The sequence below is a fragment of the Quercus lobata genome, chromosome 5, assembly GCF_001633185.2.
Source record: "Quercus lobata isolate SW786 chromosome 5, ValleyOak3.0 Primary Assembly, whole genome shotgun sequence".
In the NCBI taxonomy this organism is placed as follows: Eukaryota; Viridiplantae; Streptophyta; class Magnoliopsida; order Fagales; family Fagaceae; genus Quercus; species Quercus lobata.
In genome coordinates this window covers 73,938,460-73,999,407 of record NC_044908.1, presented here as the reverse complement: position 1 = coordinate 73,999,407, position 60,948 = coordinate 73,938,460, and the positions used below count along the sequence as shown (strand labels likewise).

Sequence of the window (60,948 nt, the reverse complement as noted above, 5' to 3'; positions counted from 1 at the left end):
CTACAAAGTTCAATTTAATTATTATTTCATATTTCATAGTCCTATTTCTATTAGACTTGAGTTCAATTTAATTATTATTTCATAGTCCTATTTCTATTACAGTTCAACTATGTTAGGATAATTTACTTTCAACTAAAACTCTTCTAATTGTTCAGCACCGACCACACACTCCTATAAATAAGCACCAAACCCTACTCAGTCATTGGTGTCATCTTTCTATTCCGTAAAATCTCAAATAGGAGCAGCAAAGCCATACTGAAACCTGTTCTTCTCTTTCTTGTTCTTGTTAATACCAAACGGCTGAACTTTCTCACGTTCGCTGCTGCTTCTTCTTCTGTTTAAATAACTTTTCATACGTATTTGTCACAGCCTTCTTTTTTCTCAGTCTGCTTCTTGGTTTTTCCTTGGTTTAGGAAACTGTGCTTCATGGTTCTACGCAAGACAAAGAAAAAGGAGGAGTCTCCTACTCTTCCTAAGGATATGATCTTTGAGATTTTGAGCCGGATAACATCAGGAGATATTGGGCGATGCAGACTTGTTTCAAAGGATTGGAACTTGATCACGTATGACTCAAGTTTCATACAGGCACATAGTGAAAGAACCAAAACAATTGATGGTTTTTTCATTGGAAGTTTAGAATGGGGCAAACCCGTCAACAAGTTTGTATCCATCAATGAACCGGATCCTAAATCTAAACTCTCGCTCGATTTCATACCTGGTCCGGTCTCCATTATAGCTGCCACTAAACAAGGTCTTCTTCTGTGCGTGGATAATTATAGTTGTAGAAATCATAAATATTATGTTTGCAAGCCCAGTACTAAACAGTGGAAGAAGATACCAAATCCTAGAACTCGGTATCACACTGTAAGATGTGCAATGGTTGTGCTCAAGTCAAATCCTTTGCACTATAAGATCATCAGATTTTCAACACACTCCCTGCGTACAATTATGACCTATAAGTCTATGACGTATTCTTTTCTTTTTTGTGAGATTTTTGATTCAAAAGCGTGGGCATGGAAAAAGTTGAAAGATGTAGTAATGTTGCCCAAAGATGAGTGGTTGGGATTTCATGACCCAGTTGTATCTGTTTCTGGCTCTCTTTATTGGCTAACTAACAACAATATGGTGTTCGTTTTTCATGTCGATTCCAACAAATGCACAACATTTGATCTACCTTTTCCATTATGCAAGAAAAAATACTTCGATCCCATGAAACTTGTTGAGTACCAAGGGCGTGTTGGGATGCTTTGCAAGAAAGGATGTGATATACAAGTATGGATGATGGAAAATCATGAAGTATGGAGTAAGAAACAAACTGTGAGTATTGAACCTGCAAAACTTAGTGCTTCTTGTTATCCAGTTGCTTTCCAAAGTTCTGATATTATGTTGATGGGAGACGATACCAACATGATACACTACGACTTTAGAAGCGGAAATTCGAAAATGAGCAATGTGTGGATCCGGACCAGGCCGATGGGAATTTTCCCCTTTCATTCAGATTTTGAACTTGTTGATTTGAAGAGAATAGGTGTTATAAGAAAAAATATGTAAAGGTTTTAGCTAGATTAAGTCGACGGTTTGGTAGATATTTATCTAAGTTTTTTTTATGAAGAAAATTTTCCTACATTTAAAGAATAGAGATTTTTTTTTTTTTTTTTTTTTGTGAAGCTTATTTTAGTATTATTGTTTTATATTTGACACCAGCAAGATGTATTAGTCAAATTAATTCAACAGATTAGTAGAGATCTATTTGAGTTTTTTGGATGAAGAAAATTTTCCAACATTTAAAGTTGCAATAGGGAATTTTTTATTTTTGTGAAGTTTTTTTTAGTATTATTGTTTTACATTTAGACACTGGCACTCTGGCAGTATGTATTACAAAACATTTTTTTTACTTTTTTTTTGTTTTGTTTTGTTTTGTATTGGTTTTGTTTTATTTTGTTCCTTAGCCACTTAAACACATGATAAATTGTGATTGGTAGAAGATAAAAGTAAAACACAAAATATGTAACAGATGATTTCTATTCCTATTTCCTTAATTAGTTTTTTTTTTTAATAAGTGAGTTTTGAGTTGATAGTCTTCTATAATTGGTAGCAAGTCTTTGAGATGATCACAAATTAAACGTATGGCTATATGACTGACCTTTTGCGCTTACTAGGTTGCCTAATATGGGAACCAAGATTGATGGCTCTTGGCGGTTTGAGAAACAAAAAGGGAAAAAAATCTACTATTTGCTCAAAAAAATGGAAAATTTTTGAAGTTGTCAACATATGTCACAATGTTAAACAAAATGTATTCTTATTTGATTCTAATGCATGTCAAAGTTGACAACAAGAATTACCACAAGCTTGATTTTATCCCATAAAAGTTTTTCTCAATCAAGTGCAGATTTTAGGGATTTTTTGAAAATTTCCAGTTCCTTCAAACCTTTCTTGGAGGATTTTGCAAATCAACAGCTTCACCTTAGCACTCCACCAACAATTACACCATCAGCTCCCCATCTAGCTACCATAATTTACAATTTAGTAATACATGCCAACATGGGTGGAACAACCTGCACAAGCATTTAATGTTATATGTTCTAAACCTAACCTGTTTTACATGCTCAGGATTTGTTATGCCAAAGCCAACTACTACATGCTTGATAATTGCATGTCATAAAAATTGAAGCATCAAGCTTTTGTATAGAATTAGAAATCACTCATATCATCAACCTAAAGTCCTTGTTAAATGACCACTTCTCATGCTAGGCAAGGGTATTTGCTACATTTCAAGCATCTTTACAGATGACAGAGTTGTACATCGACGTACGATACAAATATAATGAACCCATAGGTATTTAAAATTAAATTATTGAAATGGCATACTATCTACACACCCAGCACCACAACTAGATTTCTCACACATTTACTTCCTAAACATAAATACCATTTAGGGGCACATAACTGAGCTTACCTAGTATTCAGAAGAATCAACAATTAACTCTTCAGCATAAATGAGGTTGCAAGATAATTTTATTTCTCTTTTTCTGAAAGAATTTTCACCACTGTATTAAAAAGAGTTGCTTGCAAGAGCTAAGACAACTTCTTCATATAAGATGGGTATAGAGTCCTTTCATGAAAGATTAGGAAATTAAGTTCCTGGGTTGGATACTTTACTATTCTGAAAAATAATTGTTAATACTTACAAATTTCATTGCACTCACGGAATAAAAAGATAAACTACAAGTCCTCATTACAACATGAATTCTCTAATGAGGTACATCCACTTTCTTAAATCATATAGATGAATTACACTAGTACTGTTAAGTACTCAAGAGCCATAAAAACAGTCATTAAAAATTTAAAAATAAAAAATAAAAAATAAAAAAAAAAAATTAGAATGGATGGAATTTTAGTTTTTTTGTGTCTTGAAGTTCGATGGAGACCAAAATCAAGAAAATGAGTGTCCAATAAATTAGACCTGTATCAGTAATAAGTCTTTTTAGGTATGTGGTTCACTATAAGTCAGTAGACTATTCTTGCATGTGCAAAATTAGGGAAGTATACCAAGCTAGTTAAAGCAACATCACACCAAGAATAGAGGTGTGAACTTCCATTTTTTTAAGAACCACGAATTCATTGTCGACAAATTGACAATCTCTTGAGCCATATGCAGATATTTACGAGAGAAACTTCTAGAACGGTTACTTGAATCTACTTTCGCATATGACAAGAGTAGAAAGACCTTCAGTGTCATACAGGGTACATTAGAAAGATAATTCCAACAGAACAGAAGATATCAAAACAAGCATGGAATTTTGTAACAACAACAACAACATATATATATATATATATATATATAATACAAATAGAACAATAAGAAAATACTATAAACATATAACTAATGTAGAATCCTTATGTTTTGGCTGGCACATTAAAATGATTGATGATAACAACAACAACCATTATTCTTGTTGACTTGTTGCTATTATTGTAAAAATATTTACTACACTACATTATATCAAGAATGCCATATCAACAACTTATCAATTTTTTTTTTGTGCAACAAGCATAACGATACTATAGCAGGAAGAGTTTTTTCAAATCCACTTCAGCAAATGAGTTTTCACTAATAACAAAGGTGTTATGGCATAAGTCAAATTACTATGCTTCACGAACATCTGAAAAAGACTTGATAGTTGATGTTTTTCCTAACACAAAACATATGAAAAGGCACAAGAAAGTAATTGAGCGTATCAATGTATCTTGATCTGATGATGACAAAAAATGGCATGGTATACTGGTCCTATCTCCTTCAGCATAGAAATAAGTGTATTATGATTGGTCCATCTTGCCAAAGAACATGTAGCTGCGGCATAAACAAAAAGACATCATTAAGAGAAGTCCACACATTAAATTTAACAAACATAAAAGACAACTATAAACATGGATAGCCGGACCATCAACCAAAGGATCAGAATGTGTCGTACCCAGCTTAATTATGTCTGATTCATATGAGTCAAGAACCTTCAATGTTTCTGTTGTGGTTGCAAGGTTAGGATCACTAGCTGTGATATATGGATTCACAAATAAGCTTGCTCGTTAAAGAAACACTATCTGATGGAGATTCTTGCATATTTAGCAACTACTTATAACTTATCCCAAATGACATGTAAATGAAATTATTAGTGTTCATGATTCAATGAAATGAATACATCTGATTTCACAATTTGAGAAGATGCCAAAATCTGCAGTCCAGGATCTTTGCAATTACAAGAGATATTAGAAAGCAATGCTTTAGATGATGGCAAGGGAATTGGACAAAGTTTTTTTTTTTTTTTTTTTGCGCAGTTTAATTTTGGGGTGTAAGCCTCGAGAAGTTGGCAAAGCATTGGCCAAGTTCACATCAATACTTAAAATGAAATGCAGTTGATTTGCAACCTCTTCCCCTCTATTTTTTTTCATTGATTATTTAGTAAATGATCTTGTATGCATGAACTCACCCTCCCATTTCATTTTATGAGGGGAGGAGGTACCATTTGAGTTAGAGGTCATTGGCCAATAGCAAGACCACAACTTAAGACCTAAAACAACAAATTATCACCGAAAACTGCCGGGAGGACCAAACAAGATCCCAGTTTGTGGAATATGGTTAATAATTGAACTTAGAGTTGATAACTAATCCAGACATATGCATGTGCGCTGTGTTTCTATGCCTAGTCATAGACAATTACAAACTTATAGTACAATTGAAGGCTCTACAATAATACCCAGAGATATTCATAAGAGAAACATGGAAATTTTGCTAAAGACCTTTACATCAAGTGGGTAACATCACCCTAAAAATTTGATTGTTCAGCTTCCCAAAACACAAAGTAATTCAACAGGTTGTTCTATGATCCATCTTCTCTTACCACATTCAAACACACACCATGAACAAAAATCCACAGGGTCCTCAACCATTTGAACAAATTAAACCCCTCACAACACAGCCTTTCATCTCCAAGACTTGAACTCACTCAACAGGAACAATTACATAAAATAGTAAACCTGCCAAGAGATACCCCACAAACCAAATCACCCCAAGTTCCCAAATTTAAAACTATTAACTCATGCTATATTACCAAAACTATCAAGATCATAATGGCATATATAATAAGATAACTGGGAAACCATAATGAAAAGGTGCACAGCAACAAATATACCAGTAGTCCAACATCAAAGCACCAAAAACAGAGAGTGAAAGGTATGGATTTGAAATCAAAATGAAAGATGCTTGCTTGCTTGCTTACTTTGGCTTGGTTTTAACAGGGACATTTGCTTTGGTCAGTTGGTGCCTCTACTGCTTCAAATTCCTTAGTTAATCTCAACTGTTATTCGTTCTTGAACTTCACTCAGAGTGTCTTCAACTATTACTCTGTTCTTAATTACCACCACCACGGCACCACCCATTGATACTGCCTCAGCCTTGGCTAATTTAATTATTCACTTTGTGAGCCAATAATCGCCCTTTACATTCCCAAAAGGGCTTTGCAACTATAGGATGCCTTTTATTTTATTTATTTATTTAATTTTATGTTTTTTCTAGGACCAGGCAAAAATTTATAATAAGTAGCCAACAGAGCTTGGTTCAGCTAGTAAGGTTTGAACATTTTGTCTAATCCACCTAAATTTGAGTTCCATTGCTAACAAAAGTTTGTTTGTGGGCATTCACACAGGTTAGTCCATGGGCTTTAACTTTAGCCCCCTATCTAGGGACTGACTTAACCTAGCTAACCTCTATTTTCTTTAACCCAAAAAAAAAAATATATATATATATATATATATTATAAGTAACTTACATGCTTATATGTTTTTTTTTTACATTATACTTTTAATGTAAATTTAGGTTATAAACACACAAAAAAGTATATATTGTACATATTTGTAAAAAGTGGAAAATATATTGTATACTTTTTATATGTTTACAATGTGTATAATATTTGTTACTTTTATATGTTTACAATGTTTTTAGTCTTTTAAATTGCGTAGTACAACGTGAAATAATAATTTCTCTTCTAATAATTTCACAACGTTCTAAGTTAGTAAATCACTTCACATATGGACCATTAAAAAAAAATTTTAATTGCAAATTTTAGTTAGCCCATATATTAGGTGGTGGGCCAAGTTGAAAATGTGGTGAAATTCTTATGTACTATTATTGTGTTCATAATTTTATTGTTACGTATGGAAACTAATCAATTTGGTTGCATTATCTTTAAATATCAGGGGTAAAGGAAAATGGATACATGCGATAATTATGCATATTGTTTACTCACTTTTATTAAATTAAGTTTTGAAATTTTTACAAATTAGGTTTTGGTTTTATCTCGTGTTATGGACAAAATATTCAACAATAATAATGATAATGTGATTATCTCGTTTTTTGCACTATATATTATGAATAGATCACTTTATACTAAATTTAAGAAAAATAATATGGATTTATTCTCTTTTTCTTCTAAAAAAAAAAATAATATGGACAGGTGACTCAAAATTAGACAATAATTATAAACTAATTTAAATTCAATTTAAAACGTGAGTTTATTTGATATATATAATTAAGATAAGTTCTGAGTTCTAACTTTTGATTTTGTCAACCTCATATACAGCAAAAGAGGGAAAGACAAAAGTTGTCATCATTTTCCAAGGTACGCTCAACAATAAAAATGGTCAAATCCTCACATGAAAAAGCTTTTTAAAATCTTAAAATTTTAATTAAAAAAAAAAAAAATCTTTCAATAAGGGAGTGCTTCTTTTCTTCTTCTTTTTTGTCACGTATTGTGTAACCATAAGTTTAGGTATACCTGAACGGCTGAACCCACATGATAAGTTGATTTACAGATACTTCTTTTTCTTGAGATGATGATTTAGTCATTATGAAAATGAAATAATGCTTAAAAATTTGCTAAAATTTCTACTGCACCGATAAAATATGGACATCTAATCGTGGTTAAAGATCATTTTAAAATCTGTCTGTCAATGATCATATGGCATTTTCAATTTAGTGCTATTTTCTTCATGTTTTTAACATGTGAAAGTAATCAGTTGGCTGGTGTGGAATAGTAAATGTGGGTAGAGAGAATATGATATTTTGTATATAGAGAAATGATACGTCCACAATATGTTCACAATATTTTTACAACAAATCTTAAGTAGCAGGTTGTTATTATTGAAGTAAAAAGGTAATCTTAGTATTAAGTTCAAATTTGAACTAATAACAACTAACCACTTATAATTTGTTGTAAAAATATTGTGGACGTAGCACCTCTCTTTATGTGTGTATATATATATATATGGCTTGCAGAAAATTGTGTTCATGCTTTTCTACCAGCACTTCAACTTTGTAGTTTCCCACAGAGGTTCAAAATATTAAAATAATAGTTGGTTGAATGGATGGTCCAAACTCCATATTTTGGGCAAAAATCAAGGTTGAAGAAGGGACAAACGTGGTATTAGTAGTGCTTCATAAGTAGTAATCTTTAAAGTTTGCAAAATGAACCAAATTTTTTTTTTTGGTTTACTTTTTCCTGTTTATTAGGTGGATTTCGGGTTTTGCTAGAAATTCTGGTCATCTTAAATGGCAGAGCCAGGAAATTTTATGAAGAGAGGCTGGTGAATACATTTTTGTGTAATTTTTAGATTTATTACTAAATGTAAATGAAAATTAATGGAAAATTTTAAAAGTTAAGGGTGGCCATAACCCTCCTTGGCACCCCTTAACTCCACCTATAAAACTTACTAGTTTGAAGGCATTTGCACACTTTGTGATGGCCTCCTTTTTTAGCAAAAAAAATTCTGGAATTTCTAATCTTCACGTGGAACTTGATGCACTAATTGTGGTTTAGTTTATGAATAATTCTATTAGCAACCAAACATTGGAAGCTTTTTCTTTTTTTATATTTATATTTTTAAATTATTGAAGGAATATCTTTTAAGGGCCATTCCCAACAAACAGATTGAGCATACCTTCCGTAAAACCAATTGCTTTGCGGATGCATTTGCAAGATTTGGATAGTTTATGCCTACTACTTATACTTTGTTTAACAATCCACCGTTTTGTGATGGAAGACTTATTAATTTATTAGCCCTTGATAAGGAGGGTATTTCTTGTAACAAAATCATATCTTTCTAGTTTAATGTATATACCTTTTCTATCCAATTAAAAAAAAATAAGAGAGTTTCAACCTATATCTTCCACTCCTAATAATAGTTCTTTATCCCCAATTAAATAAATAAATAATGTATGTGTGGTTTAAAAGTTGCATGGCAACAACAACCATAGATATATTGAAAGTGTCACTTGACCATCATAATAGTCACTATCACCACATAACATTGACATTAAGTGACTGTTTGGATAGTGATTATTTAGCGTTTGCGTCTACTTTTTTTTTTTTTTTTTTTTGGTGAAGCGTGTTTCTATGTGGCTGTGGTGGCTTTCCAATGGGTCCTATGCACTGTTCATAGGACCCACAAACCTCTTTTTTAAAGAAAACTTTCATTAAAAATGGGTCTCATTACACTATTCACATATTTAAAAATTATTTTGCTACAGTGTTTTTAGCTTTCAGCAAAATAAGCTATATCCAAACACATCCTAAATTTAAAAACTAAAATAAGAATAAGAATTTTTTCACTTAGGTCTAATTTTTGAGAAAAATGTTGGGAAAATAAAAGTGTATATATAAAAGGAGAGAGGAGGGAGGGAGGGGGGATGGGGGGGTTTGAGAGGAAGACAATAATCTTACATACTTTGAAACTCTAGGGAACAAATTGAAAAAAATTTAAGGATAATAAATTATGTCTAATTTCTGTTTTTTCCTAAGCATCAGTATTGGTGGTGGTTAAACACTAAAAAGAGCCCAACATCAATGGTGCCAAAGCCAAAAAAAAAAATTGGGCAACTTGCTACAGTGAACTGCCAAGACTAGCAGTTTACTGTAGCAAGAAGGGATAAAAAAATATTATTTTATGTCTTTTGTTGGGTTTTGTGACGGAGAGGGAGAGAGAGAGGAAGTGAGAAAGAAATTAATAAAAAAATGAATAGTGTTTAGATTTATAAGAGAAGTGAAAAAAAAAAAAAAAGTAAGCAATTATAGAGAGATTTTTATTTTATGTTTGAGAGGGAAATTCAAAGAGTCTGCACTATATATATATATATATATATACATATATATGTTGTTCCCACTTTTGTTTACGTACCAATCCAGACCTGCCCTTCTTATTTTCTTTTCTTTTCTTTTTTTGGGTTTAATATAGACCTGCCCTTCCTGCTGGGTAAGTATAATTAGTTAATTACAAGACAAACCAAATCAGGATGATTAATTAGTCTAAAATTTATTTCTCTACTTCTCTTGTTACTTAGTGTTAGACTCATCAAGAAGTCACGCTGATAAAATCGATTAGGTAGGAATGAATTACTGCCGACTTTGAAATTTTCTTATGCAATATACAAATTAAGCTTACGTAACATTTCTTGTAACAGTGATTGATATGAAGATTTGGTAAGGATAATGTCCAATGTATATAGCCAACTGCCAATTAGTCACCCATCTTTCTTTATGTGTGCGAAAGGGACCTCTCTCTCTCTCTCTCTCTCTCTCTCTCTAAAGTTTATACTTTTTTTTGGATAAACCTCTAAAGTTTATACTTTACAGTATTATAATCGTGCACCTCCCAATCCTACACGCATTTTCATCTTCTACCATCAATTCATCACTATCATATTTTAATTGGCTTGTTTGAGTTTAATAAATAATTATTAGGCAAAAATATAGTTTAACTGTATTTAAAAAAAAAGGGACTTAGACTGTATTAGTGCATCAGTTGCACTAAACACAAGCCGTGTCCTTTAAAAATTGTACACAAGCGAAAGTACAAACGCAATAAACTGTGGTAAAATGCATGTAAAAGATGTATATAAAAACATGAGATTATATTTAATTAGTGATAAAAACAAAAAGAAACGTAAAATATTAGGTCTGTATGAAATAACTTCACAGATATAGATAATTTAAAAAATACGAGTAAATAAATAAAAAAATAAAAAAAATTAGTGTGACCTCACACAGTCACACACATGAGCCCACAAAAATGTGAACGCAAACTCAAATTATAGATTCGTGTGTATAAAGTGATAAGGCATATATATTGTTAAGATTGTGAAATTGTTTTGAGTAAAGAAGAAGATTCTTTTTTTTTTTTTTGGTAAAGAGTAAAGAAGAAGATTCGTTGAAAGATTAAGATGGAATTCAATTTAAGTGAGGATTATTTTCAGAAAAGGGAGATGACTACTCTTTATTTTTTAGATTATTAGAAAATAAATAAAATAAAAAAAGTGCATAATCAATGTTTTGTGGATGAATTGATGCCCAGCACGGCTGCACTGCTGGTCACGTAAGAAATGAGACATCGAATTTGACTTGCGCAAAAATAATTAAATACTATGAGGGCGTTTGGATTCTCCGTTTTCCTGCATCCACGTTTTGGATTCATGAAGTGTAGGCTTGATTCATATGGGGAGAGAGAGAGAGAGAGTAAAGTGGCTCAGTTAAGTGTTTATTTCTTCTTTTGTTTTTGTTTTTGATTTTTTCTTTTTTCTTTTTTTAAGAAACAAACACAAGGGAGAGGGAAAGTGATTCTAACACAGAGGCACACCACAACTCCACTTAAAAGCCATGGTAACTTTTAAGGGAAGTTGGAGCAAATTATACTACACACAACATATTCTCTTATGCAATGTGGGACAATTTACTCATTCTTTTTTTCTTTTCTTTTTTGGAGAAACAAACACACACATATAAGGGAGAGGAAAATGTGTTCTAACACAAAAGCACACCACAACCAGGGTAGCTTGATGCATTTGGGGGCTTAAGGTAAAAATTGATTATCTTGTTTTAAATGCAAAATTAATACTAATTAACATGAACTACGTAAAAAATTTTATTTTTTAGAAATTTTATAGACACAAAATATTTGATAAAACTTTTCACACTTGTTAATGTGGCAGGTTGAAAATATTAAGTAAAAAAGTGATGTTAGTGGTAGACCTAGATGAAAACTAGTAAAAATTTAGATGAGAACTAGTAAAAGTTTGCTTACTCAACTATTATTATTATTCTTATTTTTTTTTTTAGAAATGCAATATTCACAATATCTTTCGCAACAAATTCTAGGTTTCAAGTTTTTTCTTGTTTTCTATTTGAAAACACCACTATAATTTTTTTTTGTCATCAATAACAAACTGTAACAATTTGCTACTTAGTATTTGTTGTAAAAGTATTATGAAAAATATTGTGCATGTAGCATTTTTTTCTCTTTTTTGTTTGTTTTTCATTTAATAAAAATTTATTATTTTATTTATTGATTATAAATAATTTTATTAGTTAAAATTTGGAAACTTTTTTCACTTGAAACCTTAGGCGAGCACAACTATTGCATTTACCATTCGCCTAACACTAAGTCACTGACTACATCTCCGCTCAAAACACCATGATAACTTTTTTGCCCTTTTTTTTTTTGGCGCGCGCTAAAATTGCTTTAAATGTATTCTTCCCAAAACTTAGCGTCAAGACTTAAGAAAATTCTAAAAGGACTCTACCGACATCAAATTAATGCTTGGCTATTAATAAGGCCCACCACTCCTAAAATGGGTTTTTTCTTTTTCTTTTTTTTCCAAAAAAAAAGTTATTATTGAGTTTTTGTTAGCTAATGACCTAATAGTTCTTATGAAAAACACTACTTTGGTTACAATACTTTTAAGTACACGTCCATTTGGATATAGTTAAAAATTGAAAATTAAAAACACTGTAATAAAATAATTTTTAAATATGTGAATAGTACCGTGTGACCTCTTTTTAATGAAAAAGTTACTGAAAAGTGATATTTGTGGGTCCCGTGAACAATACACGAGTGCACTGTTCACTCAAAAAGTCAACATTCACAACTTAAAAAAAAAAAAAAAAAACTGAAAACACAAATCATTCGGATCCAAACACCACCTTAATAGATCTTTTTCCATCCTCCTCTTATTGATGGAGCTCCCCTCTCTCAGCCCTTCACTTGGGTTGCTGTAGATCCTTGTCTACATACTTGTCTCATTAGCTCTTGCTGGTGGTGATAGTGTAGCTTGCAAGTTGTAAAAACAATGTTCAGATGTCATTCTTCCATTAATGCGATAGGTTGAGTTGGTACAATACATTCAATGTGGAGGTGATGGATATTTTATCAAGAAACTTCCTCCTTCTCCTCCTTGCACATCTCTATTTTCTTCCTTGACCCCTCATATTTCTAGGTTGGAACCTAGGTCCCCCCAAGGTAAGCTTTCTCCTCAGGCTTCTTAGTTTCCACCATCTTCTCGGGTTTGGTGTTTGGTTATCTCGTCTAGACTAAACCCAATTTGATGACGAGTATGGTACAATTGATTCCTCATAATGTACTAATGCCTAGTGCTTTTGCTCCTCGGGTTTCTCCCTCCCACAGGAACATGTTGAAAATATATAAATAAAATTTTCCAAAAAAAAAACTATAGATACAATAAACTTTCAATTTATAGCATTCGTTCTATGATGATTGGAAAAAATAACCCCTTTTTTTTTTTTTTGAAGTGAAATTAAACTCTAAAAATTGATGAATTTTATAGGTTTCTAATAGGCTAAGAATGTATTGACCTCTTTGGTAACTTAATCAATTAATTTAGCCAAGTGAAATTAATTAGATTCAATTACATGCAATAAGCGTGGTAGTACAAACAAATCACCAACTGAGTTAAATGAGAGGAAAATAAATTTGACACAGGTGATTTGTTTATGAATTAGAAAAACCACCGAGGTAAAACCCCATCAGGTGAATTTAAGGTCACCATTCCGGAGAATCCACTATTATCAAAACAAGTGGTTACAAGTAAAAGGAATCTCAGTACCTAATATCAACCTACAGTTGAGCTATTTCCCCAATACCCAATTGGACTTGTGATGTAGTGACAATCTCTCCTTTCAATGCACGACTCTCAATACGTGACTAACCAATCGATGCATAGATCCAAGTACTAACACACCAACTTGAGGAAGATGTTGGCTACAAAGTTTTTCAGTTCATCCATCAATGGAGATCAAGAAACTCCTTGGTTACAAAACCTTTGGCACAAAGATGCAGCAGCTTCTATAAGGAATATGATGAACTATGGCAAATTATGTCTCCGGTCACAATTTGCATTAAGTTGCATCCCTTTGCATCACCTTTGATAACTCTTAAAATAATCCTTATATATGTTTAGGGTTGCGAGAAAAAAAAAACCCTACACAAACACATGGATATGCGTGAAATTAGATCTGGAAATCTGAATTTCGTAATTCTTGATAGATACAGCTTCTGTCCAGCATTAGCATTAAACCTCAATGGATATGGATCTATCGAGTTTTAATGAACAATACTTCTTCACTTGCTTCTTGGACAGATTTGCATGACTTCAATACTAAACTTGAACTCTTGTTCCTTAAAGTACTAAACCTATCCTAAATCTACTCAATTACAAGTAAAGGGCGTTTTATCAAAAGATTAGCCAATTTACATAACATATATCTCTAACAATATTTACATATGTCCTAACAGTTTCAAATAAGAACTCTATAGTCACAAATTAAACCTTTGAGCTTTTAATACATTTACATGGTTGGGTGAGAGATGCACGACATAAGATCCTCACTCAAAATATATATATTAAAAATAAGGTTATGATCTAACAAGTGGACGCAAATGGTTCAATTCCTACTTACTCAAAAAAAAAAAAAAAAAGTAATAATAATAATAATTAGCATATTAACCTAATAATAAATAACAATCATCATGGAGCAGGCATCATAGCTTTGAAATACTATTTATGGGGTACAGAAATTTAATAAGGTGATAAAGTCACGTGTCGTACACAAAGCCAAGGAGGCCAGTAAAGTTCTGAGGAGCCCATACGCTCAGACGGTAAAGTCGGAGAGGCGAGCCATTGCCAGATCAAGGGCACATTACCAGAAGGGGGCCATACTATAGAAGAAGAGTTTCAAAGAGGGAGTTAGCCCTGACATGATTAGAGGGATGGTAGCTGCCACCACATTGATTGCATCTCACCAAACCCTCTGGCCGCATTTATGTGGAAAAGACCCCTGAATAGTGCTGTCTTGGTTGCCGCAACTCACAAAAGACTGGGGAGGGCGTTTGATGGGACAAGCACTCAAGTTGTAACCTGCATAATCAACAAATGGAAGGTCAGGATCAACGAAATGAGCATATATAATGTGAGAGATCCTCCAAGGATAAGGGGATCGGGAAATTTGAAAATAAAACATTGTAGCAACAAGAACTGAAATTGTATCCAAGTCTAAAAGAAATATATTCAAGAACCACTTTCCTCGGACTTCGTTGAAGAAGGATTTATTTGCATAGAGCTCATCTTTCTTTGCTTTCTTACTATCTTTAATCCACTGTGTGCGTTGCTTTATCCATCAAAGCTTAGTTTTTAAGCCCACTCTCTACAAATTCATTGTGTTGGGTTCTTTGGGCCTGAATCTTTCTACCTTTCGAGCTCAGGAACCAAAATGCTGCCCCTACACTGTCATATTTATAAATAATAATAAAAAGAAAAAATAATAATGGACATATACAGCAACAATTTTGCAAGCATGTCCAAATTTTATAACTTGCTAAGTTGTTAACTTATGATGAGTCAATATATATATATATATATATATATCTATATATATATATATATATATATATATATTTTTTTTTAGAAAACAACCTGCTTGGGTAATTTTATTTGATAGCTGAAAAATCACATTCAAAGCAATGAAAAAGATCCAGAGAAACATCTTCCATCCAGATCAAAACTGGAAAAGAAAGTCTTACTCTATGAGTTAAGGCATGTGCTAAAGTATTTCCTTGTCTATGTGTGTGAGAGAAGGAAAAACACTAGAGAGAGCTAACGTAAGACAAAGTGTCTTTTATCAAATGACCATAAGAGGTTGGCGTTGGAATACCATCTTGCAGCGCCTTGATGGATATTTCTGAATCACCCTCAAAGATAGCATCTTGAAATCCAAGTTCATGAACAAAATAGGCTGCTCTTCTAGTAGCAAGTGTCTCGAGCACCACTACCAAAGATGGCTTTGGTATTTTTTCAGATAGGGCTGCCATAATCTCCCCTTGAGGATTTCTGACAACCACTCCTATACTGGCTTCATTCAGTTCATCAAACATGTCTCCATCGAAGTTTGCTTTCACCTTACCCTCATCAGGTGGCTTCCAAATCTTCTTGGCTAGTCGGACTTGCTTTGCAGCCTTGGGACGGAGCTTTTGAAACTTAAACAGATAGCCACGGGCTGAAAAGGATATTTTTTTTGGGGGCAGCATGGGCTGTTGCACTTGGACCTTATTCCTTCTATCCCAAATCATCCAACATGTCGTCGCAAATTGCTCCAAGTTTCCTTGTTCTTTGATCAGCACCCTAAATAGCTGGGCAAAGGAACAAAAATGGCAGTTTACAGTAACTAACTCCTTGAAATCTGAGCTCCAAACCTGCAATAAATTAGTACAACCCCACAATGCACGAAGGACGTCCTTAGGAGCCTGCAAAAATGAAGCACACAAAGGAGAACTAGCAATTGTATTTTGAACCAGCTTTTTCAAAGTTGGCAATGAATCCGAACATGCTCCCCACATGAAGGTTTTCACCTTGTTTGGGACATTCATCTTCCACAATCTGCTCCAAAAAGATCTTGAGGTAGCCCCATAAGAGACCGATGATGCCAGCTTGCTATCCTCATCTGCACATAATAGGTGGTAGCCTGATTTTACTACAAAATTACCATAGTTGGTACTCGGCCAAAACAAAAGGTCTGGCTGAGTAAAGGAGTAGATTGGGATTGATTTAATTTTTTCTGCCTCAAAGGGATAAAAAATCTGATTAATGAGGGAGGAATTCCACCACTTTGTGTCTTGGTCGATAAGCTGGGATACCATTGCTTCATTGTTTACTAAATTTGGTGCTAAGGCAATTCGGCCATTGCCCTCCCCAGGCAGCCAATTGTCCTTAAAAATGTGGACAAATTTACCATCACCCACTCGCCACTTTGCTCCTAGATTGATAACCTTTCTAGCCCGAAGGATACTCTTCCACGCATACGACCCAGATTTCATTCTCGCCTCAACAATTGAACCATTTGGAAAATACTTAGCCTTGAACACCCTATAAAAGAGAGAATCTGTGTCATGTATAAGTCGCCACCCTTGCTTTCCTAGCATTGCCTCATTGAATTTTGTCAATTCTTGGAACCCCATACCACCTTTGGATTTTGGTTGGCACAAAGATTTCCAACTCTTCCAATGATTTTTCCTTCTATCTCCACGTTGACCCCACCAAAATTTCCATATCATTGCTTTAATGTCATGACAGAGGCCTATGGGTAATTTGAAACAGCTCATAGCAAAATTTTTGTATGATGAGTCAATATTACTTTCACATAAGTTTACTATTTACACTCATCTTATAGTTTATTAAAAAAAAAAAAAAAAACTTACACTCGTCTTATATGCATCAATCATAAGACTCATAACTTGACAAATTAGTTAAGTGTGAAATTAAGTATATTCCTAAAGAATTTTATGTCCTACTTTTTGTATTTTACTTTATATTCTTTCATCATCAGTTATACCAAGACACCAATCAGTTTTTCGGTGTAGGTAGGGATTGAACCCTAGATCTCTTATACAACCATCAGAGACTTTACCAGTTGAGCTAATTAGAACTCATTAATAATAATAAAAGTTTAATTTAAAAATAAATAAATAAATACATGACATACAAGTATAACATAAAAAAAATGTGACTGAGGAACTCTATTTGTCCCGAACTTGTTGATATAACAAACATATTACAGACGGACACCGCCAAAACCGTCCAAGCCACGTCTTGCCGTGAAGAAACTTCGAGTCACCTTCATGTGAAAGCAGTACATCTCTGGTCGCTCTATATATATTGTCTGTGCCTCTGTGGGACCAAGTGGAGGAATCTCCTACGGCATCTTCTTCTCTCCCCTGTCGCACGTGGCTGTCACATGTCCATATTGTAGGGTCCTCATGTTTTAATTCCATTGCCGCCAATAGCCTATGCCTATCTATTAGGCCAAAAAGAAAAAATGAAAAAAGGGCCTATAAATACTAGCCTTTCTGTTTTCATCAAAAACAAAAAAGATTTTAACCTTTATGTTTGTTTGGAAAGGCATGTTCATAGTAATCAAATTACTTTTTTTATTATTTTTTTATATATCTTCGACAATAACAAATTCAACTCCAAATTTAATATTTATCTTTAACTTTTTTTTTAATGTAAAATAATAATATTTTTCACTATAAAGTGTATACTAGTTTGTCTCTTCCATGTGCTATGTGTGCAGGATTTTTTTTTTTTTTTTTTTGGGGACAAGTCACCAAATCTAGAATTCAGGGTGATTACATTGAAATTGCCACATCCTTAAATTGGTTTATAAAAAAAAATCCCTAAATTGGACAGTAACATTTTATTAAAATTTTTTTTTCAATTAATAAAAAATTAAATTTGACAAAAGCTTTCAACTACTATTGGAGTTCTACCCCCACCATTTTTCTTTCTTGTTTTCTAGTTTTATTATTATGTTTTGTATTTTTAGTTTTTTGATCTCCCTTTTCAAAACATGTCTAATTTTTTTGGCATTAGTGATAGTTTAAAATCATGTAACAAGGAAAGGTGTAACCGATTTAGACATTTGTATGAAATTTTTTTGGTTTACATGGTAGTTCAAAAGAGGAGACCATTTATTTGAGTTTTAATATACGACTCATTAAATCATTTAACTAAGTTAGATAAATCATGTAAAAAAAAAGTTAGATAAATCATGTGATTAAGAATAAATGAGAATACTCATTTGAGTTACTACAAAATGAGTTGGAGAAACTTCTTTTCCAATGGTTTTTAAAGAAAAGTTTGTTCTTCTATTATATTTTTCATTTAAAAATCAATCATCTCAAATAAATCTTTATGTTATTTGTCAAACTCAAAAGATAGTTCAAAGCAAATTAAAAAAAAAAAAACAAAATCATCTTACTAAATATATGATTCATAATCTTGCCTTAATTATGTGGCATCTTAATTTGATTACATTTATAAGCAATAAGTATCATGTTTCACTTTTTTTTTCTTCAATAAATGCAATAATGATAATTAAGAGAGAAAATTTAAACCATAGAGGTCTCTAGTAAAAAGTAAAAATATTAAAAAATGTTGGTTAAACTATAAAACTCTTTTTTTTTTTTTTGAGAAGGAACTATAAAACTCTTAACTAAAACACGTTAAGTACAAATAATATAGAAACATCTATAACCAAATGGTGTGAATCTTTCAAGAAGAAAATTGCAAATTGTTCGTGCCCTCCTTATTCATAGACAAAATATATAGTATAGATATAATGATATACACGTGCTCACCATATTTGACGTTGCTATCTGTTTTTTTATTTTTATTTTTCAGCCAAAAAAAAACTGATATTATCTCTATCGGAAGCTTGTAATTTAAGACTTAAGACCTCTTCAAAAGAAAAAGGTTCGTACTTGAAGACAAGGGTCAAGGGCAATATCGTCAACAAAAGTACAACCCAAGGAAGCAGGTGTAAGAAAAAACACGGTAAGTTTGAGACCAAAATCCAGTTCAACTACGAATTCTTAATTGACAATGGTTAAGAAACAATTGTAGGAAAAGAAATGTTAGGTTGGACAGTATTTTTATAACAAATTTTAAGTGTTAAGTTGTTATTGGCTATTTTTAGTGAGTAGAAAAGAAATTTTAGTGGTGAATTCAAATTAAAACGGTAACAACTCTCCACCTAGGATTTATTATGAAAGAATTGTGAAAATATTATGAACGTAACATAATAACATTTCTCTTCTAGAAAAATTTTGATATCACTTTGATAAAAAATATAAAAATCATAAAAAATTTTATTTTTTTTCTTATAAAAATTTGTAAAAATATTTCTTAATTCAATTCCTGTATTCATTAACTTTTCCTAACGCTATATATACAAAAAATTTGACAACTTTTTTCATATTTATTAAGTTGACATATTTTTATTAGTTTTTATTTTGGTTTACCATTAACATAATTTTTTTTAATCTTCCAACTATGTTTCTAAATTGAGGAATATTGCATGACCGAGTCTATAACATTTTCAGGATAAATCCCAAATAGCAAGTTGTCACTTAACTAAATCCATGGTTGAAATTTCTTTCTTAAACTAACAGGTTTATTATAAAAAAAGAGATTTATTACAAAAGTGTCAAGAAAATTTTGTCGGAAAACAATAGTCCTCGAGATTCCCTAAAACGATAAACCCAATTAGCCAAGTGTTAGGAACTTTACAGTTAGAGAGTGAGTTAAGATTTAAAAGGTACAACAACTGACTTCGCACATGAGCCTCCTATCCCAATCCCGTAGAAGCTTAGGTGAGACTCAGAGAGCAACCAAACCAAACCAAACCAAGCAGACTCAATCTCTCTCTCTCTCTCTCTCTCTCTCTCTCTCTGACTGTCTGGTAGACCCTCCCGCTCAGCAGTTGTGTTTCTCACTCTCGGTTTTGCGCTTTTTTTTTTAATTTTTTTTGTTTGGCTCTCTCACTTTCTCTCTCTCTCTGTGAACTAAGCTTCGCTGGGGATATCAAAGAGATATTTGACTTTTTATTAATTTTTTTGTGAGAGCGAGAGACGGTGTCGGAGGAGGGAGCTAGCTAGCTAGCTGTAGAGCAATCAAGAATGACGAGAATGCCACTGAGCTTCACGTCCATGGCGGACATGGAAGCTCTGCTGGCTGGTTGGTGGGACGATGTCAATGGGTCCTCTCAGTGGCAAGACGGGATCTTCTACACTCTCTGTGCTGCTTATGCCCTTGTCTCCTTCATCGCTTTGGTCCCAACTCTCTCTCTCTATTGTTCTTATTTTGTGATTCAATTTTGTGTTCTGGTTCTTTGTGAATTTTGGGAATGATAATGATGGATTGGGAAACTGTTATTATGATTATGAATGTCTGTCTTGCTTGTTGCATTTTCATTGTTATGAATCGTTGCGATTTGGGTGTGTGTGATTGTGACATTTTGATAGGGCTTATTAGATTTATAAATTAAGTAGTTGCAGCAGTAATTTATTGCTGGGTTTACTTTAAGTTGGGTTCTGATATCTTCTGAATGTGTGTTATGGTTTTGGATTTTTTCATTGCCTAATGATTGATTAAATTGAAGAGAATATATATATACTCTTGATTATGTATTGAAATGATATGGAAACTTGTTTGAAGTGAGTGTTTGATGGATTTTCTGGGTTTTGTGATGTGCAGATTCAATTAATAAGGATTGAGTTGAGAGTGCCCGAATATGGTTGGACGACGCAGAAAGTTTTCCATCTTATGAACTTCATTGTTAATGGAGGTGATATTTAAGTCTTGGTGATATTTGGAGTATCCGGTGATATTTGGGGTATTGGGGATACTTAGTCATTTGGTTATAATTTGACCTTTTTTTTTTGGGGTTTTTCCTTTCTTATGTTGCAGTACGTGCTATTGTGTTTGGATTTCACTCGCAAGTGTTTCTGTTGCGTCCAAGGGTTAGTTCGTTGAAGTTTCTTACAATGTCATTTCAAAATTTTAAATCTTTAACTTAGCCATGTTATGTAATGTTGCATCTGCATTGGTTTTCAAGTTTTGTGGGGAAAGAGTTCTAACATATTAGTGCAATCTGCAAAATTTTCCCTTTTTTTTCCACTGTACATTTTGCTTAGGCGTTATCAAGCACACTAGAGCTCCATATATTTTCTGAGAAGTATGAGGCAAAAGTAATGGAAATGACTAAAACTCACCTCACCTCATAAGCAGTTTTTGAGCAAATACAAGTATTCTCTTTTGCACTTTGATTTTGAGAAATACAAAGGTTTAGGAAATTGCTCCTAAAAGGCTCATGTTCTTCATTATCTAAAATTGCTAGCTTTTTAACTTAAATGTTCTTTTGTTTATATGATTAATATTCACAAAGATGGAGCATCACATCGATTTTTTTTTTCCTCAAAATATACATGTATGGAGCATGATTGTACTCAAATAACTGCAACAAAATAAAAATGAAAAAGAAGAAGAAGGCTGAGCAAGCCTTCCATGCACTTTAGAATGTAGGCTGTACTATTCTGTTGATCCTTCTGGATGGGAGTTCATATTTTCTTTTTCTTTTTTTTTTTAAAGTCAGACTAGCTAGAATGAATGATGTTCTTTCCTAGTCTCCGTTCTACTATACTGACATAGAGCTTCTGCATCTTGAACTAGGTTCTATTTTTGGTGTTATTGGATCTTCCGGGCCTTCTATTTTTCTCTACATACACACTCCTTGTCCTTTTTTGGGCAGAGATATACCACCAGGCAAGTAAATGTTCTTCTATTTTCTTTTGCGCAATAGGATCTTTTGTTATCAGGATGTAAGGCCAGTTCTGCTCTCCAATGAGATGTAAAACTTGTGGATGTGGAAAAATATTAAGTTATTAACCTTCTCGTTACTATTAATGGACAGGCAAGAAGTTTACCGACCGATAAGCTTAGAATTGTTTATATTTCAGTTAATGCTGGAATATATTTAGTACAGGTATGACCCATCTCATGATATGGCTATTTATTCTTCTTCTTCTTCTTCTTCTTCTTCTTCTTCTTCTCTCTCTCTCTCTTTTTTTTTGGTGCATAATAAAAGACATATCTTTCCTTTTGTCACTAAGCACATGTCATCCACTCATCCTAGCATAAACAGTAATAAGCAGCCTCTGAGAACCACTATAGAAATGTAATATTACTTTCATGATCTTAAGAATTTAACCAAAGTGAGGTTCTTACTTCAGGTTTGCATCTGGGTATACCTTTGGATTGATGACAACAGCATTGTAGAATTCATTGGGAAAATATTTATTGCAGGTTAGACTTCAGGTTTCCAAAGAAAAATGTTTACTTCAGATTTCCTGGAGATTGAAAATTCGTTTTTCATCTCAAAATATATATTGTACCTTCTGAGCATTGCTTCTTTCATTAATCATCATACTTATTTTCCACGTTTTTTTTTACTCCAGTTGTGTCAATCATAGCTGCATTAGGGTTCTTGCTGTATGGTGGAAGGTGAGTTGTTTGCATCATATTTGGTACTTGTTGGTGTTCCTTGTCTTTCTTTGGAATTTTATTTGTGCACTTTCTCCTGGTGGATTGACATAGCCAATGCTTACAGATTATTTTTCATGCTGAGACGCTTTCCTATTGAATCAAAAGGAAGAAGGAAGAAGCTTCATGAGGTATGTGCCTTCCCATTAAAGTTTGTCTAGTGGATCATGATCACTAGCTTTGTTACAGTGAAATTTTCCCTTTTTAATGGATAGATATTGGGTAAATTGAATGTAAATAAATTAGGGCTGTCAATGGATCTGCACATGACTTAATTTCCGTATAAATTGATTAAATTAGATAAACTTGATCTATATAGACTTGATATTGTCATTTTGGAATATGTTTTTGTGCTTGTGCATTTGCATGTCTAGGCAGCAGAAGCAACAATAACTTGTATTCTATAGCAATCAATTAATTTACTTGCAGTATGTAGAAGATATGCACTAAAATACAAATTATACACACACATATATATAGTTTTACCTAAGGTGAGTCGTAGACTCTCCTGTCATAAAGTATACCCTCATATTATAGGTCATAGGAATAGATTCCTTTTGAATCTGCGAGTACTGGATCTCAGACATAACCAATGCTTTGGGGAAGCTCATACAGTTATGGAATGAGTAGGGCTCTTAAGGAGGAGAGATAGGTTTGAAACCAGCCATCCCTAGCTGGAAGTCTCATTGAGTTCCCAGCTCAGCCTACGCTACAATTGTTTGGACTTAACCTTGTTCAGATCCTCAAGCCCAAAACCATTCTCCTTTACAATGGATACCACCCTGCTTTGTACCTGGGGCAGCGTCATGGAGAATGTCGTGACACCATCAGTTTGGAGCATGAGGCTGGCAGAGCTTGCTGCAAAGGAGATAAGAAAAGGCTCAGCAGAGGAGAGCTGGTAACTGTGATGAATGTGAGGGAGTGGGGCCTTTTCCTTGTTTTTTTTCCCATTGTTCAGATGCACAAATGCTGCTGGCAGAGTGCAAAATAGACCAGCTGAAGATGGAAGAGTGAACATTGTGTCCCCCCTGCTCTTTTTAGCAATGTTTTTTGCTTTTGTGCTTAGAAGTTAAGCTGTCAGCATATTTTGATTTATATATTTTACAGAGAGAGAGAGAGAGAGAGAGTTTTTCTACTATGCTTGTATTATGATACTATCACAAGTTTGGTACTGAACAAGCTAGGGAAAAGTATACATGTTTTTTTTTTTTTAGTTTTTAATTTTTCGCTGCAATGGACTTTATGAGGGACCTGTTAGATGATCATCTTCATGCTAAATTCTTGTTCATGTATTCTCATAAATGATTTCTTGGAAGATTAAGCTCTTCTAATGATAGCGAGCATTTAGTAAGCATATCTTTTGAAGAACCTCTGCCCCTATATAATTGGTCATCTAGAAAAAATCAGATACATCAGGTGGTTGCAAGTTTGCGATGACCCAATTGGACCAGTTTTTAACTTTTTATGCTGGAAAGTGTTAAATTTCTCCCTTGTATATTTAATGCTTTTTTTTTGTTCTAGCTATGCATAATATTTGTGGCAGGCATGTCTACTTTAAGAAGGATAATGATGCCACAGTTAGGAATCATGGCTATTAGATCTATGTATCAGATGCATAAAATGAAATGTGATTAACAACAATTCTTTGTTACAATTTAACTTTCTCATTTATGTATTCACATCAGATTAACTTCCTTGTCATAAGTAAAATAATTTGGTAAAATCTTTGGATGATTGCCATTGGTAGTATTCCTTCTTGTCATGTTCTGGATTTTTTAGACTCTTTGAACTTTAGTTTGAACTCTTTCAGGTGTAGTTTGGACACATTTTGTGTATTCAAACTGCTTCCTCTTTCTTAATAAAATTATTTTACTTATATAAAGACAAAAATGGAATAAAACAAGTGCATAATGTTGCTGCTTTACCAAAATTTGTATGAGAAATTATTGAATTATATTGTGTGACAATTAATCTGACAAGAAAGGATAAATTTGCCTTATTTTTTATACATAAAAATAACTAAAGCAGATTTCATTATTTCATCAAATGAAATGAGCGAGACTCATGCTGGGCTTCTAGTAAGAATAATTAAAACTTTTGGTTGGCGAATGAATTAACTTTCTTGTCATGAGAAATGATTTAATTATATGGTTATGGCTGTGTTATCTGGTTCTCATTGTCACCAAAATAAATTGTTTTTCTACGACATGACTCTCTTCAAATCCAAGTAAATATAAACTGCAGATCATTTATTATATATTTGTGAATGTTTCTATGGATAAAGCCTCAGGAATCTAGAGTGAAATTTCTTTTATTGATGTAACTTGTGCTTTGTGTTTCAGGTTGGATCTGTTACAGCCATATGTTTCACCTGTTTTCTAATAAGATGCTTTGTGGTAAGTTACAGACTATGTTGCAAACTAGTTTTTTCATGGGCTTGTAGATGTATATCTGAATTTGTAGTCCTTAGAAAGATTACACTATTTCGGCCTCTCTCATGCATATTATACCATACTGTATTAGGTGCAAAATGTGAAATGGATGTCTAAGAGAAGCAAATGGTAGTAGGTGGTTTAAAATTGAGAGTTAACTTGTTAAAAAAGGCGATTCACTTTTGTAACTTAAGACATGGGTATTACGTAATTAAATCTGCGTGGCCAATTTAAATTTTAGATATGAAGGTACAGGGATCTTCAATGGATCTGATCAGAATATAATTAATTGAGAGAGAGAGAGAGAGAGAGAGATCATAACATCTGTCTGTGATTAAGTCTGTAGGATGAGGTGAGGCTACACTTCACCTGTCAAGTTCCGAGGTCTAGTGTGAAGAAATTGACTAATAAAAATGAGGATACGAGTACACAACAGATTTTGGCTGATCCAAACTATCAATCCTATCAGCTCCCAAACTTAGATCTAATCAAATAAGAACTTGGGACATTTACATTATAATTCTTTATTTTAGTGAAAAGAAGACAATCATACAATATGACACTGTTTATATATGTTTAGAAAGTGCTGCTGCTTTCTTAAGCCTACATTGGATTTGTGGATGTGCTTCTAACTTAATTGTAAAATGCAGGTTCTTTTATCTGCTTTTGATACGGATGCATCACTTGATGTTTTGTATCATCCTGTTTTGAACGTAATCTACTACATGGTATTCTACTAAGATTGTTATTTTGTAAACCTTAATTTTGTCTCTTTCTTTTACTTGTTATTATTTTAATTTTTGGAATTTTTGTTGCTCAAATAACAGCTGGTTGAGATACTGCCTTCAGCTCTAGTCCTCTACATACTGCGTAAGTTGCCTCCCAAGAGAATATCAGCGCAATATCACCCTATCCGTTAACCATGGAGCATCTTGGATCTCAGTTTTCTTTTTTCTCCATCAAAAATGATTTTCTTAGTCTGGGAGTTAGATCCTACAGGAGTTGAGCAGGAGAGCCAAGAACAAGAAAATCCAGATGTAGTATTCTGGTATGGCTCATTAAGCCGGCAATTCTTTTTTGTCATGTATATTACACGTATATTTGCAGCTTGCTAAAGGGAAGAATTTGAATTCATTTCTTCAATTCTTCTTGGGTTATGACCACTGGTTGTGATCTTGGTCAGCATATGGGAAAAGGAAAGAGCTTTTTTTTTTTGGTTGTAATTTAATGTTGTAGGTGTCACTTTAGACTGTTGTTAGTGTTTAAAAATCATGGTGTGTCGAACAGTTATTGAAACTATATATTTATTTTTCCCCATAAATTAACATGCCATATGATGTTTCTAGTTTGCTTTTATAGGTGTTTAGTGGTATTCATTGTAAAGGTTAAGAATGAATGTACTTTATATTTTGTTTAAATTATTGATGATTTTCTCTTGAGCTTATGAACATACTGCTTTGAAGGGTGCCCCATGTTCTAATGTTTCATGTTTGTTTAATTTAAATCATCTACTTTCTGTGTCCTTGCTTCTTACCTTCCGCCGCTAAGTGCGATCAAGCTCATTGGGAATCACTAACAGTTAATTTCAAATTAAATCTGATTCTGAGATTGAAACAAAGAAACCATCCTCGAGTAAGAAATTGTTTGCTAGATCTCATCTTCTTGATAAATGAGGTATAACAGGATATTTGAAGGGTCCAAAAGAATTGGAATATCCAAACTACCGTAACTGGCAAAAGCTCCACCTTGTGCCCTAAAGAAGGAAAAACTAAAAATAAAAATCCTATGGTGAAAACTAAAATGTAGTCAAATAGCTATGGCTGACTAGAAAACGTTGGTAGGGCATGCCCAAAGTCTCTCCCCCCAACCGTCGTTCAAAGATAAGTGTACCATGGTAATTTTTTTAGGTCAAATGGAAGTTTAAAAGAAGATTAAGAACAAAATATTCTACGGCTAATGAATACCCATGTTTAGGCGACCGCTAAAATTTGCCACAAATTGGCTCTTCCATATTGACTAATTCTTGGGTGACTAAACTGGTCTAAGGGTTGAAATGTCTTTTTAAGTGTTTTATTTTATACTCTATTAATCACAATTTGTCGTGTGTATGATATACAAATTATATAACATATCCTACCATGTACATTATAATGCATTTTGTCTATGTACATTCCATCATGCAATGTGGCATATCATTCCAGTATGCAATATTCTACCGGTTCGCACATTCCACTAAGCAAAAATACAAAAGACAAGACATCATATCATGTAAGTAAAAGGACTAAGTTCCACTATTGGCAAATGTAAAACATCCGAGGCTCTCCCAGTATTATAAATACTGAGTTATGCCTTGAAGATAATATAATGTCCTGTTTTACCATGTAGCATTTTACTTTTGTCGACTTTACCTTTTGTCTTTTATTTATTTATTTATTTATTTTTTAAGTTATATAATATTTTCTTGGACTTTTATTCTTTTTGTAGAATTCATTGGGTTCAAAATTTTTATCTTTTCTATAGTATTTTTTATGTTTCTTAAAATGTTGTTCTTTACTCTTTTTTATTTTTCGATGGTGCTATAGATTTAAACTTCGATTATTTTATAAGGATAGACAAATGGTTTGTAATATTTTCTTGACTCTTTATTCCTTTTGTAGAATTCACTGGGTTCAAAATTTTTATTTTTTCTATAGTAATTTTTATGTTTCTTAAAATGTTGTTCTTTACGTCTTTTTTGGATGGTGCTAAACTTCGATTATTTTATAAGGAAAGAAAAATGGACTGATGAGATTGCAATTTGAAGAGTATAAACACTCAGATAGGAACAAAGGATGTTTATTCATAAAGTAATTAATTACAGGGAAGAAAAGAAATTAATACGAAACAGAAGGTTTTTGTTTCATAATGCTTACTACATAATAATGTTGCCACTCAAGTTATGTTTTTATTGTCTCATCTTGTTACGTGCCAAATTGAGGTGGGAGACTAAACATTAATGCATGTTTAACTATTTAGATTTTAGAGTACAAAACCCCAGATCATTCAAATCCTTCAGCAACTCAAATTGATGCGAAAATATTAAACAACAAAAGGAAAAAAGAAAAAAGAAAAGAAAAAGAAAAAATAGAGAGAGACTAAAGCATGAAATCCCACAAGCTATTATAGTTTGCAACTTTTTGCTCTTAATTTTATTCTCCTGTGATCATTCTTACAGACCAACAACCAGAAGCAAATTTGGTGAGATAACTATCACATATAATTGAACAAAAATGATGATGCTGTGACATATCAAGGCAAAATAAAAAGGATAAATCTTTGGCAATTTCAGTAAAACCTTTGATCATTCGTTTGCTAAACCTTAAATTAAACACAAATGCACAAAAAAAGCAATTAGCAAATCGGAGTATACTTTAATATAATACACAGCCAGCTGTATTTTTGTTGATGCTAGCTATATTTCCAATGCCAGATCACTACCCCAAGGGCTAACACACAGGTCAGGGTTTTCCAGTGATACTAACTCCTGATTAACCTTGGAGAACATCATCTGCAGCTGGAGCAGCAAATCTCACATTCCCAGGCCGTGCCACTACAACAGGCTCATCCGCAAATAGCGCTTTAATAAATGAGGGAGTTCTCAAAGGCCGGCGACCTGTCATTCGTGGATACACATCTTCAAGAAAATAGTAGGCATGACCAGCAATCATTCCCTGAAAAAAAAAGAACCAAAAAAATAAAGGTTCCAAAAGGAAAAGCGAAAAGCAATGGTACAGGAGATAAAGATGCAGATAGAGAGGTGAACAGGTCCGCAAATGAGAGAGAAATTATGTGAGCCAACTCATGGGTCCACAAGGTAATCTTCCAGGTGGTCTAACCTGTCCAATATAACATTGACTTCTGTTCCACCTAAGAATTTCTAGTAAAGTGAATTTAGACTAGGATCCCACCAGATCTCAAATTCTTCAATAAGGTCTAGGCTTCTCTCATTATGATGCAGATTCATTTAGGAGAAAAGAAAATAAATGAACTAGCCATGTTATAGGAAAAGCAGGGTTCACTGAATTTTTGTTAGTGCCAGCAGATTAGAGGGCAGAGGAAACTATAAATATGATAGTGTGGAATCTCACCAATAGATCCACCCATGCACTAGCTCCAACAAGTACAGAGAATCCCAGAAGAACCTGCAGGGCGAACAAGGAAATAAGGATCACAAATTCCATTAGGTGGGGCAAAGATTAACTATAATAATAGAGGTTTTGATCAGGATAGCTTATGTCTCAGATTACTTTTGAACGAGTTGAAGGACAAAAAAATTAAAAAGTAAATAACTTTCAGTGTGATACTGATTTAGCAAGATAAAATGAGAAGTCATCAAAGCTTACTCACCCATGGTAGGTAAGCGGCTGTGAAAGTAAAAAGGCCCAAAAAACTCATATGGATGAAAGGGTTTTGCTTGCTCCACACATAGACCTGTAAAAAATATGAAAGGATATCAATTTTCATAGAAGAATTCTACCAGACTTTATATCTTTTGCTCAAAATTATTCTACCAGACTGATTTGAGATGGGAATTGCTTAACTTATTGAAACAGGAAGAAAGCTAATGAAAAGCATGAGTCAAGAACAACTTGGTATAACCATAACTTCATTAATTCATTATATTGCCTTTTGCTATCATACTATAATGGCTAGATGGCATTCCAATCTCCATAATATTATTCCCATCAAACAGGAGTTATTAATAGTTCTAATGATGGTAGGAACAAAACAAATTTTATATTCAAACAAAAAGGAAAGGAACTAACCATCATGAATGTCAGGGAATTGCTAAGGAATATAATTTTTGCAAATGACTCCGACAAGTACGGTATCATTCCCCCAACAAGAACAATTCCAGTTAAAACAGTGGCACCAAATAAGAGCATGTAAAAGAAATCGGCTGTCCTTCCCCTGAATGAGTTCTCTTCAAGGAGTTTGCAGTATCGGGCTAGAAAGAACATGTGAAACATAAAGTCCAAGTCTGCATTGTCAAGGTAAAAAAATATGTTAAAAATGACAAACTTGATGATTACTTAGGCTCAATCAGACTTCCAAACAATCAACATAATTAACTGTTGGAAAACACAAACGTAGAAAATGATATAAATTCATTACATCATTGTCTATGTTTATGTTGAGGATCCATAGCTAACCCCAACAAATTTGGGACCAAGGCTTTGTTGTTGTTGAAGACAATGATATAAATACATCAAGACAATGTATAATCGGATTGCAATACATTCAACAACAAGCAGACAATGGAACATAATTTGTGATTCATTAAAACATTATGTTCAGGGACATCATTGGGGAAAGTGAAGAGAGTTCCAGAAAGGAAAAAAAAAACCATCAAATCAAAAGGTGCAGAAGAAGACTTGATTTCAACAAGTTAGGTGGAGGAATAAAATCTCTGATGCCAATCTATTGCTAAACCACTATTAGATATTTAGATAATAAAAATAACAATACTGGAACATTCCCACTCCTAGTGAAGGTTATACATAATGTTCTTAAGGAACCCTACAAAACAAACAGATATTAAGCATGGATTGGACACAGCAAAACCAACATAAACCTCTTAATTAACACAAAAATGTACTGCAGTACAAATCCACAGGGACCAAAATCGTCCAGATAGATGACAATGGACATTCGCCAACTACATTCCACAAGACAATGCACCACAAAGGAGGAATGAATTATCACATTCTTCTTAAGCCATGAAACTTGTTTGATGACATAACCCATTGTGGTTATCAAATTGTAAATTCGCGTGCCTGCATGTAAGTTCATATGGAAAAAATGACAACAGTAGATTAATAGCCAATGCAGACTTCTTACTTTATCTAACTACCATAATAAGTTTGTCCCACTTGAGTCCCATCATAAAAAACTAACACATCATACAAAGCAACAGACGTTCAACTAACAAAAATTCTTTCAACTACTTTAATAGAAGAAAGCCTTGTGTGCCCCAAAAGATTTCTTCTCAACAACTTCATCATAGTGAAGATGATCACGAAACTAACAGAAAATTTCCCTACATTAAAATTGAAAAAACAGATTCCTACTGAATAAAAAAAAATGAGGCTGAAAAATATTACCCATTTTCCGGAAATACAAGAAATTGGTAACGAGACGCCATAACTGATATTGCTTGATCACTAGATTAGGGTTCAAGTACAAATTATAAGGTGATATTATCTGCAAAAATATACAGAAAATCATTAATTATGTTATTAAACCTTCCAAAGTAGCAGCTATTCTTCCTAACGTGTTAACATAAGAAATGAAAAGAAAAAAAAAATGGTAAACACCCAATTCAATTTTGAGAAGGAAAATCCAAAATTTCCCAAAATATTTATTTAAAAAAACCCAATTAATTCAACCTAAGCCATTCAAACCCAGTTGCCAAAACATTAAAAACCATAATAAAATCCAATTTACACTACTTGAGAGAGAGAGAGAGAGAGACCACCAAGTTTCTCCCAAATTTAAAGCAAACCCAACTGAAATCTAACAAAAAAAAACAGCTTTAATGCTCCATTAACCCCCAAAACACAAAACCCCACAAAACTCTATACCGCCAGGAAGAAAAAAAAAGCCCCCTTTTGAGTTTTGACCCAAAAGACATTACATTCCGAAATTCGAAGCAAACCCAATTGAAATCTAACCAAACCAAACAACCCCATTAACCCAAATACACAAAACCCACAAAATCCAACACCAAAACCCCCAAAAAAAAAAAAAAAAAAAAATCCCTTTTTGACCGACACCTCAAAGCTTAGAGATACGTACATCAAGGGAGCAACCGATGGTGGTGACAATAGCAGCCGTGAGATACGAACGGGTGATGATAGGCATTTGCTTGTACCATTCTTCCACTGCCTGAGCCATTCCCTGTCAATTTTTCTTCTTTCTTTTTTCCCAAACAACTCAGCTACTGAGATTACGAGGAACACAAACACACATTCAAAACTGAGTCTTGATTATTGGTTGGAAATTTTTTGGGTCTTTGCCAAGGATAGAAGATTAAATTGTTATAGAGAGAGAGAGAGAGAGAGAGAAGGAGACGAAGAAGTGAGGAAAGGTCAAAAAATTTGCCCAAGAAATTTGATACGAATATGGACTCTTTTATCTTTATCTCTGCGCTGTTCTAGTAATTGACGGGTTTAATGGAAGTGACATGCTTTGGCGAATCAGAGAGAGAGTGTATTACACGAACCAATTGCTTGCTTTGTAAAAACAGGCCTGGTAATTTTTCTTATAGTTTTGGGTTTTGGTCCAAGGCTTTGCTAGGCCTGATATTCCTTTCACACTAAATTTTTTTTTTTGGGGTCGGAAGGCCCAGTGAAGATAAGGGTATGAAGGCCCAATGAAAGCTCTGATATATAGATGTATCGTGCATGAATCTTTCATCATTAGTCCCAGTCATGAGTTGGGACTTTGGAGGGGAAGAGTGAGATTTTAGTCCTTATAAATTTTTTAGGAGTAAGAATTTTCCTTTTTCAGCTTTGGAAGATAACGAATGAGTGGGTGGGTGGCAGACAATGGGTTTGGAAGTGAAGATGAAAGGAAAATTTTGTTACTTACACTTTATTTGGAAGTTCATAAAAAGAATGAAATGGAAAGAAATCTTTTTAAGTAATGAAAATAAATGAAAAAGAATGGAAGGTAAGTAATACTATTTGAGATTAATATAAAGAGAAAAGAATGAAATTATTTTATAACAATATTACTATTAGAATCTTATTTTAAAATAAATAGATGAATATATATGAATATTTTAGAAGTCTCAATGAAAATTTCACTAAACTTAATTTCATTCTCTCGGATTCCTAAATGGTAAAAAATTAGTTTTTGAGGCAATAAAAATGAATGGGTGTTTTCTCATAGCTAGGAGTGTCCAAATAACCTGTGAAACCAACCTACCCACCTAAACCGTCCAATCCAACCCAAAAATTGGCCAATGTGACACCTATGACGATTGATGGCTTGTCTAGTTGTCTTCACACTCCATAGATCGATATTGGCAGGTCGATTGGTGGGTCATTGCATGAAAACCCGATTCCAATCTACTCGACTAATCTCAACCCACTAAAGTCATCGTTCTTCGCTAGTATGAGGTATTCTCCAGTCAAATCTTGCCAAATCTAGTAAGATTTTTGCCAGATTTGCTCTTCCCCAACCTTGACCAACAATCGCCCAATACCCAGGGAAACTTGACTCACCCAAACTGACTCTTCTTCCCTGTCGTCGGTGGGTTCATTTCTTGGGGATCTGAAGTTATCAGTTCAAGTTTGGGTTAGGCACAAACCTAACTCGTGGACAACCCTACTCCTACCTGTTATATTCCCTCCCATTTAAATTCATTCCCTTTATTAAAACTATCAAATAAAAGAATAGAATGAATATTCTAAAAATATTCTTTTCATTTAATTTAATTTCCTCCTCCCAAATGGAGTGTTAGGAGAGAGAAAAAAAAATCTTCTTCTTTTTTCCCTTTTCAGAAGGGGAGGTGTCAAGGATTAAACATGAGAAAATTTTCTTTTTTGATACTTTTAAAGTACAACGACGTGATGCTCCATTCTCTCATATAAAATGATGGCTTCTATTATGAATTTAATTATTAAAACCTACCATTCATGTTAAAGGAGGGAGTACCATCTTTTTGTATTTTGAGGTTATTGAATAATTAGTTAATTACTTGTTATACATATGACGAAAGAGAGATAGAGGGATAAAGTTTTATTGAGGTGCAAACTCAGCTAAAGAAAATAAATTCATTCATTTTTATCAAAACTACTTACAAATCTAGAAGACAATCCACTTTATATTAGTTTGTCACTTTCTTCTTCATATGTCTATTAATCGTGGTTTAGAATTCGTTATCAACAATGTACTTTACATGATTCTTTTTCGAAACACAAGTAAAACTTACCCTAGTGTGTGTGAATGTTTTACTTCATAGTAATGATTTCAGTCTTTGAACACTTCAAGAAATACTTATGAGAGCTTTTGTTTAAAAATATGTCGAAGATCCTGCAAAACATGCTTCGATTGTTACAAATATTTATGAAACCATAATCAATGAAATTACTAATAAGAGAATTGTCACACAAAAATAAGGCCAGATTATCTTTAGATACTAGAAGAACTTGTTTAAAGCTTAGAAAATATGTGTTTAAGCTTCTCTTGCATAACTAGTTGAAACTTGATTTGTATGTTAAAAACAAAGGATAGATGGATATGAAGAGCCTAAAATATTCAAATGTTGACATTAATATTTCCATATTTTCCTATATTTCTATTTGAATGAAGAATAACATATGTTTATAGGTTCAAATTAAAAAATTATTTATTTTTATGTCTATGTTTACTTTTTATGTTGTTGTTTTTTTTTTATTCAATAGACAATTATATGCAAGGCATGACTGTAAACATAAAAAGAAAAAGAAATATAATAAAATAGAATTATTTTATTGGAATTAAATTACATAATGAAATGTAATAATATATATATATATATATATATATATATATATATATATATATTTAGATTACAATATAATGGAATCATGCCTAGCGTATACATTATTGAGGTGTTTTCTATTGTTATTAGTGCTTTCATTGCCTGCTGTTGAGTACTTGGTTGTTTGTTGTGTTTGCATTTTTATTTAAGCCCTTGGAGTATTGTCTTCTTGAGGGCTTCATATAACATAAACATATAAAAGTTTAAGCCTAGGTTTGGTTTGGTTGCAATTGGTTTGAGACATTTTACCCTGTTGAAGTCAAGTTTCAAGTTTTTTTTTTTTTTTTTTAATCATCAAAAGTTATGAATATATATTATATAGTTGGTGAAATACATGTGTGTAGTGTTTTTATTTTTATTTTTTTTATTTTTATAACTCAATAGTTATAATGTGAGTAGGGGGATTTGAATTGTAGACCTCTCCATTGAAGTGCCAATTAAGCTACAAGGCTATTAACCATGTGTGTAGTATTTGTAAATACAAGCTTTTCTTTAACTGTATAATGGGGCTTTAATGTTTGTCATAAATGTTTACATACCTGTTAGGATTGAAGTTTAATCATAAAGTGGACAATGGAAGGGTTGAGGACTCAGTTATTCATTGTTGTTGGGCTCTTTCTGTTTGGAAACTCGTTTTCTTATGGAGAACGGACATTGTGTGCCACACATTACAACAAGGGTGGTGCTCCTGTTGTTCTTGAAAATCCGGAGTGTTCTAGCTGGGTTCTTTTCAAAATTTCTTCCAAAACCACACCATCAACTGTCTGTTGGCCGGATTTACCAATTTCGAAGATGGCAAGAAGCATTTCAAAGAAACTTTTTTGTGATCTTGATTTGCTGATTCCATTTCTAGGTATCATGTGACTTTTAACTAATTGCGCTTGGTTCTTACTTCTTAGTTCAATATTTGGCTCTCAGATGGGCATTTGGCATTTGGATTTGGTTTGCTTCAAATTGATGAGTATTTTTTGGTTCTTGAAAAATAAAAGAATTTGAATAAAATGGCTAGTTGATTCACAAGATTTTGACATTACGGGAGGGGTAGGGCTGCAACTGAGCAAAGACATACCAAAGTGGTTGTTAAGGCTTGGCTTTTGCTTGACTTGATACATTTATTAGCTCGAATTTGAAGTTGAGCATAACAAACACCAACTCAAATAATCAGAACCGGTAAACATAGTTTTGATTAGACACTCTTTTCTACTGTTTTGAACTCAAAATGTAACAGTACAGTGACTATAATCATCTGGACATCCCTTCTACTTACCCATTCCGATGGTTGAGTCCTGTCCTACGTGTCCTCGATCATATATGCTAATTACTTTAAGAACTTATTAGAATGCTGCATTTGTAAATTGAGTTCATGTTTGGAGCCAATTTTTAATGTAATTTTTTTCCCCAATTCCCACAAGGAAAAAAATATTATTATATTTGATATGTAACAGGTGAAAATGGGTGGTGCTGAAGATGTTAAAGTTGGTCTTTGACCATCATGGTTTGGAGGACTCTACTAAGATGGCTGCAAATCTTCTCAAAAATTCATTTTTATTTCACATATACTTTCTTCATGATGAGACGTATGTATTTAACAAATTGATGGAGCTGTTATCTTACAAGAAAGACAGACAATGATATGGTATTTCCAGGGCTGAACAAGGTTGATGAAGTAGACCAACATATTGGGGAAATTGTAAGGTAATTGATCTTTCCCTAGGTAATTAATTTTGATGGAGAAGAGCTCAATTCTATATTGGACTTACTCCCCAAAAATCATTTTGAAATTGCTTTTGTGCCTTCATATGCATAACTGAATTTTTTTTCTTTGGCACTGGAAAATGATATTCTTTGTGAAATAACCGCAATATATGAACCCGTTTTATTTGTTATATATTCATGTATGGATGTGTGTATTTGTTGTCGTTTATGTTATAAAATTGAGCTCCTGTATTATGATCAGAATATTCTTTGTGAAACCTTTTAAGTACTATATATGCTCAAGGTTGATGAAGTAGACCAACATATTGGGGAAATTGTAAGGTAATTGTTCTTTCCCTAGGTAATTAATTTTGATGAAGAAGAGCTCAATTCTATATTGGACTTACTCCCCAAAAATCATTTTGAAATTGCTTTTGTGCCTTCATATGCATAACTTTTAAGTACTATATATGCTCTAGTTTACCCCCCCCCCCCCCCCCCCCCCCAAAAAAAAAAAAAGAGACTACAATATATGAGTTCTAGCTCAAATAGTAGGTGGAGGGTGAGATAGTAGATTCAAGACCCGTTAGGTGTACGTGTAATTACCAATAACGTAAATGTGTGTTTGTTTATGCTCATGCCCTCCGCATCCTCAATTTCTGTATTTGTGTTGTTTTAGGTTGTGGCTTGTGCTCTTGTTATATCTGATATGTATGTGTCTTTGCATGTATCTTTTTCTTGCTGTTCATGATATGAAATTGAGGATCTAAATATTGTTAGGGGATGATATTTGTTCTGTACAATTCGCACCCCAATGTTATTAAATTTCTGCATGCTTGCGTGCATGAGTGAGGTTTTTTTTTTTTTTTTTTTTTTTTTTTTGGGAATAAATAAAGAGAGTGTGGGCTCATCGACCTCACGCCACGTAACGGCAATGGTTAATACCACATGTATCATACAAGTCTTGTTAAGGCTATCGCTCGAACCACTCCTCTCTGGGTGCAGGATGAAAACTCCTACCATCAAGTCACACTCACATAGTTTTTCTATTTGTGTGAAATCTTTACTTTACTTTTCTATTTTATATATAAATGGTTTTTTAGTTTTTACTGATGTGATGTCTACATAGCATGATTATTTAGAAAAGTTAAAAATCACTTAGCAGTCCCTCACTTACATGAACCTAAAAGTGTGGGCCAATTTTCAATGGCAGCTCCCTGGCATAATTGATAATTCCTCCAGCTTGACTCAACAAGCTAACAAAGGGAAAAAGATTTTTTTTATTTTTTATTTTTATAAAAAAAATCAAATCATGAAGAGCATATACATAAAAATTACATGTAGCTAACCCTAATTAGTTTATTGATAATCCGTTGTTGAGCCCAAAGTTTTCGGATTATGGCTTAGATTTTATTGTTGTAAGGAGTGAACTGTCTAGTGGATCACATAGGATTTGCAAAATCAATAATTGAGGAACTACTACCTAGGAGAAAACCTGAATCATTTAATGCCAATCACTATTGCCTCATCCTAACATGCATGCTTAGTGAGAATATTAGAGAGGTACAACTTTTAAGAATTTCATGAAGGATTAATGGTGCAATTCATTGGTTTTTGAATTACAGTTCTAGGTGTTTGAAGGAAGCATTGTCGAGAACCATCCAGGATATTCCTTCCTTTTAATTTTTTTTTTAATACCTGTTTGATTTTTTTGAATTTATGAGCTAGTCTTCCTAACTATAATTTGGGTCTATTTCTCAGGTTGCTTCTAAACAAAGATCATGTTCCTGGATGCGTTGCCACTTGCCACTGTTGTTCTTATGATAGAAGGGCAAATGGTTGTAACTCGAAGGCCCTTTTATGTAATTGAAATCTAAACCAAACCAAACCAAACCAAACCAATGCTCTGCTAACCCCCAAATACACAAAACCCACAAACCCAACACCAAAAAGAAACCCCTTTTTTGACCAAAACCTCAAAGCTTAGAGATTCGTACATCAAGGGAGAAACCAAACCAATAGTGGTGACAATAGCGGCTGTGAGATACGAACGGGGGATGATGTACCATTCCCCCATAGCCTAAGCCATACCCTACCAATTTTTCTTGTTTTTCCCTCTAGCAACTCTGCTTCTGAGATTACGAGGAAGACAAACACACATGCAAAATTGAATCTTTATTATTGGTTGGAGAAATTGGGTCTTTGAAAGAGATATAGAATCTCAGCAAAAAAAAAAAAAAAAAAAAAAAAAGAAAAAAAAAGAAAAGAAAAAGAAAGAAAGAACAAAAAAGAAAGAGATTGGATGTTCAAGATAAAGTACATCTCAAACTTGGGCAGGAAATTGGATGAGAGAGGTGTGTTGGAGATTGGATGCAATCGGTGGCTGGGATTTTCTTTCAAGGTCCTTGGAGTGGATCTATGCCTATTCAATCTATTATGTCAACAACACAAAACCCAAATCTATTTTGTACTTGAAGAGGGGGAGAGAGTCCACAATGGATGGTGATGGCATAGCAATGGTTCGCAAAAGGCATAACCATGTCCGGTGTATGGCAACAACATGGCAATGGCTTTCTTCAACCCTTGAATCAGTGAGCATGTTTGGGCAAACCGTTATAAGCCCTTGATGGTTTTATTGGTAGATGGAGGAGGGAGATAACGATCGATTTGGGTTGGGATTCCTGCTTACGATTAAGCGGTGGAGAACATTGCCAAGGGTGAGTTGTTGAAGTGGGTAGTAAAGTTTCGATCTGCAATATTTCCTTTTGTTTTCTGTTTGGTTCTCGAGAAAAGCAAAGAGGAAACTGTAGTGGGAAAAATAAAAATTCATCTACTACTTCTTACTAGCTTTATATTATAGTTTCATTTCATTTTGTTCTTATTTTCGTTCTGCCTGAGTTTTATAACATCGAAACTCTTGTCTTTGTTGAAATGTCTCTGTGATATTTATTATATAGTCTTTTTTAGTTTGGTTGCTAAGAAAATGAAAGTGTATTATGAAAATAATTGAGACTTTTTCTATGATGGTTTTAGTTTATTGATATAACTTTTGGTTGTTGGTAAAGCAAAGGATCTGAAAAGGATGTGTGTTGCTTTGATTATGAATAGGTGAACAATTATGTTTGGAAGAAAATTCTGAAAATGTTCAATGTGTGGTGAATTTGTGTATATAAGTGTAAAGGGATCATCATGTGAGAATGAGCATTATTGGGTTTGATCGAATTTTTTGGGGTGTGATTTTGGTGAGAGGGGGAAAAAAAATTTCAGTTTTGTTGTGTTTGTTTGTCAAGAAACTACAAGAACGACAAAGAAAAGAAAAATTAAGTTTTTTTTTTTTTCCTTTTAAATTGAGAAATTAATTTTTTTTTAATTTTTTTTTAAATTCTGACTCTGACATGGCATTTTTTTATAGGAGCATTTTTTAAAATTTTAATCAAAATTCTTTTTTATTTTATAAGCCACGTCAGCTTTAATTGTGCCAACTATGCAAATCATTTGCCATGTAGGCATTTTCTATTAGTGACTTAACGGTAGGGACCAAATTGATTGCAAATTGAAAATAACAAGGACCAAATTGACTGCTATTAAAATGTAGGAACCAAAATAGTGTTTTCGCCTAAATTTTTTAAGAGGAGAATTTTCCATTTTCAGTTTTGGATGAGTGGTGGGTGGTAGATAATGGGTTTAGAAGTGAAGATGAAAGGAAAATTTTGTTACTTACACTTCATTTGGGAGTTCATAAAAGAATGAAATGGCATAAAATGGAATGTTTTTAAGTAATGAAAAGAAATGGAAAATAATGAAAGGTAAGTAAGGCCTTATTTGGATGATGAGTTACCTATCACTCATCACTCAAATATCATCACTTATCACTTATCACCCTATAACTCATTTCTTATCACTTAAAAATCCCCAAGATACACCCTAGCTATGTTTGGCACTACAACACGGTTAAGTTTTCATTCCCAAAAACTCAAAAAAATCATGTTTATGTGGGACCCATGGACTAAGCATTGTGTTTGCCCACCAAATAGCTACCTGTGCGACCCTTTAGCCCAAACCCATTTTAACTCTTATTTCCTTCAGCCCCCAAAGCTCCTAAAATCCATGCAGAACCAAATCAACTCCTCCATCCTCACCCAGCGGCCGAAGCCATAGCTTCTTCCTCCATCCTCATTCCTAAAACTGAACCCACCAAGTAGTTCTAGACCTTTTTCGTCCATCCTCAACCTTGAAACCAAACCCAAAAAAGAACCTTTTGGTGCTTTGCTCCTCAATCAGATCCATGGTGGTTGACGAGAAGAAGCAGAATTGGAGGGCATGAGCTCGCTGCATCAATTGGTGGAGCATTAGCACAAGCTGTGCCTGCCGTGAAAAGCTTTGTTCCCTGCGAGATTCCAATACATTTCACCATCCCCTCTGACTATGATGTGTTTGGCTCGGAGGAAAATTATCACTATCCAAGGTATGAATTTTTATTCTTCTTTTTTTTAAAATTAGGAAAAAGAACCTGGATCTTTTTTATGGGTATGCCATGGTATTCAATAAAGACCACAATTTTGTTGTTGTTGTTGTTGTTTATGAGATTTTTTGCCTTTTAGCATCATTTTAGCAACAATTTCATTAGTTAGCATGTTTTTGAAACATTTTATCAAAATAACATCTCGAGTTTGTTAGACTCGATTTCAGCGAAGGAAATCAAGTCTTATGTACTTGATTTTGATGCTTTGGAAAGCTGATATGGAGATATTTATACATGTAGAACTTGAGTCTCATGCACTTGATTTAGTTTTACTGAGAAATAAAGAAGAAGAAGAAAGTAGAAAGAAGGAGAAGAAGGAGAAGAAATAAGGAAGAAGAGGAAGAAGAAGAAGATTCCCATGGCAAAACCAAATCCACCCACAGCAAAACCAAACCCACCCCTTTGTTGCCATCTCTACTTGCAAAACCAAACCCACCTAAAAAAACTCTTTCTTCTTCTTCTCCAGATCAGATGTGTAATATTTCTTCTCCAAAGCATAAATCGAGTGCATTAGACTCAAGTTTCGCATGTACAAAAGATCCATATCAGCCGCCAAAGCATAAATCGAGTGTATTAGACTCAATTTCCTTCATTGAAATTGAGTCTGACAAACTCAAAAAGTTAGTTTGCTAAAATGTTTCAAAAACATGATAACTAACGAAATTGCTGCTAAAATAATGCTAAATGTCAAAAAAATCCGTTGTTTATGTGTCTATGTTGATTGGAGAAATGAGAAATGGATAATAGGGTTTTTTTTTTTTTTTTTTTTTTTTTTTTTTTTTTTTTTCAGATGTGATATTGGTTTCAAATTTTAAGAATTTGGTTGGGAGTTATGGCTTGAGCAGTCTCACTTAGCTAGAGGAGACCGGAGCGGGAGGTGGGTAAAGGAATGGAGAGCTCCACCTGTGAAGTAAAGGAATAGGTAAAGGAATGGAGAAAAGGAAAGTGAAGTAAATGGTCTCAGTTTGAAAATAATGCCGTTGGTGTGGCAGTAAAGGTAAAGAGTGTGATAAGACATCACTCTGACCATGGGGCTCAGTATGTGAGGGAAATTACCAAATTGCTATCGTAACTCTATTTTTATAACTCAAAAACAACAATTTTTTGTTTCCAAATTCACTAACTCAAAACTCAATTTTGTGAGATATGAGTGATGGAAACAAAAAATGGAAACTCATCCAAAAAATGGCTTGTTGTGTGGGACCCACATATTTTGAGTGATGAGTAATGAAAATAGAGTGATGAGTTATTGAAAACACAAAATCCAAACACAATCCAAACACCCCCTAACCTATTTAGGGAGTAACAAGGAAAAGAATTAAATCATTTTATGACAACATTACTATTAGAACCTTATTTTAAAATAAATAGCTGAATGTATAGGAATATTTTAAGAGTTTTAGTAAAAATTTCATTTATTTAATTTCATTCCCTCCTATCTCCCAATTTTGGGGGGAAATGATAGCAAAATTAAGTTTTGGGGGAATAAAGAAGATTAAATGTTCCCTCCTACCTAGGGGTGTCCAACCAAACCCTAAAACCGACCCACCCACCCAAACCATCTAGTTCGACCCAAAAATCGGCCGACGTGACGCCTGTGATAGTTGACACCTTGTTTTGCCCTCCAAAAACTGATATTAGCAGGTTGGTTGGTGATCATTGCGTGAAAATCTTATTCTAACCTACCAGACTAATCTCCACCCACTAAAGTCGTCACTTTACGCTTGTTGCCTTTCTCTGTTGGTATAAGGTATTCTCTAATCAAATCTCACTAGATTTCTCATCAAAATCAGGCCATATCTCGCTGAGATCTTTCCAAATTTGGCAGGATTTGGGCCATATTTGCTCTTCCCCAACTTTGATTGACAATCTCCTAATACCCGAGGAGACTCGACTCACTTGAACTGACTTTTCTTCTTGATTGGCGGCGAATCTAGTTCTTAAGGATTTGAAGTGATCAAATTGAGTTCGAGTTGGGTACAAACCCAACTTGTGGAGAACCCTACTTCTACCCATGGTGTTCCCTCCCACTTAAACTTTCAAACAAATGAATGAATTTCATTTCTTCCATTAAAACTCTCAAACAATGGAATGGAAGGAATATTCTAATTTTTTTTTTCATTCCATTACATTCCCTCCTCCCGAATGGAGTGTTAAGAGAAAAAAAAATCATCTTCTTTTTTCCCCCTTTTTAGGGGAGGGGAGGGGTGTTAGGGATTAAACAAGAGAATTTTTTTTTTAATACTTTTAAAGTACAACAATGTGGTGCTTACTATTTGAGGGCATTGCATAATTAGATAATTACTCATTGTACATACTACAAAAGAGAGGGAGAGGAATAAATTTTTATTGAGGTGTAAACTTAGCTAAAGAAAATAAATTCATTCATTTTTATCGGAACTAGTTACAAATCTAGAAGAGAATCCACTTTATCTTAGTGTGTCACTTTCTTGTTCATATTTCTATTTATCATGGTTTAACATTTGTTATAAAAGCAGCAACGTACTTTACATGATTCTCTTTTGAAAGACAAGTAAAACTTACCCTAATGTGGGTGAATGTTTTACTTCACAGTAATGATTTGGATTTTCAAACACTTCAAAAAATACATATTCAATTTTTTGTTTATAAATATTTTGGAGACTGAAAGCTTGGATTTGTGTAAATACACAAGAGCTTGTTCAGACCCCTAAATAAAAACTACGGCTAGATTGCTTTTACTCTAACTTAGACTAAGTGTGGAATAAGAGTAAATGAGTGCAAACAACCGATAACTCTACCCTAAGCCATATTCATCCATTATCAACAATAAAAGTAAAGCTTGAAAGGTAGGGAAGAGAGATGCAAACACAAAATAATATCGAGACGTGTTATTGAAGAGGAAATCGAACAACTCGGCAAAAAACCTCTCCGCGACTCTACAAGTCGAAATCGATCCACTAGAAAATAAAGTTGGAGTACATAAATAACAAAAGACTCTCCAAGCCTAGTCTACCCCATGTACTTGAGCCCTCCAAGCTCTTGCTACCAACTGGCTTCTCAAAATCTTGTCCTCTTTAGCTTTCTGGATCCCGCAATTTAGCCAAATTGCATCCGCCAATGAATGGCTCCTTCCAATGCTTCCCAACAGCACCAAAATGTCACTTGACAATCAGAATAGGTGTGGTAAGTGTTTGGGTTATCAACCTTTCAAGGATATAGAGATGGAGAGGTAGGAGTTGAGAAAAATCATAAGAAAATGTGTAGATGATTGTGGGTATAACAATTCTAACTGTCAAGGGTATTTTCTAGGGTTTTCTCTCTGAAAAGCACTCCTTACAATATGTAGGTTGTAAAGTTGTAATTTACAACTATGTGTTTTGTTGGCTTTTATTCCGTGCCAAATTTGATTGTAATTTTATTCAATCTTTTATACCCTGTATTTATTGTGGGATTTAATTGTAAGGGTTGTGTGATATAGAGAGAGAGTGTGAAGATTCAAGCAATTGAAGACAGAAGAGTTTTCATGGGTAGCTTGTGACTAAGCATCCCGCGAAATGATGCATGTGCCCTGCACATGACTGGAATGTGAAGAGTCAGGACAGATGGAGACAGCCGTGTTTCGCGAGTAGCTCGTGGGTAAGGCATTCCCGTGAGACACTCGCGAGACATTCTGTTTTACCAGACTATGCTATCTGATACACACTTTCTGTACCCACACTATATATACCCACAAAAGTTGAGGAATGCTTCAGAGAGAAAACCCTAGTCACAAACCTTGAGAGTTAGAGATTGTTATACCCACAATCCTCTACATAATTGTTTGTGGATTTTCCTCAACTCCTACCTCTCCATTTCCATATCATTGAGAGGTTGATAGCCCAAACACTTACCACACCCTTTCAGAGTGTCAAGTGAGGTTTTGGTGCTGCTGGGAAGCATTGGAAGAAGCCAAGGATGGAAGATGCAACATGGAGCTTGTTGCAGGATCCGGAGAGCTAGACAAGACACGGTTCTGAGAAGCCTTGTTGGAGTAGGAGCTTGGAGGGCTTAGGTACATCGGGTAGATTAGGCTTGGAGGGTCTCTTGCTAACCCATGTATCCTAACTGATTGTCTAGTGGATCAATTACCGCTTGGAGGGCGGCGGAGAGGTTTTTCGCCGAGTACTTCGGTTTCCTCTTCAATAACACATTGGCATGTTATCTTGTGTTTGCATCCTTCTTCCCTACTCTTTTACCTTTCATTTTACTGATGTGTTATAATGTTTTTGGGTTAGAGTAGCTTATTTGTTTATCCGCTTGTATTTACTCTATTCCGCACTTAGTATTAAGATAGAGTAAAATCAATCGAGCCGTAACTTTAATTTGGGGGTCTAAATAGCTCTTGTGTTTTCACACATTTTCGAGCTTTTAATTGGTATCAGAGCAGGTACACTCGTTGTGGTTTAAATACCTGAGTGTGATCCTTGACCCTTTGTGATGGACTGGTCACAATCTTTTAATGCCCCACCATTCTTTGATGGAGGCAATTATGCCTTTTGGAAGGTCCGAATAAGGGCCTTCTTGTGTGCTATAGATGAGTCTGTATGGGATTCTGTTGAGAATGGGTATGTTAAACCCACAACAGCCAAGTTCGAATGGGACAAGGTAGCTCTTGCATTAGCTAATGCGAACAAGTAAGGCCATTAATGCTATATTCTGTGGTGTGTCCCCTGATGAGTTTCACATGATATCGCACGTGGAGACAGCTAAGGAAGCTTGGACGATCCTTGAAACTACCTATGAGGGTACCAAGAAAGTCAAGGACACGAAGCTCCAAATGCTTACCACTAGATTTAAAGAGCTTAAGATGGGAGATGATGAGGCTTTCAATTTTTTCTATGGAAAGCTCAATGAAATTGTAATTGCTAAGCTCAATCTCGGAGAGAAGATTGAAGATTCTAAGGTAGTGAGAAAGATTTTAAGGTCTTTACTGGAGAGTTTCCGAGCAAAAGTCACAGCTATAGAAGAGAGTAAAGACTTGGATGAGATCAAAATTCAAGAGCTAATTGGATCTCTCCAAACATATGAGCTGAGACTGCCTTCTTATAAATCGAGCAAATCTCTTGCTCTTAAAACCATCACCGAGAGAATGGAAGACTCCTTCGAAGAGGATGATGTGGAGAAGGAAGTAGCATTCCTTGCAAAGAACTTCTGAAAATTTTTGAAGATGAAAAATAGTGGGAAGCCTTTCAGTAAAGGAAAATTTTCATCCTCCAAGGGTGATAGGAAGGAGTTTAAGAAGAAAGATGGGAAGGAGTTTCAATCCCCTCAAGGAATTGTGTGTTTCGAATGCAATGGTCATGGACATCTCAAGAAGGAGTGTCCTAACTACCTGAGAAGAAAGGGTAAAGTGTTTGCCACTACCCTTAGTGATTCTGACAACTCAAATTCAAACACTGAAGGAGAATGTGACGGAGAAGGGAATTACTCCACTATTATGGCTATTGCCTCAGTTGAGTCAAAAGATGATTTGAGCAATCTGGTTGAGGAACTTGGTAATATTTTTGAGGATGAGGAAATTGAAGAATCCGAAGATGAAGATGTATGCCAAAATGAAGGGGAGAACAACCTTCAAGAAGCCTATGGCTCTCTGCTTGAAGATTGTGGCAAATACGCCAAAGTTGCTAAACTTGCTGTGAAAAAGATGAAAAAGGTTGAAGAAGAACATAAGGGTATACTTGTGCAACTTAAGGAATCAAAATGTGAAGAAGAAAGACTCAAAGGAGAGTTGGTTGCAGCTTACTCTAAGATCAAGTTTCTTGAACTTGAAATAATTCAAGCAAATGCCAAGGTTGAGCGCATCTCTACCAAGAAACTTGATAATGTGCTATCTTATCAGAAATCTTCACATGATAAGACTGGTTTGGGTTATACCGGAGAAGGAAGTTCAAGCAGCGAACCTAAGAAGGAAGTGAAGTTTGTTTCAGCCAAGAATGATGAGAAACTTAAAGAAGTGAAGCCTGAGACTGAGACCCCTGCTGTAGTTAAGAGGATCTTTGGTGCAAAACCAAAGGAAAAAGGGAAGTCATTACTCAAAAATCAAAGGGGGCCTCAAGTAAATTATTTATGTCATCATTGTGGCGCACAAGGACACACAAGGCCGAATTGTTTCAAGCTTCATGCACTCAAAAAGGCTGATTCGATGCGTGGTCAAGAAATCTCAAGGAGAAGACCAAGGGGAGCACAAGCTATGGGAAATAGTGAAGGACATCTCATTGGCAATGTGATGGAAATGCTGAAAAACATATCCCTATGCCTTGCTAGCTTCACTCTGAGGTTTGAAAGTTATGTTGGTCGTACCCCGCCATCTAAGGCTCTCACCCAAAACACTCGTAAAGTGTGGGTGCAGAAGGGTACTTATGCATGATCACCTCCTATGTCCATGCATTAATACTTCCAATGTTTAGGATTATAGGTTCATGCATCATGTCATACGCTGCTTTTGGTTTATAGCATGCTTCTTTCGGTTCTTTTTCTTTTTCTTATAAACATGTGAAATGTAGACATACTTATAATTGAAAGTGTGATTCCTTGTAATGTTGCCAAGTTTTCCTCTAATTTAAGAGCCACAAATGATATCAGCTTATATCCCATAAGATTTTGACTAATTTGGACTATAGTTGCTGCTAGAAGCCCATATCTCAAAGCCAGCTTCTTTAGAATATTCACAAAATACACTTAATTTTTTTCCCCATCAAAGTTGGTGATAATAAAAAATTATCCATCTAATATAAAAAATAAATATAAGATTATATTTAAATTTTGAAACTTGTTTAGAGCTTAGAACTTTGAAACTTGAGCTTCTATCACATAAATATTTAGAAATTGATTTGTATCTAATAAACAAAGGGGAAAGGGGCATGTAAAGCCAAAAAAAAAAAAAAAAATCAAATGTGAAAATTGATAGTCCCATATTTTCCTACGCTTCAATTTAAATAAAGAATAAAATATGTTTGTGGGCTTAAATCAAACAAAAATATTTATTTTCCAGTTTATGTTTATTTTTATGATTTTCAATAGCATTATATTAAAAAAAGAAGTCTTAATAAATGTATTCAATACCCCTTTTAGATTTTTTTTTAACTATGTATAAAAAATAAAAAAGTAAATTGGTATTTATTAGAATATTTATAAAAATATAAACAATATTAAGTAAAACCTTAGTGGATGAGTAGACTTATTTTAAGGCATAATTTTTGGTGTCTTGTAGCTTTAAACTGTTTTCGAATTTGAAAATTTACCATCTTTGTCCTAGTGTGCCTCTTTCTTAAGAGTACTTTTGTTGATCATGACTAAGAGTTAGTTAAAAGAGAAAAAAAGTGTGTTCTTAATGATGTCTTAACCACTATAATTTTAGTTATGATATAACTTTTATAAAATTTTAATTTAATCCCATATTAGTTTAAGCATTGATAACATTGATAGGTTTTGTTAAATTCTTTATTAGTTGGTAAAATATTCATGCTAGATTGTTAATTGAAAAAAAAAATTTATAATCTTAAAGTGTTGAAATTATTGATTATTATTTTTTGAATCAATTATGGATTTTTTTATAGAGAAACTCAATATATATGTGTGTGTGTATATATATATATATATATATATATATATATTTGTTTGTTTGTTAATTTATTAGAGAAAGTCAATATTTGAGTAAACACCACGTGTCCAAGAAACATTGGTTGTTGTTAGAGTTTGCATTCATTGGAGAACATTTTTAGCTTTTCCAATAATATTAAGGACATAGTTTTGCTACAAAATGGATTGTAGCTTATAGCTACAACCTTACTCAATAAATTTTTATTAGAAGTGAATTTTGACAAATCCACCAATGTTTAAATCTTCTTCTTATATCCTCTATGCTTGCAAAAATTTTAGAAAATTAAAAATCAATAGCTATATCATCAATATATAAATTGTTTGAATTGCAAGTTTTTGTAGTTTAAAATTATGCATAAAATATAACCTTATAGATCATATAATAAATAATATTCGATTAACACAAAATTTGACATGTGTATTATCAGCATAAAGGACATGCAATTCAACGATTAGATTTTCAAAATATACAGTAATATTTATTTTGTTGAGTAAGGCTATAACCAATTTTGTAGCTAAACTTTGTTTTAATAGTAATTAGGATGTGACAAAATTGTAGTTACACCATTAAACTTGAATGTTCAATTAGTGTATAAAACACCTTGAACGTTTAAACCCTCAATTTACAAATTACCAATTCAATCTTAATATCAAACAATTAATGTGCGGAATATGAACATAAGCTTAATACAGAATTGATAAACAATCTAAACCAAATAAAATCACATCCACAGCAGAAATTAAATGGTAAAGATTAAGGGAAGAGAGATGCAAATACAAGGACAACACAACGACGTGTTATCGAAGAGGAAACTGAAGCTCTCGGCGTAAAATCTCTCCGCCGCCCTCCAAACGGTAAATAATCCACTAAAAATGTAATTGGGATACATGAACAGCAGAAGACCCTCCAAGCCTAATCTACCCAGTGTACCTAAGCCCTCCAAACTCCTACTCCAACGAGGTTATGCCGAACCTATTTCTTCTTTAGCTTACCGGATTCTGCTATAAACCATAGAATCAATCAATATGAAATTGGTCCCTTCTTAACTGCTTCCCAAACACCAAATGGCCTTCTCACAGATGTGGATATGGTGAGAAAAGGTTTTTGTAATGTACCTCTCAAGGATGTAGCAATGGAGGGGGTGAAAGTAGAGGAATTTGAACAGTCTCTATGTAAAGATTGGGAATGAGTCAATCTTATTTTTCTTTAGGGTTTCTCTCTCAATATTCTCTCTGGAAGCTCTCTACATTTCATGGGTATAAGGGGTATTTATACTTGTGTGTGTTTGGAATGCGAAGAGTCAGTTTTTCCAAAACAGAGCTAGCTGGCGGCTTGGCCTCACGACTTGACTGAGCCGCGAGTTCCAGCCACGAGGTAACTGAACAGCTAGTCTGTACTTTTTGTCCTGTAGTGCTCTAGCTAGCATGACGCTTCAACTTCTGGTATGCTTGGCATGTGTGCAACTTCTAGCGGCTTGCAAGCCGCAAGTCACCCGCGAGATCCAGTCGCGAGTCTCTACTTCTTTACACAATCTTGAGCATTTCTTCATACTCTCTCACACACTACCCTTACATGATTCCCACCTAAATACAGGGTTACTAATTGCTAAAATACAAGCAAATTTGGCATGAAATAAAGCCAACAAGATGGTTGATAAAATTCAACCTTACAATCTCCCCGTTTGGCTATTCCATAACAAAACCCTAAAACAAACTCTAGACTTAACATGTGAGTTGGGAACAGTTGAACAAAACTCACTCATACCTAACTCTAGAATCTATGTAGCTCTTGAATCATATGAACAAGAATCTCCTGAAACACAACAACACAATATGTTCATTGTATGTAGAAAAACTTGTAATTGCATATGAGGCAAGCACAATGCGATCAAGCAAAATGGAATTAAGTAATAGACCATGGCTTGACCAAACAAGCAATTATTATAAAATAGTGACCACAATACTTATTCACACTTGGAATGAATATCCAGACATACAAGCTAACAAGTTCAATGCAAATCACTTGCATGTCCAACACTCAACCAATGCACAATACAAAAAGTATATGCATCTAGGAACAAGATCCTACTAGGGCACAAGAGTGAGAGTACTTAAAGGAAATGCATAAAATTTAGTTAGAAATACTAGGTAACAAAGCATAAAGGCTGCATAAGCATGGTACAAACCATAAAAGCCTACAAAAGCAACATGGGTACAAATCAGGTACAAAACCCAAAGTACAAAAATAAACACTTCCCTTATCACGAGTCATAGGAGCTGTGATGAAGTTGGAACATAAATACCTGTAACCTGAAACACTTGCACAAAATACATTAGATCCTCAAGGTAAAGCAAGTAATAAAAGGACAAGTATAATGTAACAAGTAAATTGCAATCAAGTAAAACATGATGTGAAACATGTGAGCAACTTGATACACAAACATGATGCAATGAGAACAACAAAGTATAGATACTAAACATAACTCAAAGCACCATAAAACAAACAAGAAAAAAAGTAAAACAAAGTTTTCTTATTAACTCAATGTCTTCTCCCCCTTGGTATATGTATCTCCCATATGGAATATCTCTCCCCTACAAATGTGCATGAGAAATAGAATATCTTCTCCTAAGAATGTGCACAATTGTTATACAAAACTCTTCGGTATACTACTTTAGAGTATACTCTCCCCCTTTTTGACACAAATAGACAAAGGGCCAAGGAGAAAATGAGGGCAAGAGATGAAGGAACGAACAATGATAATGATGCACGAGGGGTGCAAGAAGAATGAGAAAATGAAGCTCAAACCTAAGAAAAAATAGAATGCTACAGAGCATAAGGTAAACATGATATACTAGGATGAAGAAACGAGGTATAGACCAATTTATGGCAAGCGTAGCAAAGGTGTGTGCAAGATGTGGCGATGTGCAATGCATGGAAAATGCACATGTGGGGCAAGGTGTGTTAAATACACAACCAGTGAACCAAACATGTTCCTAATGAGGAAACATAAGAAACACCAAAGTTTGGTACTCATTGGAGTCCAAACAAGTGAGAAGATGCCTAAGAGGCATTTTATCAAACACCTAGCGTGCACACAATGAACAGCAATGTAAAACAATGCATGAACATCATGAAATCCACCCTTAAAACATGTTCTTTTTGCCATAAGGGGCCAACATCCAAATCAAATCATCAAAAGAAACCAATCCCATACAAAAATTTGACAAAAATTAAATTTTCCCAACCCCTATGATGAAAATCCCAACCAAGAGCACAAAACTCTCCAAAACATAATCTAAGGATCCAAAAAAATGAAAAGAGTTTAAAATTACCTTTGAGATGTTAATGGAATGAAAAACCATTCAAATTGATTGAGTTTTGATGTAAAAATATTGAAAGAGGGGTTTAAGAGAGGATAAGAGAGGTTTGAAAATGGTTTCCCACGAAAAGCCCTTTAAAAGCTGTTTCTGGGCGTTTCGCTACTAGGCGAGTCGCGAGTGAGTCGCCAAAGCTTCTGAATGAGCTCACAACTGGGGTTTCGTGACTGGGCGAGTCGCCAAAACGAGTAGCCAAAAATTCTGACACCTGTTTTTCAATACAGAACATGTTTAAACACTGAAAAACAAAGTAAGCACTAAACATGAACACAAAGAGTGATAAAAATCACTTCCAAATACATATAAAATGATCAAAAATCTTTTTGGTTTGATCCATATATAGTTGAGCACACACACACATCATATTTAGACACGTATAATTGAACAAATGAATAAGGCATTCATTGAACATTAGGCATGTGTGTTGTGTGTGTGTATCAAATGTGGAATAGTCCTTAGTTTAGAATGAAGCTTCAATGATTAATTCAATCAAGTCATACACAACTAGTACTAAGTCAAGTGGTCTATCTCAATTATAGAAATGAACATATATGACATCCCACAAGAAAATGATTACATATCTTTGAAACTTTTCATTTGACTTCTTTACAATTCATAACATTTGATCATTTTGAATCAATACATCTCATTTTGAGATTGATGCCTGAAATTTTTGATATTTCAATTTGATGAACAAGCCTTTGGCTTTTGGACATCATACATTTTCAAAACAAGTCGCTTTCCCTTTTTCCTAGTCAAATACTAGTATGTGCGATGGTTTTTGCAGATCATTATTTCTTTTCATTTTGAGATTTACATTTGTTGAGCTCTATAAGCAAAAACAATAAAAAGTGTGAGAAGATATATAGGCACAAGTCTATGCAAGTATCAAAACTATCAAGACTATTGACCAATCATTCATGACAAGCTTGAAGATCAATTTACAACAATCACACATAAATTTCAAGATTTTTTCCACAAAAATAGATGTGCATACATAACAAGTTAAGCTCGTAAATGCATAAAGCCATTTGTACGAAGGTACAAGGCAAAACTCACATGTGATATGTGCTTAAACATATACGATCAAACTTTTTGAAATTTTCATTTTTTATGTGGATTTGGATTTTTACTCACACAAAACTAAAACATAAAAGTAAGATCAAAATAGAAACAATGCAAAAAAAAAAAAAAAAATGCAAGATGCACAAAATGCATGAAGATATGATATACAATGCATGAAGGGTCCTACAAAGATCAAAAGAATTAGATTAAGGACCAAAAGAGCAAAAACTCTACCATAAGAACCCTTCCTCATTCAAACGGAATGATTGTTTGGAATGTGTGTCTCATGAGAAGTGAGACGAGGGTTGGAAGAATGAGAATCGGAGATGCACATAGACAAGGAGTTAAGAACATTAAACATTTTCTTTAACAACATGCTATTTTCACTCAAATCCGGTTTACCCTTTTTAGTACAACTTCCATGAAGCTCAAGTTTCTCTTTTCTTTTGATTCTTTTAAGAGCATGAAACTTAGAGTAATGAGGTCTTATATGACCAAAAGCACCACAATGGCGACACACAATGTGTTTAGGTCCACTAGGCTTTTTGAGAAGGGATCTAGCAACATGGTTTTGTTCTTTCTTCAACTTATGACATTGAGGTCTTATATGACTAATCACAACACAATGGTGGTAAGTTGAAACAAACTTAGATCCATCCAAAGTCTTAGGTTGAGACCAAAATGGAGGCTTTGACTTAACAACCTTTCTCTCCACCTTTTGATTTCTTTTATATGGATGAATGTACACCAATTTGTCATTTGAGGTAGAACACACAATATGCACAAAATCAGGTACCACAACATGATTGCAACAAATATTTTCATCATTTTTAGAAATAGTTTCAGCAATCAAACACTTGGCATGCATCTTAAGAGATTCATTTTCACATTTTAGCTCATCAACAAGTTTGTTAGACAAAACAAGTTTAGCATCCAAGTCCATATTCAAACATTCAAACTCTTTTAGCTTTTCAAGAGAATTTTCAGCAAGTTTCCTATACTTTTCAACCAATTTATTAGATTCATTGAGCTTAGCAACCAAATCATCATTTTCACAATATAACTTGCTCAAATTCTTTTGGAATTTCTTAGCCTTTTTCTTCAAGAGTTTGTCATTTGGAATATCAACAACACCCAATGATTCAAATAACATGTCATCACAATCATGAGGATAAACACTCATAGAGACATTTTCACAAACACGTGATATGTTACATTCATCAACATCCAAAACATGCATAGAGGCATACAAAGCACTATCCATGGCAAATAACACAAGGGGTCAAGGATCACACTTAGGTATTTAAACCAAAAAAAGTGTACTCGCTCTGATACCAATTGAATGTTCAATTAGTGTATAAAACACCTTGAGTGTTTAGACCCCTAATTTACAAATTATCAATTCAAGCTTAATATCAAATAATTAATGTGCGGAATATGAACATAAGCTTAATACAGAATTGATAAACAATCTAAACGAAATAAAATCACATCCACAGTAAAAATTAAATGGCAAAGATTAAGGGAAGAGAGATGCAAACATAAGGACAACACAGCTATGTGTTATCGAAGAGGAAACTGAAGCCCTTGACGTAAAACCTCTCCACCACCCTCCAAGCGGTAAATAATCCACTAAAGAATGTAGTTAGGATACATGAACAGTAGAAGACCCTCCAAGTCTAATCTACCTAGTATACCTAAGCCCTCCAAGCTCCTACTCCAACGAGGTTACGCCGAACCTATTTATTCTTTAGCTTATCAGATTCCGCTATAAACCATAGCATCAACCAATATGAAATTGATCATTTCTTAACTGCTTCCCAAACACCAAATGGTTTTCTCACAGATGTGGGTATGGTGAGAAAAGGTTTTGGTAATGTACCTCTCAAGGATGTAGCAATGGAGAAAGTAGAGGAATTTGAAGAGTCTCTATGTGAAAATTGGAGATGAGTCAATCTTGTTTTTCTCTAGGGTTTCTCTCTCAATATTCTCTCTAGAAGCTCTCTACATTTCGTGGGTATAAGGAGTATTTATACTTGTGTGTGTTTGGAATGCGAAGAGTCAGTTTTTCCAAAATAGAGCTAGCTGGCGGCTTGGCCTCGCGACTTGACTGAGCCGCGAGTTCCAGCAGCGAGGTAACTAAATGGCCAGTCTGTACTTTTTGTCCTGTAGTGCTCCAGCTGGCATGACGCTTCAACTTCTGGCGGCTTGCAAGCCGCAAGCCACCCGTGAGATCCAGTCACGAGTCCCTGCTTCTTTGCACAATCTTAAGCATTTCTTCACACTCTCTTACACGCTACCCTTACATGATTCCCACCTAAATACAGGGTTACTAATTGCTAAAATATAAGAAAATTTGGAACGGAATAAAGTCAACAAGATGGTTGATAAAATTCAACCTTACAATACTTTATGTAATTTGATTTGGCACCCTAAAGTAAAATTTTGATTTGCACATCTAACGTTAGGGAATGTTTGGAAAAAAGAAAGGCAAAAATAGTCAAAATATATTGTTGATTCTTAAAGTTTATGCAAAGTGTACTTTTAGTCTCTAAAGTTTTAAAAGAGTGTTATTGGTCTCTGAAGTTTAAAGAATAAGCATTATTAGTCCTTTCATTTCTTGCTGTTGAGTTTTAGGTTGTTTGAAGTTTCAATTGAGTGTTATTGGTCTTTGAAGTTTTAAAACTAAATATTATTGGTGCTTTCATTACTTGCTATTGAGTACTAGGTTGTTTGTTGTGTTTGAATTTTTATTTACCTTATGCTTTGTAGCATTTTGTTTTGTCTTAGGTTTGAGCTGCATTTTCTCATTTATCTTGCACCCCTCGTGCATCATTATCATTGGTCGTACTTTCATCTCTTGCCCTCATTTCTCGTTGACCCTTTGTTTATTCATGATAAAAAGGGGGAGAGTATATTCTAGAGAGTATACCAGAGGGTTTTGTCATTTCTATGACTCTTGTGCACATTCTTAGTGGGAGAAATTCTATTTCTCATGAACATTTGTAGGGGGAGAGATATTCCATAGGGGAGATGTATATACCAAGGGAGAGAAGACATTGAGTTAATAAGAAAACTTTGCTTTGTTTGTTTTTCTTTATGGTTGTTTTCTTGTTTGCTTTATGGTGCTTTGAGTTATATTTAGTATCTATGCTTTGTTGTTCTCATTGCATCGTGTTTGTGTGATGGACATGCATACATTCTTATGCTATTGTGCTTCATTGAATGCATGTTTGGATAATCACTTGCTTTGCTATGTGATTATTGTAGTAATTTCTTTATGACTGTTTTGGTGTTTGATCAAGTTTCTCATATGTTTCACATCATGTTTACTTGATCGCAATTTACTTGTTTTATTATACTTGTACTTTTATTACTTGCTTTATCTTGAGGGTCTAATGTGTTTTGTGCAATTGTTTCAGGTTACAGGTATATATGTTCCAAGTTCATCACATCTCTTATGATTCATGATAGGGGGAGTAATATGATAGGGGGAGAAAGAGAGAAAGAGTTTTGTGTTATATTAACTATGTTTTTGCTTTGCTCATAGTTTATGATTATGCTTAGCTATTTAAAATATTTTGTTTTTGTACCCATGCTTTGTAGCCTAGTATTTGTTGTTAAATGTTATGCATTTTCTTTAAGTACATCACTCTTGTGCCCTTGTTGGATTTTATATCCTTGATGCAATTACTTTGAGTTTTTGTATTGGTTAAGTGTTGGACATGCAAATGATACTTTGCATTGAGCTTATTAGCTTGCATGTTCGGATGTTTATTCTTCATGTGAATGAGCATTGTGGTCACTATTTATAGTGATTGTTCATTTTTGGTTAAGCTATGGTCTATTGCTTAATTCCATTTTGCTTGATCGCATTGTGCTTACTCCATATGCATTACAAGTTTTCTGCATACAATGATCATATTGTGTTATTGTTTTTCAGGAGATACTTGTTCTTATGGTCCAAGAGCTACACAGATTCTAGAGTTAGGTGTGAGTGAGTTTTGTTCAATTGTTCCCAACTCACATGTTAAGTCTAGAGTTTGTTTTAGTATTTTGTCATGGAATAGCCAATGGGGGAGATTGTAAGGTTGAATTTAATCAACCATTTTGTTAGCTTTATTCCGTGCCAAATTTTCTTGTAATTTAACATTTAGAAACCCTGTATTTAGGTGGGAATCATGTAAGGGTAGTGTGTGAGAGAGTGTGAAGAAAAAGCTTAAGAGTGTGCACTCAGCAGGGCCTCGTGTCTAGATCTCGCGACTGGCTCGTGGCTTGCATGTCGCCAAAGCTGGCATACGTGTGAAACATGAAGAGGAGCTGAAGAGTCACGCCAGCTGGAGCACTACAAGACAAAACTTCCAGTCTAGCCAGGCCGTTAGCTTGCGACTTAGACTCGTGACTAAGTCAAGCCGTGAGGTCAAGTCGCCAGATCACTCTGTTTGGGGAAAACTGACCTTTCGCATTCCAAACACACACTAGTATAAATACCCCTTATACCCACGTATTGTAGAGAGCTTCTAGAGAGAATTTTGAGAGAGAAACCCTAGAGAAAAACAAGATTGACTCATCCACAATCTTCATCCTTTAATTCTCCAAATTCCTTTACTCTCACCCTTTCCATTGATACATCCTTGAGAGGTACATTAGCCAAAACCTTTTCTCACCATACCCATATCTGTAAGGAGGCTATTTGGTGCTTGGAAAGTAGTTAGGAAGGGACCAATTGATGTTGGTTGATGCTATGGGCTATAGCGGGATCCGATAAGCTAGAGAAGACAAAGGTTCGGCGTAACCTCGTTGGAGAAAGAAGCTTGGAGGGCTTAGGTACATTGGGTAGATTAGGCTTGGAGGGTCTTCTATTGTTCATGTATCCCAACTTTATTCTCTAGTGGATTATTGGCCGCTTGGAGGGCGGCGGAGAGATTTTACGCCGAGGACTTCGGTTTCCTCTTCGATAACACATCGCTGTGTTGTCTTTGTATTTGCATTTCTCTTTCCTTAATCTTTGCCATTTAATTACTGCTGTGGTTGTGATTATTTTCGGTTTAGATTGTTTTATCAATTCTGTTTTAGCTTATTTTCATATTCCGCACATACATTATTTGATAATAAGCTTGAATTGGTAATTTGTAATTTGGGGGTCTAAACAGTCATAGGAATTTTACACACTATTTGAACATTTAGAATGTGTAGTTGATTCACAAGATTTTGACATTAGGAAGGGGGTAGGGCTGTAACTGAGCAATTCCAATATGCCAAAGTAGTTGTTAAGGCTTGGCTTTTGCTTGACTTGATACATTATTAGCTTGAATTTGAAGTAGAACATAAAAAACACCAACTCTAATAATCAAAATATAGTTTTGATTGGACACTCTTTTCTACTGTTCTGAACCCAAAATGTTTTAGTACAGTGACTATAATCATCAGGACATCACTTCTGCTTACCCATTCTGATGGCTGAGTTCTGTCCTTGATCACCTAAGCTCATTAATTTAAGAGCTTATTACAATGCTGCATTTGTAAATTGAGTTCATATTTGGAGCCAATTTTTAATTAATGATTTTTTTTTTCCAAATCCCACAAGGCAAAAATGTAATTATATTTGATACGTTAAGGGTGAAAATGGGTGGTACTGAAGATGTCAAAGTTGGTGTTTGACCATCATGGACATGGTATACTTTCTTCATGACGAGAAGGTAATTTTTCTTTCTGTAGGTAATTAATTGTAATGGAGAAGAGCTCAATTCTATATTATGAAATTAAGCATCTATATATAACTGGAAAATGATATTCTTGTGAAAAAACCACAATATATGACCCTGTTGTTTTATTTGTTATATTTATGTATGGATGTGTGTACTTATTGTTGCTTATGTTATGATAAATTTTCTTGTTTTTTTTTTTTCACACAACTCAATTTCTAAGATTACGAGGAAGACAAACAAAAATTCAAAATTGAATCTTTATTATTGGTTGGAGAATTTGGGTCTCTGACAGAGATATAGAAGACTAATTTGAGAAAGGAGAGAAGAGGAAGAAGAAGTGAAAAAAGAAAAAAAGAAAAAAAAAAAGAGTGGCATGAGTAATTCACGGGTTTAATGTGTGGCATGCTTTGGCGAATCAGAGAACGAGTGTTTTTCACGCACCAATTACTTGCTTTATAAAATTAGGAAATTTTCTTATAATTTTGGGTTTAGTCCAAGGCTGTGCTAGGCCTGAAATTCCTTTCACTCTAGTTTTTTTTTTTTGGTTTTTTAATGTTTGTTTGTTTGTTTTTTTTTTTTTTTTGTTTGTTTTTTTGTTTTTTGTTTTTGGGTCAAAAGGCCCACTAAAGAGAAGGGCTCAATGATACGTAGATATATGTATCTTTCATCTTTATCCTAGACATGAGTTGATGGCCCCAAGATGCTGGTAAGAGGTTTTAAATCCAAAATCCATGAATATGATGAGGTCTTAAGAATCACTTAGCCAATCCCTTGGGTTTTTGGCCATGCTTGTTAGGATTGAAGTTTGGTCATAAAGTGGACAACGGAAGGGTTGAGGACTCTGTTATTTGTTGTTGGGCTCTTTCTAGTTGGAAACTCATTTTCTTATAAAGAACAGACATCATGTGCCACACATTATCATAATGGTGGTGTTCCTATTGTGTTCTTTCCAAAAATCTCTTTGAAAACCACAGTGTCAACTGTCTGTTAGTTGGATTCACCAATTTCAAAGATCGCAAGAAGCATTTCAAAGAAAGTTTTTTTTTTTGGTGATCTTGATTTGTAGATTCCATTTCATTTCATTTCATTTCATTCCCTCATCCCAAATAGAGTTTTAAGAGAAAAGAAATATTCTTCCTCTTTTTTCCCTTTTTAGGGGCGTATCAAAGATTGAACAAGAGTAATTTTTTTAATGCTTTTAAAGTACAATAACGTGATACTCTCTTCTCTCATTTAAATGATAGGTCTTATCATGAATTTAGTTAATGGAACTTACCATTCATGTCAAAGGAGGGAGTGCTTCTACCTTATTGTATTTTGACTCTTTGAGGGCATTGCATAATTAGTTAATTACTCATTATACATACTACAAAAGAGAGGGAGAGGGATAAAGTTTTATTGAGGTGTAAACTTAGCTAAAGAACATAAATTCATTCATTTTTATCAAAACTAGTTATTAATCTGGAATACAATCCACTTTTTCTTAGTGTGTCACTTTCTTGTTCATATTTCTATTGATCATGGTTTAGAATTCGTTATAAAAGCAACAGTGTACTTTACTTGATTCTCTTTTGAAACACAAGTAAAACTTACCGTAATGTGTGTGAATGTTTTACTTTACGATAATGATGGGTCTTTGAACATTTCAACAAATACTCTGCAAGGTATTGGTTAAAAATATTTCAGAAACCGTACAAAACATGCTTAAACTATTATATTTACTTTGAAACCATAATCAATTAAATTACTAATAAGAGAAATATCACACAAAAATAAGGGTAGGTTATCTTTAGATACTGAAACTTGTTTGGAGCTTAAAAAATATGAGTTTAAGCTTCTTTCGCATAAATAATTGAAACTTGATTTGTAAGCTAAAATGTTGACATTGAAATCTCCATATTTTCCTATGTTTCTATTTGAATGAAGATTAACATATGTTTATAGGTTCAAATAAAATAAAATAAATGTTTATTTTTATGTCTATGTTTATTTTTCATATTCAAAAAATAAGATTTCCTAATTGAAGTATTTGTAGCCCTTTTGGATCTTTTAATTTATGTATAAAAAATAAACAAGTTGGCATTTATTAATTTTTTTTTATATTCCTAGTTACATGCAAAGCCAGACCATAAACATACAAAGAAAAATAAAATAAAATAAAATTATTTCATTGGAATTAAAATACA

The 60,948-nt window shown here is 33.9% G+C and overlaps 3 protein-coding genes and 1 long non-coding RNA gene across 4 annotated transcripts; 2 read left to right on the top strand and 2 right to left on the bottom strand.

Annotated features, from left to right (window-relative positions):
* Positions 1 to 423: 423 nt before the first annotated feature.
* Positions 424 to 1,551, top strand: LOC115991109 (F-box protein At5g49610-like). Its single transcript, XM_031114854.1, has one exon. It carries the CDS (start codon positions 427 to 429, stop codon positions 1,549 to 1,551), a length of 1,125 nt encoding a protein of 374 aa, XP_030970714.1. The 5' UTR covers positions 424 to 426.
* Positions 1,552 to 3,902: 2,351 nt separating this feature from the next.
* Positions 3,903 to 6,030, bottom strand: LOC115992662. The gene is made up of 3 exons (XR_004092601.1): positions 5,775 to 6,030; positions 4,473 to 4,550; positions 3,903 to 4,351 (listed from the first exon to the last, which is right to left on the bottom strand). It is a non-coding gene; the product is annotated as an uncharacterized LOC115992662 (long non-coding RNA).
* A 13,973-nt stretch (positions 6,031 to 20,003) lies between these two features.
* LOC115992446 (tobamovirus multiplication protein 1-like) lies at positions 20,004 to 26,624 on the top strand. Its single transcript, XM_031116642.1, has 11 exons — positions 20,004 to 20,502; positions 20,927 to 21,017; positions 21,140 to 21,192; positions 21,902 to 21,994; positions 22,143 to 22,214; positions 22,462 to 22,534; positions 22,687 to 22,732; positions 22,839 to 22,902; positions 25,114 to 25,167; positions 25,854 to 25,931; positions 26,031 to 26,624. The coding sequence occupies exons 1-11, from the start codon at positions 20,350 to 20,352 to the stop codon at positions 26,121 to 26,123; spliced, it is 870 nt and encodes a 289-aa protein (XP_030972502.1). The 5' UTR covers positions 20,004 to 20,349; the 3' UTR covers positions 26,124 to 26,624.
* Positions 26,625 to 28,436: 1,812 nt separating this feature from the next.
* Positions 28,437 to 32,348, bottom strand: LOC115992692 (derlin-2.2). Its single transcript, XM_031116918.1, has 6 exons — positions 32,041 to 32,348; positions 31,347 to 31,446; positions 30,009 to 30,223; positions 29,590 to 29,673; positions 29,331 to 29,384; positions 28,437 to 28,913 (listed from the first exon to the last, which is right to left on the bottom strand). Exons 1-6 carry the CDS (start codon positions 32,137 to 32,139, stop codon positions 28,731 to 28,733), a joined length of 735 nt encoding a protein of 244 aa, XP_030972778.1. The 5' UTR covers positions 32,140 to 32,348; the 3' UTR covers positions 28,437 to 28,730.
* Positions 32,349 to 60,948: the final 28,600 nt, after the last annotated feature.

Bases quoted from the DNA above. Each gene is read 5' to 3' on its own strand.
- LOC115991109 (XM_031114854.1), top strand. From the start codon at position 427: ATGGTTCTACGCAAGACAAAGAAAAAGGAGGAGTCTCCTACTCTTCCT.
- LOC115992446 (XM_031116642.1), top strand. From the start codon at position 20,350: ATGACGAGAATGCCACTGAGCTTCACGTCCATGGCGGACATGGAAGCT. The intron at 22,215-22,461 runs GTATGACCCATC...TTCTTACTTCAG, and splicing joins CTGGAATATATTTAGTACAG to GTTTGCATCTGGGTATACCT. The intron at 25,168-25,853 runs GTAAGTTACAGA...TGTAAAATGCAG, and splicing joins TTCTAATAAGATGCTTTGTG to GTTCTTTTATCTGCTTTTGA.
- LOC115992692 (XM_031116918.1), bottom strand. From the start codon at position 32,139: ATGGCTCAGGCAGTGGAAGAATGGTACAAGCAAATGCCTATCATCACC. The intron at 29,674-30,008 runs GTTAGTTCCTTT...TATTTTTTACAG, and splicing joins ATTCCCTGACATTCATGATG to GTCTATGTGTGGAGCAAGCA. The intron at 28,914-29,330 runs GTGAGATTCCAC...TTTTTTTTTCAG, and splicing joins GTGCATGGGTGGATCTATTG to GGAATGATTGCTGGTCATGC.